Here is a 57,795-nt window from a genome sequence, read left to right as displayed (position 1 = left end):
CTACTACTACTACTACTACTACTACTACTACTACTACTACTACTACTACTGTTACTACTTTTGTCCAGACCTGTAATTTTGTGTCTGTAGGGAACATTAGCATAGAAATTTGCTTCACTGATGCAGTTTGGCACCAGCTGCAACTTGTTGTGTCAATTGTCTGAGGTACTGAGCATTCAGTCCCAGACCCATTCAAGTGTGTGTCAGAGGTACTCAGTTCTTCCTGACAGTGAGGCGAGCCCTCTGTCGACCCTTCTGCCCTGCCTCTTACATCATATATGAATTCATGGTAATAACATATTGTGAGTTCTTAATATTTTGAAATCCTCAAAGATGAAATTTGGCTCTATGTGGTTTTGTTGTGAATGTAAGTTCTATGTTCTTCACAACTTGCTAATTTTCTTCATACAAACACACAATAAACTATAATAAATACAATAAATACAATACAATACAATATAATATAACATATAGATATTTATATGATATATAAATGTACAATACATTTATACTTGCATATTATTTATAAATATATAACAACTATTTATATTTATATATTTTATTTCTACTATACTAGTAATTATTTTTTTCAAAATTTACCTTCCTTGTAATTAAGTGATTTCCCTCTTGGGGATCATATAATCATGCCAGTGTTTAAACCTATTATTTCAAAAAGACAACATGGCATAATAGAAAGATAATTAAACTTAGAAAAAGATGGATCTGATTTGACTTAGAGTTATTAGATCTGATTAGATTACAAATCTGATCTGATGAGAAATTAGATTCAGACAGATCTAGCTTTGCCACTTATTTCCATTGCTGACAAGCTGGTTGAGCTCTGTGAACCTGAATTCTCATTTGCAAAGTGAAGATAATTACATCTGTCCCATGTTTTGCAGGACTGTGTGACCATGAAAAGAAATGTATAAACATTGCTTTACAACAGCTTATAGATTTCTTCAAAATCTTAATTCTTTATTAGCAGAGAGTAAACCTGAGAGTTTCAGAACTTTCATTCCATCCTCGTTAGGATGTTATGATAGAGAATTGCTTAACTTTAGAGATTTGACTAAGTTTTCCTTCCTAAAGTCTTGTTCAATAAAGTCTTTATATAATTTGTTTCAATCTAGCAAGTACCACAAGCAGAGTCCCTTCTGCATTTACATGGCTACTACTCTTTCTTTTTACTAATCCCTTGTGTCTTCTTTGGTGGGGACAGTGACAAGAGGTGGTTTCAGACACGGGGATCACAAAGGAAAGGTGAGGAGTGAGAGATGAGAAGAGACAAAAAAGCCAATTACTGCTGGCCCACAATCTCTCCCGCCAACCCTTGCATTGCTTCATCACAGATGATGAGACACAAAAATAAACCACTCCTTTTTCTTAGAACCCACTCTCTTGGAAACTTACCAGACTTATCAATTTCATATCTTTGATCAAGTATCCAATCTTCCTTCTCAACTGACCACTAATACTTTGAGACTTTGGGAACAGGGATTATGAGGACAGAGGGTGATGTGTGTGTTTAGGTATAAGAGAAAGGTTACTAAGACTCACCAGCCAGTGAACACTGACTTGAAATTGATGCACCTTTAGAAGCATTTTCAGGACAGGAAAGCTGTCATTTTCAAAAGTGAACATAGTCTGTACTAATCTTTTCATTCATAAAAGCACCAGGAACACATTTGTGATTTTATTCTCTCCATGGTATAGAGGAGATGCTACAGCTGATATCCTTGCCCATAACAGCTGTCCAAGTATAAAAGAATTTTTTTTAAGGAATTACAATGCACCACCAGACACTATAGTAAGGGCTGAGAACACAAGTATGAGTAGAAAAAAAATCCCCCATTACAAAGGAGCTTATATCCTAAAAGGGGAAGACAAACTGTAGGCCTGTCTTATTGAGTAAAAAAACAAAAGAAAACAAAACAGGGAAACCATCATTTAAATACTAAATTGCATTCAGCAAAGACATCTACACACACTGAATTAAAAGTTGGGAAACTGAGTCAAGAAACCTAGAATCTATGCCCAGATCTGTCATTTCCTGTGAGACTTTGAGTAAATCAAGGGTCCTAAATTTAGAGTGGTGATGAGTTTATAGATAATCTATAAATCTTTACATCTTATATCTCCTTATAAGTCCAATGTTCTCATTTTACAGGGAGTGGGGAATAGAGGATCAGCAATGCCAGTGATTTGCCTAAAGTCCAAAGGCAGTAAATTGTCACTTAACTACCCTGATTCTCAAGGATCTTTAGCTTCAAAATGAGAACAATAATGTATGTGCTGTCTATATTGTGGTATTGTAACTAAGACCAAATGAAGCAATGTACATGAAATAACTTTTCAATAGTATTGCCACTCTTTCTCTTTGCCTCAGTTTCTTCTATCATCTTCATTTGCAAAGGTTCCATATTTATTTTGGTTATTTTTACCATTGAATAATAATAATGATAACTGATGTTACCTAGTACTTTAAGGTTTGTGAATCATTTTTCATTCATTTTCTCTCTGGAGTTTTATAACACCTTCCTGTGGAAGGCATCTCTGATATTTATCCCCATTTTGCAGATGGGGACACTGAGATTCATAGAGGCAAATTTTGGTAAGAGACTCACCAATGTTCCCCTTGTGAGTTAAATACAGAAGGGAACTTCAAATTCAGATTTCTCCAGACTCCAAACCCAGGAATCTAGCTGTTATATCATGTTTCGTCCTTTATTGCTGTTTTAATACTCATAATCCAGTGATATTTTAAATATCCTTACTTGAGTCAGTCAATCACCAAATATTTAGCACTTGGTAGGTGCCAGTCACTGTGTGCTAAGTGCTGGGCATGCACAGAAAGGCAAAAATAGCACTTGTCATCTGGAAGTTCAGAAACTAATGGGGGAGGCAACATGCAAACAATTCTGTATAAACATGATATACAAAAGGTGAGCTGGAGGTAATCTCAGAGGGAGATGGCCTCTTTCTCTCTGTCTTTCTCTCTCTCTATTCATACATGTGGTTTCTTTGCCACAGGGAGTTCATGATGAAGTATTTCCTTTAAAAAGGAAGACCAATCCATCTTCAAATAATCTTAAAGAGTGAGATTTGATTGGGACAAAAAAGATAAGTGACTTCTGCAGAGTGTACACAGAGGAAGATCTAAATTTAGGACTCTCTTATTCGATGGCTAGCTCTTTGTCCATATCCTTGTCTCCTACCAGTGATGGAAATTGGGACTACACTTCTGGGTCTGTAGATTCTGTCATGTAAGCTTTTGCCTTACTTCTTCAGGGCCCAGACCATTCTCACAACTTCCTAGTCATGTCTACATTGTGACCCCTTGTGAGTAGCTTTGAGACTTAGAAGGATGAGAAGGTTCTCACCAGTTATAATGTGGAGGCGACTGACAGATGAGAAAGATCTACATTAAAACCTAAAGGTTGACAGATTTTTGGTAAGATCCCACCCCTTTTCCCAGTGGTTTTTGTCCAATAGTCAAGTACCTAAATTGTTAATATATCTTTTTCTTAGATCAAATGTGTCCTCTTGATATAATTTAAGCCCATTCTCATTATTCTTTGGTTTTCAGGAAAAATAAAAAAAAAAGTGTGCCTTATTTAAACTAACCATTTCCTAGGAGATAGTTTAGAACCAGACATTGAAGAGAATTACAAAAATACATAAAATAATGCCACTATTCTCACTAGTTTTTGAAAAATATATGTAATAATTTTTCATTTAAAATATGTTATTTTTGTTAACATAAATGGGTATATTAAGTGAATTAAGTATTTTAAATTCCTCTATTTTAATATCTAATATGGCAAATATCAATAGACACAATTGACATAAAGAAAACTTCTTTAGAGTCCTCAATCTTTAACAGTGCAAAAATTCCAGAGATGAAAAAATGTGAGGACTGCTAGTATAGTTTATAAAGTATTGCATAATAAAGACCTGCGTTCAATCTTGCCTTTGACACTTAGTAGGTATCTCAACTGATGTGAGCGATAACCTCTCTGAGCTTCAGACAATTCTTTTAGCTTTACCTGTGAGGTTAAATAATTGTTTTCATCTGCATTACATATACCACCAACAAAGTCACAAAGTCTTGACCAGTTGATCAGGCTCTGCTTCCCCAGTAGGCCATGTAACTGTTTCTTGCAATATTTTCCTTGCTACCAGATTTAATGACATCTGGCAAGGGCATACCTAGAAGAAAAGAGAAGAACCCAAAAGGTTTTATTAAGGACACAGCTCCTAATGACCTTGGATCACTGAGGCATCATCATTATTCACACCCTTCATTGCTTTCTAGTGTCCACACAAGACCTCCCCAGATACACATGCAATAGATATGAATTCACAGACTCTGGGGAAATGATCAAGGAATTACAGTTCTCTGAAGCTCAATTGTTCCATCACAAAGTAGTTTCTGCTGTCTTGGTATTATCCCTTCTTCCAAAGACAAATAATTGCAGAAAGGGCCACCCTAACAAACACCAGGGTGCAAAGTACACCCAAACAAACACCAGCCCAGCTGCCCCAGCTCTCCCTGCTTTTATGTGCAGGCAACCTCAGAATAAAAGATAATAAAGGTCCTCATTAAGGCACTGCAGGGAAGTTATTGCCTTCTGTACTCCATACTATACTCAACTGTCCTAACTTTCTTGTTGTTGTAAGGCCTCAAGGAGAAAATCTGATTAAGAGAAATTGTAGGGAAATAAAATTAAATTCATTATAATTTGTTTCCCACTTACAGGCTGTTCCAAAAGTCTTAGTACAATTTCAAGTTATTAAAGCTCAAAAAGGTTTTTTAAAGTATTTTTCATTCTTTTCTTAGCCTATTAAAGCTAAAATTACACTAAGACTTTTGAGACACCGTCTCTATCTATGTGATTTTTTTTTAAAGAATTTTCATCTCTGAGTTTAGCATCTGGTTCTCCACATTATGAACAGCTTAGTGAAAAAAGAACAGTATGGCAGTCTTCCAAATCCACATTAAGTCTTCCCTTTGTGTTCCTCCAAATAAAAAAAAAATCTCCTCCCAAAATCACACCAGGAGTGGTGAAAGCTTAGAATTATATGTTCATTGTCAAAAAAATTATTTAGGTTACTTTACAATTCATTTTTATTTTATGTTTATTTACTAATTTATTGAGTTTTTAAAAATTGTTCATTTCTGACCATTTCAGTGTCTTAGTTATGGTTCACTCATTTTTTTCTAATTGGAGTTTTAGAATTAGCAGTAATAAAAATAATAAAAATGAATATTTCCACTATTTACCTCAGAGGGTAGATAAGAGAAAAGTACATTGAAAAGCATGAAGGTCTGCATGTATGTGTGCCACTATGCTTTTCCTGTTTATAGTAAATTATAGTAGCAGTTCTTTGACTCAAATTAAGCTCTGTTACAGACAGAGTTAATAAATTGATCACTTAGCCATTTCTTCACTGAAGACTTTGGGGTTCAGTACAGGCACAACATTCATCTGCCCTAGGAATTTATATTTTTGGCCCTTGGTTATTTGACATTTTTAGCAATGGCTTGGAAAAAGGTTCTTATGGCATGCTTAATACATTTGCCTATGACAGCAAAAGTTAGCAGGAATAGTTAACCCAGTGAATGACAGTTGACATTAATAAAATCTTGACAGGATACAACTGGGGTAAATTGAGAAAAATAAAACATCATCTTACAACTGGGCTCAAAAAATCAACTTCATAAGTTCAAGATAGGGAGCTAGAGTTAGACATCAGTTCATCTGACAAAGACTTGTAGGTTGCTGGGACCAGATTCTCAAGGCCGATCAATAGTATGGAGAACCGATAAAGCTAAGGCAGCACTGACAAGCACAGTGCCCAGGGCTAAAGAGGAAACAGACTTGCTGCACTCTGCCCCGGTTTGATCAGAGGAGGTCAACTAAGCTGGCAAAGGGCATTGAGTAACTGCCAGAGCAGTCAGTTAGTTGGTCAGGAAGCATTTAGTAAACACTGCTCTATTCCAGGTGTTACACTAAGTGGTGAGGAAACAAAGAAAGGAACAAACATAGTCTGGTCCTCCTGGAGTTCATGTGCTGAATGATAATATGCTAACAACTATATACATATGGGGATGTATGCTTGATAAATGAAAGGTAACATAGCAAGAAAAGCATCAGCATTTGGAAGGGGGGACAGTGATAGGCTTCTTGCATATACACACACACACACACACACACACACACATATGTATGAAGAAGGAGAGAGAGAGAGAGAGAGAGAGAGAGAGAGAGAGAGAGAGATGAGTGTCATGAAGAGGAGCCAAAGGTCAGGAAATAGACCATTCCAGACATGAGGGTGAAAAGGATTAGTGAAAGGAACTGAGTTGTGTTTAGTCTGTAGAAGTGAAGATATGAGGAGTGGGAAGGGGGCAGAGTGGGGAGTATACCTACCTTTGAACGGCTGCCTGTGGAAGAGGGATTAGGTTTGTTCTACCTAAGCCTGAAGGACAGACCAGGAGCAATGAGCAGAAATTTCAAAGAGATAAAATTTATGCCCAATTTACAGGAAATCTTTTTAATCATAAAGTGGAATCACATTCCTTTAAAGAGGGCCTCCCTTCCCCGGAGATCTTTAAGCAAACCTAGATAACCATTTGGTGGGTATGATGCAGAAAGGGTCACTGTTCAGTTGTGGGTCAGACTAACCGACCTCTGAGATTCTTACTCCAATTCCACATGTGTAAGACCATTTGTAATTGATAGCAGGACAGTTGCTCCTTCTTGGCTGCACTGTTAATCCTTCTTATGGAGAACAACAGTAAGAGCAAGCTAGTCCATGTTCCTTGTGGAATTCTTAATAAGATGGAACCAGATAAGCCATTTGCTCCCCATGTTTTCATGATTTTTAGAGCACACAAAACTGTTCCCACTTGCTCTTTTTCTCAGGCTGTTTTGTATCTCTAGGAACAGAAGATTCAGGGCTGAAATGGACCCTAAACCTCATAAACCCCTTATTACACAGTGGAAGAAATTGAGACCCAAAGAAGGTAAGGACCTTACCCAAAGTCACATAAGTAGCATAAAACAGAGCAGAAATTTGAACCCAGGCTCTCTGACTCCAAATCCAGTTCTCTGGCCATAACACTGCTCTTCTTAATCTGGACCAGAGGATGTTCCTCCTTCATTACTTGTTTCTTAGAAATGGAAAAAAAAAATCAAGTTTAAGGAATGTGATTTTCCAATTTCAGACCAAAATGCAAGTGTCCATCATTGCATTGAAGTCCAATAGGACTTCATTTATTTTTTAAACACAAGTGCTATATAGAATAAACATTTTTTTTGAAATAATGAAGAAGAAGCATCTTACAACTGGTAGAGAGAAAAAAAAAATTTTCTTATACAGTCTCTGGTCTTATTTAAGTAAGGAGTTTCCTCCACTCCTAATAAATGCACTGCCTGTACATTAACTGAAAATATTAAGTGGACATTTGAGCCATGGGGAAAGCAAAATTAGTTGGAAGGATAAGAAGTTGGACACTTGGGATATCACTTCAACATGAATGTTACATTGGGCCCTAGAGGATCAATTAAGGCAGAGTTTGACTGCCCTAATTGCATACAAGCAAGTGCATTTCCCAAAATACATTTGTGCATCTGAGATTGTTCATCAAAAGTGATCAGCAATTTAGTTGGATTTAATAACACAGGTACTGTATCCAGGCATCAATCAAGGAAGAACAGAAGGAAAGTTGTTTGCATTTGATAAAGATTTTGACCTGGTGTCCAAGGATATACAAAGCAGTAGGAGACAAGCGCCTGGCTATGTCCCCAGGTACAGCATAGGGCAGCTAGGTGTACAGTGGGTAGAGTGCTGGGCCTGGAGTCAAAAGACATGAGTTTCAATCCTGCCTCAGATACTCATAGCTATGTGACCCTGTCTCTACAAGCCACATCACTTCTTTCTGCCTCAATTTTCTCATCTATAAAATGGGCATAATAATAGCATTTACCTTTTAAAGTTGTAGTGAGAACAAAATGAGATATGTGTAAAGATCCTTGTAAAACATAAAATCATACATTTGTGTGCATGTACACACACACACACACACACACACACACCTATGGTAGCTATTAGCTATTACAGGTCTTTCAGCCACAGTGACTGAAATGAAAGGTCATCAATAATGTAATCAGCCTGAGTGATTCTTTACTGAAATATCAAATTCAGTGAAGCAAAAGACTGGGTGACTAATTAACACAGGATGGATGATATGGCTGTACAATTAGAAAGAAAGTCCCTGAATGCTAATCAGTAAAACTATTAATGTTGTTACAGCAACAATATAAATGCCTCAAAATCTTCCTGTTCTGCATAAAAAGAGAATTCTAGAATAATATTTATATGGCTTAAGCTGATGTACAACAAACTGCATATTAAATCACTTATTGAGTATTGGTTTAGATGACTTCCAACTTCCCTTCCTGCTCTATGGAAGGAATACTGTCCATGGAGACAAATGATCTGGGTTCAAATTCATGCTCTGTCACTACCTATGGGGCATAGGGCAAATAACTTAACCTCTTTGAGTCTCAGTTTCCTTATCCGTAAAAGAAGGAGTTTGGATTAGATAACGTCTAATGTCCCTTCCAAATCTAAGTCCCATATATTAAAGACTATTGGTACAAGTAATTAAATCATCAATATTCAATGGTTGATCAAAATGACTTCAATCCCATGAATGGAGGCATGTTATATTCTGATCATTTGCTTCCTGTTTACTTATATTCTTCTTTGCAAATAACTCAAACATTCTTCATTGTCAAAAACAAATCACCTTGGACTGAACCAGCCTGTTTTTTTTTTAAATTTAATTTATTTTATTTTTAATTTATGAAAAAACATTTCGGTAATAGTAGAATTAAAAAAAATATTGCTCATGAAACTGCAAATCTATTATGTACAACTTGCTATTTCTTTTAAATATATAGTTATTATCATGTAATTTTTCTCCCCTCCCCCCACCCTAGAGATGACTACCATTAGACACAAATATTTATGTATGAATATGTGTGTATATGGGTGTATGTATAACATATATACACACACACACACATATATATATATATATATATAAAGTAATTCTATATATACTTGTATTTGTCAATTTTTTCTCTGGGTGCAGATAGTGAATTCCTTTATAAGTCCTTTGTAGTTTATTTGGATATTTATAATACTCAAAATGGTTTAGTTGTTCAAAGTTGTTCTTAAAACAATATTACTGTTACTGTATACAACATTCTCTTGGTTCTGCTCATTTTGCTCTTCATTATTTCATGCAGGTCTTTCCATATTTTTCTAAGATCATCAAGCTCACCATTTCTTATAGCACACTAGTATTCCATCACAATTATGTACCACAACTTGTTCAGCCATTCACCATTTGATGGGTACCCTTGCAATTTCCAGTTCTTTACCACCACAAATAGAGCTGCTATAAACATTTTAAAACACATAGGTTCTTTTCATTTTTTCTTAATCATCTTTGGAAACAGACCTAGTAATGGTATTGCTGGGTTAAAGGGTAAAGGCAGTTTAATAACTCTTTGGGCATAATCCAAGATTGCTGTCCAAAATGCTTGGATCATTTGAAAGTGAATTCATGCCTCAATTTTTCCACATTCCCTCCAACATTGCTCACTTTCCCCTTCAATCATGTTAACCAATCTGACAGGTATAAAATGAAATCTCAAGATTGTTTTAATTTGCATTTCTCTAATCAATAATGATTTAGAGGGTTTTTTTTCAGATGACTACAAATTGTTTTGATTTTTTTCATTGGAAAACTGCTTGCTCATATCTTTGACCATTTATTAATTGTCTTATGACTCATTCTCATAGATTTGCCAAAGTTCTTTACATATTTGAGATATGAGACCTTTATCTGAGAAACTATATATAAAAAAATTTTCCCAATTTTCTGCTTTCCTTCTGATCTTGGCTAAATATTTTTTATTTGTACAAAAACTTTGTAATTTAGGGAAATTGAAATTATCCATTTTGTACTTCATTGTGCTCTCTTTATCTTTTTATTCATAAATTACCTATCCATAAGTCTGATAAGTAATATGTTCCACATTCTTCTAATTTTCTTGTAATATCTCTCTTTATATTTAGGTGATACATCCATTTTGATCTTACCTTGGTAAATGGTATAACATATTGGTCTGTGCCCAATTTCTGCCATGCAGCTCTCCAGTTTTCCCAACAATGTTCGTCAAATGATGAATGCTCATCCCAAAAATTTAAGTCTTTACACTTGTCAAATACAAAGTTACTATATTTTTTTTTTGCTGCTGTAAGTTGTATGTCTGCTCTGTTCCATTGATCTACCTTTCTATTTCTTAATACCAGATAGATTTGATAATTACTGTTTTATAATATAGTTCAAGATTCGGCACTTCTTAACCACCTTCCTTTAATTATTTTATTGCTAGTTCTTTTGATAAACTTAACTTTTTATTCCTCCAAATGTATTTTGTTATTATTTTGTTCTAATTCAGTAAAATAAATTTTAGCAACTTAATTGGGATTGCATTGAATATATAAATTATGTAAAACTGTCATTTTTATTATATTGTCATTTATTATTTTGGCCCTGTCTACTCATGAACAATTACTATTCTTTAGTTATTTAAATCTGATTTTATTTGTATAAAAAGGTTTTTTTTTTATAATTTTGTGTATATAGTTCCTGGGTTTGTTTCGGCAGGTGTATTCCCAGGTATTTTATACTGTCTGGAGATATTTTAAATGGACTATCTCTTACTATCTCTTCTTTCAGAGTTTTGTTTGTGATATAATGGAGTGCTGATGATTTATATGGTTTTAATTTATATCCTACTGCTTTGCTAAAATTATTAAACAGCCTGTTTTTAATGGAACTGAAGTGGCATTATATTATATTTACTATATTTGTTCTATAACATGTGACTTTGTCAGCTTCCATATTTTTTTCAAAGAGGATTTCAAGGCCTGACTCTGTCATTTACTAATCAAATGACCTTCAAAAATTCATTCAATAAAGTAATAAATAAACAAAATAAATTTTATTTTATTAATTTTAATAATTTAATTTAATATATTTTATATTTATATCTAAATACATATATAATATATTGTGTATATTATATAATTTAATAAATTAATAAATTTTATTAAATAAATAAATTTCTTTAATGAATTAATAAGATAATTACTTAATAAGATTTGATTTTATTCAGTTTTTCATAATGCAAATAGATATAGTAATATCTTTCCTATGAATCTCACAGGGTTTTTAATGGACATCAAATAAAATAACAGAGGAAAATGGCTATATGAATGTCAGATATTAATTTTGTTATTTCTGATTCTTGTCTACTGAATCTTTGTATAAAACTTTCTCCTAAATAGTATATACTACCATATTCTCTGTTGACTGTGTGATTCTGAGGCTTCTGTACTTTCAAATATACCCCATTCTCTACTACATCATCACTAACTAGTTAGTATCACTCCCTAGTTAAGGCCCTCGTTCTCCCTCATTTGAACTATTGAAATAGCCTTCCAATGAATGTCCTTTGTGTCAGGCCTGTAGTCCAATCCATCCTAAACTCAAATGCCAAAGTTATTTTTTCTTAAAGAGTAGGTCTGATCATATAACCCCTCTACTCAACAAATTCCAGGGGCTCCTTAATACCACCATAGATATGAGAAAGTCATATGACCCAAACCTTTTCCTCAGAGAGGAAAAAAAGGCAAAGCCAAAAACATTTAGGACAATTACCATGTTGGATAGAAATTTAGAGGGTGAAAAAAAAGAAAAGAAAGAATGTTGGTTGAAAAGCGCACTGATGGAGGGGAATGTTTCGATCATTTCCTCATTTTGGAATGTTGTTACTGTTATTACCTTCATTAGTTGGTTCTTGGGGAGGACTGAGAACATTAGAACGTTTACTACTTAGGGCAGGATAATCATTTTGTCTACTACTGAAAAATATTTTAAACTTCAGTGCAACCTATGCATTCTTTCTCAGATAAAGCCCAACTGACTTGTTTACAATCCCATGTTGAACAAGAGTTCCTCTGAATCATATAAGAGGTATAACATGGTCAAATGGCAGTGAAAAATCAAACGCTGGTGACAGAGTTTGTCCTTCAAGGTTTCTCAGAGACACTTCTATTCCAGATTTTCCTATTTAGCTCCTCACTTTTTCTTTATCTTACAGCTGTTCTAGGAAACAAGCTCATTTTCATGTCAATCAGTCTGGACTCAGATCTCAATACACCCACATATATTTTCCTTACCAACTTGGCTATTTTAGTTGTTGACTGTATGCATACTGTTCTACCCAAATTAATGAAGAACCTTGTTGTCCAGAGGAAAGCCATCTCCTTTGATGGTAACATGAGTCAGCTAGTTTTCTTCGCTTGATTTTTGGATACTGAGCTCCTGCTCTTTACACCCATGGAGTAACAGATGTGTGGCCATCTACCATCCTCTACATTATAGTACTATATTTAAGCAGGATGGCTTGCACACTCTTAGTGAGCACTGTGTGGGCCACTGCTACACTCAGTTCATCAGTACACGCTGGTCTGATGGTAGTGTTAGCCTTTTTTGGTCCCAGTAAAATTAAACCCTTCCTGTGTGAAATCCCCTCCTATGTGAAATTCCCTATGTGAAATCCTGTAGCTCCACATACCTGAATGTCATAATAGTCATTGCAGGTATGTATTTTGGTGTGCTCAGTTTTGTGCTGACTATGGTGTCTTATGCCTTCAGCATCTCCAGCATCCTAAAGATCTGTACCATAGAGGAGACAAAGAACGCGTTCTCCACCTATTCCTCCCACCTCAAGATATTCAACGTGCATTACACCACAATCATATACATATAGCTTTTCCTGGGTTCTGGTACCTGAATGGATAATGGTTAAGTGGTGGCTTTCTTGTACACCTCAGTTGGCCCCAACAGAAGCCCTCCTTTCTGCAGTATGAGAAACAATTATTTTTAAAAACAGCCCACAAGAAATGTTTCTATTCATTTGCTAAATAATTAGAATTTAGTCGACATAAATTGCTTGGAATGTTATATCTGTAATACTATTTTGAGATCTGGCTGTAAGAAATAATATAAGTTCTAACATGTCTTTGTTTAGACATATAGAATGTTTTTTTTTTTCCCCTCTTTAATTGTTCAGGATGCTCCATTTGGGCATTTGCATTCACACACATTCAAATCCTAAAATAGTGCATATAAGTAGGGAATGTTGGGGCAACAGACCAAAAAGATGGAAATTACACCTAAGGATATGATGAGATTCCTGTGTCTGGATGGTCGGCTTTCAAGAGTGTCATGAAAGTGCTTCTTGTTTCATATTAGATTTTATGGCCTTATAGTTCCCTTCCAATTGTGAGATGTTATGATTTAATGAGAATGAGAGAGTGAAAAGAAAAAAATAGATATTCTGTCTTCTGCCATCTTCTCTTCTCCACTCTCCCCTACCCCATGATCTCATCTAAACCCATTTCTTCAGTTTTTAATCCTCAGAGATGTTTACCTGAGATGAATAAAAATTCCCAATCTCTGCCCTACACATCAGCTTTCAGCTCCTCTTACCTCCAGTTCATCTCCTTCCCCATTGCCGTTCTCCCCCACCAAGCTGCCAAAGTAATCTTTCTAAGGCATGCATCCCCCTATTTAAAAATTGTCTGTGGCTCCCTATTGCCTCTAGGATTAAATATAAGCTCATACACCTTTCCAATTTGAATCCAGACTACCTTTCCCAATTCATTTCATATCACTTTGCTTCACATACTCCACGATCTAGCCAGAGTCTCCTACTACCTATAAGTCAAATTATCATTTCATCTCAATTCTTTCTGCCTTATTTCCATGCCTGGAATGCATTCCCTCTACATTGCTATTTCTTATGCTCCTTTCTTCCCTAAAGATAGAGGTTATTTTTCTGGGCTCTGAGTTTAAAAAAATAATAACTATTTCAATATAACTTTCTTGATAATCCTATGCCTTTTATTTTATGCATTTAAGAATATTATTCTGAGGAGTCCAAAGGGTGCATCAGATATGCAAAGGAGGAAAAAACCACAATATACAATATACCACAAAAAAAGGTTAAGAATCCATGCTTAATCTCATTTCAGTTAAAACTGTTTGTGGTTTCATATTTCTTTTAGGATAAAACATAAACTGCTCACCCTAGCCTTTACTTCCCTGTATAATTATTCTCCACCCTACCTTTTCCATTTTAGGTTGTTCACCTTCATACATTTTTTACCTTGTGTAGCCCTTTCTTAGAAACTAAAATAGAAGATATCTCTTGTACAACACCAACAGTAGTTGACTGTAGTAAAGATTTCTTATATTTTAATAGAGATAATTTATAAATATATTTCTCATTATTAAAAAGCATCCACCCTTTGTTGAAAGCTAAATATATGTGCACAAGTTTGCCAAGAGTACAAATTCAGAATACAGTAGATGCTTTTCTAGTTGGATTTGAAGGACCATCTGCCATCATGACTTTATACCCATCATCACTTTTTTAAATCACAAAGTATTTTGATGTCAGCCAGCCTTCCTTCCTTTGTCCTAAACAAGAAAGCGTTTTATAATGAGTTGAAATTAAGAGAGAACTACACCTACTAGTAAAGAAGAAAGTTCTATTAATTTTGACGTTTCAGTATCCCTGAAGACCAGGAACTATATCTTTTTAAGAGTGAGGCTGAGATCCCATTTAGGGAATGAGTATGTGCAGGTGGTATCCTGAGTATTCAGAGCTTCAGTGGAGTGTAAGTGCTCCAGCTGCATAACTCCCTGAACTGTCTGCCAGTTTCCACATTAGCTTGATTGGGCATAATTCAAAAATGTATTCTTCACACAAATTCCCTCCCCCCTCACCTCAGCCCCTTAGAATCCTTTGCTTCCCCCAAGGCTCCACTTAAGTGCTATATGAAATCTTTCTCTTCCTTTTCATCCCCAGTAACTAATTTTCTCTCCCAACTTCAAATTATTTTGTATTAATGTTACATGTTTATGTTACATTCTGGCTCCACCCCAGAAGAATAGCATCTCTTAGAGAGTGAGACCGTTTTATCTTGTTTTGTATTTGTAACCACAGAACACATAATAATAGGGTGAACATAGTAACTGCTTAATAATTATTTTAATGGATTGAATTGAATGTGTCCATATACATTGCATATAATTTATATCCATAAGTATTTATTGAGCAATATTGTTGTATTTTATGTTTGACTCTGTCACAAGTTATCTTTTATTACATTTACCTTCTTACTTGCTATTCCTAATGTCCAATTGAATGAAAAATCATCAAGTATTGTGTCGTTTTTTACTGAAAATAAGACAGCATTTATATTATTGGGTTCTATATAATTTAATTTAGCCCATTATTCTAGCCTATCTAATTCTTTTTCGATGTTGACTCTTGTAGCATCTTTGATGTACTTCTCAGCTTCCTGTCATTTGTAAATTTGATATGAATGCTATTGATGTTTTCATATGAGTCACTGGTAAAATAATAGTGATGCTACTACTCCTCCTCCTACTACTACTACTACTCCTACCACTCCTTTTGATAGAATTCCCTTGTAAATCCCTCTGGCCCTGGAGATTTTTTCCTAGGGAGTTCATCAATGGCTTGTTCAATTTCTTTTTCTGAGATGGTGTTATTTAAGTATTTTACTTCCTCCTCTGTTAATCTGGGCAATTTATATTTTTGTGATTATGTATCCATTTCATTAAGATTGTCAAATTTGTTGGCATATAGTTGGGCAAAATAGTTCCTTATTATTGTTTTAATTTTCTCTTACTTGGTATTGGATTCACCCTTTTCATTTTTGATACTGGTAATTTGGTTTTCTTCTTTCTTTTTTAGTTAAATTAATGAAAAGTTTATCTATTTTATTGGGTTTTTTCCCACAAAACCAGCTCTTTGTTTTACTAATTAGTTCAATAGTTTTCTTAATTTCAATTTTCTTAATTTTTCCTTTGGTTTTCAGTATTTCTAATTTGATGTTTAATTAAGGATTTTTCATTTGTTCTTTTTCTAGTTTCTTTTTTACTTGTATGCCCAGTTCATTGATTTCCTCTTTCTATATTTTATTCATGTAATCATTTAGAGATATAAAACTTCCCCTAAGAACTGCTTTTGCTGCACCCCATAAGTTTTGGTATGTTGTCTCATTATTGTCATTCTCTTGAATGAAGTTATTGATTGTTTCTATGAATTGTTGTTTGACATATTTATTTTTTAGGATTAGATTATTTAGTTTCCAATTATTTTTTAGTCTATCTTTTTGTAGCCCTTCATGAGATATAATTTTATTGCATCATGATCTGAAAAAGATACATTTAATATTTCTACTTTTCTGTATTGGATTGTGAGGTTTTTATGCCCTAGTACATGGCCAATTTTTATGTGTATGCCATGTACCTCCAAGAAAAAAAGTATATTCCTTTCTACCCTCATTCAATTTTCTCCAGAGGTCTACCATACTTAACTTTTATAAAATTCTGTTCACCTTCTTAACTTCTTTCTTGTTTATTTTGTGGTTAGAGTTATCTAGTTCAGAGAAGGGGAGGTTGAGGTCCCCCACTAATATGTTTTCATTATGTATTTCTTCCTGTAACTCCCCGAACTTCTCCTCTAAGAATTTGGATGCCCTGCCATTTGGTGCATATATGTTTAGTAATGATATTACTTTGGCATCTATGGTAGCTTTTAGCAGGATGTAGTTTCCTTCCTTATATCTTTTGATAAGATCTATTTTTGCTTTTGCTTTGTCTGAGGTCAGGATTACTACCCATGCTTTTTTTTTTTTTACTTTAGCTGAAGCATAATATATTCTTCTCCAGCCTTTTACCTTTACCCTGTATGTGTCACTTTTTTCAAATGTGTTTCCTGTAAACAACATATTGTAGAATTATGGTTTCTAATCCATTCTAATATCTGCTTCTACTTTATGGGGAGTCATTCCATTCACATTCACAGTTATGATTAATATCTGTGTCTTTTTCTCCATCCTTTCACCCCCCCCGTTTATGCTTTTCTTTCTCCTTTATCCCGCTCACTAGTGTTTTGCTTTTGACCACCACCTCCTTTAGTCCCACCTCCCTTCTACTAGCCATTTCCCTTTTCTTTCACCTTTGCACTTACTCCTTCTTCCCTCCCTTCTATCCCCCCTCCCTTTTCTTTCCTCTTATCCCTCCTACTGCTGATAGGGCAAGTTAGATTTCTATATATAACTGATTATGTTATTCCCTTCTTGAGCCAAATCTGATGAGAGTAAGGTTCAAACAATGCTCATCCCCCTCCCTTCTTTCCCTCTGCTCTAATACATTTTTGTATCTTTTCCTGTAATGTAATTTACCCTTCTCTGCCTCCTCCTTTCTCAGTACATTTTCTTGGATCAGACTAATATACTTACTTGGATCCATTTAACCCACTTGATTAAATTTTTTTTTTTTTTATCATTATGTGCCAGTCACGCCTGTGCACTCTCCTCCTATAAGGAGCAGGCTGCCAAGGTCATACTTACCAGTCTTCGGAGCCCACCCAGTTAAACACAGAGATGAGACGATCAGGAGGTGCAAACACACGAACTTTATTCAGAGGCCATCACAGCAAGGCCAAGCAGGAAAGCAAGAGCAAGAGAGCAGGAGCAAAAAGAGAGAGAGCTCCGATCTGGTTTAAGGAGGGAATTATAACATACACACTCAATTGGGAGTGGAAATATGTCTTACACTACAAGAAACTAGGGGGAGAAGAGGACAAGAGAGCAGGGGAATGATCGATAGGAGGGCAGATTGGGAAAGGGGGTAATCAGAAGCAAAGACTTCTAAAGATGGACAGGGTCAAAAGAAAGAACAGAATAACCCTAGGTGGGATAGGTTTGAGGGAAATAGAGTTAGTTTTTTGCAACATGACTACTATGGAAGTGTTTTGCAAAATTGCATATGTATAACCTATATTGAGTTGCTTGCCTTTTCAATGAGGGTGGGTGGGGAGGGTGGAAGGGAGAAAATTTGGAACCCAAAGTTTTAAAAACATATGTTTAAAAAAATGTTTTCATATACAACCGAGGAATAAGAAATACAGATAACGAAGTACAGAAATCTATCCTGCCCTAAAGCAAAGAAGATGGGAAAAAGGATGAGAAGGGGATGAGAGATAGAAGGGAGGGCAGACTAGGGGAAGGGATATTCAGAATGCATGCCATCTTGGGGTGGGGTGAGGGATGAGATGGGGTAAAAATTTGGAACTTAGAATCTTGTGGAAGTAAATGTTGAAAACTACAACTAAATAAATTTAAAATTAAAAATCAATCAATAAATATGTTTACAGTATGGAGAAAGAAAGAAAAAATTAAAAAAATGAGAAAAAAAAGACTTCCTGTTTATTTCCATCACTCAGTAACTACTTCCACAAAAAAAAAAAGCAAAATGGATAACTTTGATTACATTAAATTGAAAAATTTTTCTCAAGGAAGCCAATTCCAGTAAGATTAGAGGGAAGGTAGAAAATTGGAAAGAATTTGCACAACCAGTCTCTCTGATAAGGGCCTCATGTCTAAAATATATAGATAATTAAGTCGAATGTATAAGGATACAAGTCATTCCCCAATTGATAAATGGTCAAAGGATATGAACAAGCAATTCTCAGAGGAAGAAATTGAAGCCAATTATAGTCATATGAAAAAATGCTCCAAATCACTATTGATTAGAGAAATGCGAATCAAAACAACTCTGAGGAACCACATCACACCTATCAGATTGACCAACACAACAAAACAGGAAAGTGATAAATGTTGCAGAAGATGTGGGAAAACTGGAACACTAATGCATTGTTGGCGGAGTTGTGAAATGATCCAACCATTTTGGAGAGCAATTTGGAACTATGCCCAAAGTGCTTTAAAAATGTGCATACCCTTTGACCCAGCAATAGCACTTCTAGGGCTATATCCCAAAGAGATCATACAAATAGGAAAAGGACCCACATGTACAAAAATATTCATAGCAGCTCTTTTTGTGGTGGCAAAGAATTGGAAACTGAGAGGATGCCCATCAATTGGGGAATGGCTGAGCAAGTTGTGGTATATGAATGTGATGGAACACTATTATGGTATAAGAAATGATGAAAAGGCTGACTTCAGAAAAACCTGGAAATACTTATTTGGTCTGATGCTGAGTGAAGTGAGCAGAAGAAAGAGAACATTGTACAAACAACAGCCACATTGTATGATGACTAATATTCATAAACTTAACCCTTCCCAGCAGTACAAGGATCTAAGACATCTCTAAAAGCTTCGTAATGGAAAATGCTATCCACATCCAAAGAAAGAACTGTGGAAGTTGAATTGCTAATTTTTCTCTTCTGTTGAGTTTTGTTTCCTCTTTCTGGTGGTTCCTCCCATTTTTTCTAATTTTTACTTTCAATATCACTAACATGAAAATATGTTTAATAGAAATGTATGTGTGTAGCCTGTATCAGATTGTGCATCATATTGGGGAGAATAGTAGGGATGAAAAGGGAGAAAAATTTTAAACTCAAAAGCATATGGAAGTGATTGTTAATAAATCAAAATAAATTAATAAAAAATAATATCGTTCTTGAGCACTTACACATTTTTTATGAGTTTGTTTTTTTTATTTATTTTTTATTTGTTATTTTTTTTTTAGTGAGGCAGTTGGAGTTAAGTGTCTTGCCCAGAGGGACACAGCTAGTATCAAGTGATCAAGTGTCTGAGGCAGGATTTGAACTCAGGTCCTCTGACTCCAGGGTTGGTGCTCTATCCACTGTGCCTACTAGCTGCCCCAAGCATTTACAAATTAAAGTTATATTCTGGCAGTTCTAGGCAATAGTTATGTCTCTAATGACGATCCACTTCCATCATAAATCCCTTGAATTTTCAAGAATGGTTTGCGGTTTGCATTTGTAGCATGGAGATATGTAATAGTTTATAAAGGCTCACTTTCAAACTTCTGTTGGCCTACTTATCATGTTTTTTAGGTATCCTATAGAATCTGTTTTTTTATTGTTGTTACTATATTTCTGTGATATTTTGTTTTATTTTCTAAGGGGTAAAGAAGTCGCTATATGTGTTAATTCTGTTAGCATATCTTAGAGGCCTGTCCATTTAAGATTCCAACATTCTATTACTAGACAGTTCATTTTATTAATTCACTAGTGGAAAATAAACCTCAAAACATCAGTCACATCAGTTGCTTAGTGCCAGGTAAACTGAAGAAGAACTTAGCCCTTGTATTTTCTTTTGACTGGAATTATAGTGTCATAGCTTCAACAGAGTGCAAGATAAGTCATAGTTTAATTGTTCCTCTAGGGGCTAGGATGACAGAATTTCCCAGGGCTCTCTGTAACTGACTTTTGGAAAATGACTGGGCATAAGTGTATCCCGGTTCAATCCCCACTTATAGACCAACGAACACACAGACTAATGAGCACTGAAGGTTTTCTACAAAAAGGAAGCTTCCAGTTGTAACTCTCTAGCAGAAAAAGGTAAGTTTGCTAAGAAATGAGAAATAGTGCTTCCTTTGTTATAAGAGCAAAAAACTGACCACAAGAGCCAGGAAGGAAAAAAAAAAAATTCATGTTTAAATTTAAGCACGTTTATATTTTTATGATAGATCTTCATATATCTATGTAAATTATTAAAAGGGGAGTGGGGGATAGAAAGGTAGTGTGTGTGTGTGAGAGAGAATCAGATACATAAAAAAGAGCTGGAGATAGAAAAGGAGGGAAGGAGAGAAAGGAAAGACACAGGCAGAGACAGAATTTTCAGTAAAATACGAAATGATATAATTGTTGATAAGAATGAAAATGTTATTTCTTTTTTCCTTTTGAAATTCCATCTTCAAGTTTGTGATTCAATCAAAGAAACACAGCCAGGAAATTCTTTATTATCAGGCATTTCTTTAACCATAATTTGCTATTACCACCACCACAACCACTGGTACTATTACTACTAGTACTATTACTAGTACAGCTCCTTTTGTCCAGACCAGTAATTTCATTGCTGTAGGGAACATTAGCATGGAAATTTGCTTCATTGATGCAGTTTGGCACCAGCTGCAACTTTTTGTGTTAATTGCCTGGGGCAGTAAGTATTCAGTCCCTGACCCATTCAAGTGTGTGTCAGAGGTATGACTTGAATACAGTTCTTCCTGACAGTGAGGCCAGCCCTCTGTCTACCCTTCTGCCCTTCCTCTTACATCATGTATGAATTCATGGCAATAATATATTGTGAGCTCTAAACATTTTGAAATCTTCAAACATGAAATTTTGTTCTATGTAGTTTTGATGTAAAGTGTAAGTTCTATGTCCTCCTTCACAACTTGGTAATTTTCTTTATCCAAACACATAATAAACTATAATAAATACAATACATACTATACAAGATAATATAATACAATATATACATATTTGTATGATATATAAATAAATAATGCATTTATACTTGCATATTATATATAAATATGTAACAATTTTTTATATTTATATATCTTATTCATACTCTATTAGTAATAATTTTTTTCAAAATTTACCTGGCATGCAGTTAAATGATTTCCCTCTTGGGGAACATATAACCATGCCAGTGTTTAAACCCATTATTTCAAAAAGACAACATGGCATAGTAGTAAGATAATTGAACTTAGAAAAAGATGGATCTGATTTGACTTAGAATTATTAGATCTGATTAGATTACAAATCTGATCAGATTAGAAATTAGAATCAGACAGATCTAGCTTTGCCATTTATTTCCTTTACTGGCAAGCTGGTTGAGCTCTGTGAGCCTGATTTCTCATTTGCAAAATGAAGATAATGACATCTGTCCCATGTGTTGCAGGACTGTGTGACCATGAAAAGTAATGTTGTATAAAACTTTGCTTTATACAGGCTTATAGATTTCTTCATAATCTTAATTTTTTATTAGCAGAGTTAACGTGAGAGTTCCAAAACTTTCCTTCCATCCTTGTTAGGATGTTATGATAGAGAACAACTTAACTTTAGAGAACTGGCTAAGTTTTCTTTCCTAAAATCTTGTTCAATAAAGTCTTTATATAAGAGTCCCTTCTGCATTTATTTGGCTACTACTGTTGCTTTTAGCTGATCCCTTGGGTCTTCTTTGGTGGGGACAGTGGCAAAAGGGGGGTCCATACACGGGGATCACAAAGGAAAGTTGAGGAGTGAGAGATGAGAAGAGACAAAAAGCCAATTACTGCTGACCCACCTTCTCTCCCCCAACCCTTTGAGTTGCTTCATCCCAGATGATGTGACACCAAAATAACCCACTCCTTTTTATTGGAAACCCACTGTCTTGGAAACTCACCAGGCTGGTCAATTGCCTGTCTTTGCTCAAGTATCCAGTCTTCTTCTCAACTGACTACTAACATTTTGAGACTTTGGGGACTGGGAATATCAGGACAGAGGGTGATGTGTGTGTTTAGGTATAAGAGAAAGGGGACTAGGATTCACCAGCCAGTGAACACTCACTTGAAATTCATGTACCTTTAGAATCATTTTCAAGACCAGAAAGCTGTCATTTTAAAAGTGAATATAGTCAGTACTAAACTTTTCATTGATAAAATCATCAGGAACACATTTGTGATTATATTGTCTTCATGGTATAGAGGAGCTGTCACAGCTGATATTCTTGCCCATACTAGCTGGTATAGAAGTTAAGTCAGCAAGCCAAGTTTACAAGAATTTTTTTTAAGGAATTACAATGCACTGCCAGACACTACACTAAGGGCTGAGAATACAAGTACGAGCAGAAAAAAAAATCCCCCATTATCAAGGAGCTTATATCCTAATACTGGAAGACAAACTGTAGGTCAGTCTTATTGAGTAAAACAAAACAAAACAAAACAAAACAGGGAAACCATCATTTAAATACTATATTGCATTCAGCAAAGACATATAGAAAACACTGAATTAAGAGTTGGGAAACTGAGTCAAGAAACCTAGAATCTATGCCTAGCTCTGTCATTTTCTGTGAGAGTCTGAGGAAGTGGAGGGTCCTGATTTTAGAGTGGTGATGGAGTTTGTAGATAACTATACATCCTTATATCTTATATCTTCTTGTAATTCCAATGTTCTCATTTTGCAGGGGGTGAGGAATAGCAATGCAAGTGATTTGCCTAAGATCCAAAGGTAGTAAATTGTCAGTAAACTACCCTGTTTCTCAAGTATCTTTAGCTTCAAAATGAGAACAATAGTGTATGTCCTATTTATATTATTGTATTGTCATGCAGACAAAATGAAGCAATGTACATGAAATGATTTTTCAAGAGTATTATCTCTCTTTCACTTTGTCTCAGTGTCTTCTATCATCTTTATTTGCAAAGGTCCCATATTTATTTTCATTATTCTTACCATTGAATAATAATAATGATAAGTAATGTTACCTAGGACTTTAAGGTTTGTGAATCATTTGTCATTCATTTTCTCACTGGAGTTTGATAACAAAGTGCTGTGGAAGGCATCTGTGATATTTATCCCCAATTTGAAGATGGGAACACTGAGATTCATAGAGGCAAAGTAAGAGACTCACCAATGATCCCCTAGCTAGTTAAATACAGAAGAGAGCTTCAAATTCAGATTTCTCCAGACTCCAAATCCAGGAATCTAGCTGTTATTGCATGCCTCTTCCTTTATTGCTTTTTTTATAGTCATAAGCCAATGGTATTTTAAATATCCTTACATGAGTCAGTCAATCAGCAAATAGTAAGCACTTGATAAGTGCCAGGCACTGTGTGCTAAGTGCTGGGAATACACAGAAAGGCAAAAAGAGTACTTGTCTTCTGGAAGCTCAGACACTAATGGGGGAGGCAACATGCAAACAATTATGTATAAACATGATATACAAAAGGTGACCTGGAGGGTATCTCAGAGGGAGATCACCTCTTTCTCTCTGTGTCTGTCTCTCTCTCTATTCATACATGTGGTTTCTTTGCCTCAGGGAGTTCATGATGAAGTATTTTGTTTATGAGGGAAGATCAATCCATCTTCAAATAATCTTAGATAGTGAGTTTTCATTGGGACAAAAAAAGATAAGGGAGTTCTGCATAGTCTAAACAGAGGAAGGACTAAATTTAGGACTTTCTTATTGGAAGGCCAGCTTTTTCTCTACATCCTCGTCTGCTGCCAATAATGGAAACTGGGACTACACTTCTGGGTCTGTAAATTCTGTTATGTGAGCTTTTGCCTTACTTCTTCAGGGCCCAGACCATTCTCACAATTCCTAGTAATGTCTACATTATGACCCCTTGTGAGTAGCTTTAAGACTTAGAAGGATGAGAAGGTCCTGACCAGTTATAATGTGGAGATGACTGACAGACAAGAAAGATCTCCATTAAAACTTCAAGTCTGACAGATTTTTGGTAAGGTCCCACCCCTTTTCCCAGTGGTTTTTGTCCAATGGTCAATTACCTATATTAGTAATATATTTTTTATTCTTAGATCAAATGTGTCCCCTTGATATAATTTAAGCCCATTCACATTATTCTTTGGTTTTCAGGAAAAATAAAGAAAAATTGTGCCTTCTTTAAACTAACAATATATTAGGAGATAGTTTGTATCATAGCTCTATCTCCATGATGTCAGGACAGGTCATTGAAATGTGAATATTTCATGTATAATGGGTCCATTATGCAATAGCTTCATCTTATACTTTATTAACATCATGTCAGACACTGAGCACATCACCAAGAAAAAACAGGAGAAAAGGAAAACTTATCAACCTGAGCCAAAATGACCTAAGAAAATACTTGGGGGTAAGATTGAATTTGGTAATTTAGATCACATTATATTTTATTATATTTTAAATTATATTTTAAAATCTCCTTTCTGTTACACCAATTGAGTAGAGACAATATAAATTTCTTCCACTCCAAGTGACCATTGTCATGAAGAATAAGAAATGCTTTAAAAGCACCTGTCCAGCTATGGTGAAATGAGAGGAAACTGGAAAACAGGGCTGGTGCCACCTGGGCAGGTATGAGAATGCAAAAACCTGAGTAGAATTTTTTGTTGCATTCTATGTTGAAATTGCATCTTATTTATACATGGCATTGAGAAGAGGAATGGGAATAATATTGATGAAGAAACTGAGTTTTTAAATGACACTGGAGATCGTGATAGCAGTCAGAGATTAAGTGACTTGTTCAAGTCATATGTGTAAGTGTATGATGCTAGATTAGAACTTAGGTATTACTAACTCCAGTTCCAAAATTTTATGCACTGAACCATCTAACTACTTAACAGATCTCTTTGTACGACTCTTGGATTCTGTTACTGACCCAGTTTCCATTATAGATACAGCACTACTTTCCAATTCTTTCCAGTCATGCACCTCCACTCTCTGGACCCTGCATGTCAATTTTGTTTCTGGCCTGTAAATAGTTCAGAGAATTGCCAATCATAGCCATCCTTCAAACCCCAGAATCAGAGAAAGTAATTATAGAATGGAACTTACTTGGTCTCACCATATGTCTAGGGCAGTAAAGGGAACTTTCAACAAAAGAACTGAAGGTACTATAAAATGTCAGATGAAAAGGAGCATGATTTCCCTGAAGGAAGATTGTCTGTGTGTGTGTGTGTGTGTGTGTGTGTGTGTGTGTGTGTTTTGGTGTGTGTGTGTGTGTGATTTAACACTGTAGGGAGAAAGAATTCATTGAGGAGAGATCTCACTAATCAGATCATGTCTCTCTATCTTAGGTCTGTGGTGTAATACAGTTAGATGACTGTCAAAATTGGATTTTGGAGTATCAAAGGATTTTTAATTTACCTCTTTTTAATTTGACTCTTTTTTTTCTTTAGTGAGCAAAACAATCTATTGTTGGTTGGTTTTTGTTTGCATGCACTGACAAAAGAAAACCAGATCACCTGCTCATATGGCATCAAGCAATCATTCATCAGTGGCTGAGTTCACCTTACAAAGTCTCTCTGAAAATCCTCAGGTTCAGATCTTCCTCTTCAGCCTCTTCTTAGGATTTTTCATAGTGGCTTTCACAGGTAACTCCCTCATTGTCATTGTGATCAGTTCAAATCCAGGCCTCCATACTCCCATGTACTTTTTCCTTATAAATTTGGCCTTGATGGATGTTCTCTCTACCTCCACTGTGGTGCCCAAGTTGCTGCTGAACCTAATGACTAAGAACACCATTTCCTATGGTGGCTGCATAACTCAGATCTATTTCCTAACTTGGTGTTTGGCGGCAGAACTCTTGCTTTTCACAGCCATGGCCTATGATCGGTATGTAGCCATCTGCCAGCCCCTCCACTACAGCATTATTATGAGCAAGGCAGCTTGCTGCCTCATGGCATCTGCAGTATGGTGTATCAGTGGGACCAATATAACAATACACATCATATTGACTGTTCGCTTGTCTTTTTGTGGCCCCAATGTTATTGATCATTTCTTTTGTGAGATTCCTCCATTATTGCCTCTCTCTTGCTCCTCAACCTATGTCAACAATATAATGGTAATTATGGCAGACATGTTCTTTGCTGTTTTCAATTTTCTGCTCATACTGGTGTCCTATGGTTTCATCATCTCCAGCATCTTGAAGATCAGGACCAAGGAAGGAAAGAAGAGAGCATTTTCCACCTGTTCCTCCCACCTTATCGTGATCGCAATGTATTATTGCCCCACAATTTATATCTACGTTGTTCCTGGTTTGGGTCAGACTCTGAAGGAAGGCAAAGTAGCCTCACTGTTTTATACCATAGTGACCCCAGCCTTGAACCCTGTGATCTACTCTCTGAGAAACAAGGATGTGAAAATATCAATCAAGAAATTAAGTCCATTCTTAGGAAATAATTGGCTGTTTGGCAAACTGATATAGCTCAGAACAATGGGATTAAGATTATCTCTGAAACAGAAAAGTGTACATAGATCACAGCTTTACTTTTCATTTCTTCTGGTGGGCAATGCTGCAGAACTCAGGATGTGTTCTTATGTGAACCAGCTAACTCCCTCATTAAATTTTTTTGAAGACTTTTAATGAAGGAAAAGTCAGAATGTCTCCAAAGAATAGCACAGAAACAATAAAAGTGCCACACCATGTGTGATCCATGGTTTAAGAAGAATAGGATTTTGTTGCCAAGTTATATTCTAAGAGATAATTTATTTGAAGGTGTGGTTGCCTGTTTTATTTGATGTCAAATAATTATAAGAGACAGACTGGAGTTTTTATTATGAACCTGGTAGACTTCACGTGCAGTAGAAAAGGTCTCAGGTCTCTTACACTACAAGAGGACTTCCTTTGATTTAACTGAGGAGTAAAGAAAAGGCCTGTCCTTGTTTTCTCTCTTCATGCAAAAGAAACGGTTTTAACTAAGGTTGCTTGTATTAGAGAACTTCAGTGACTGTGGCAATGATCAAGGCATAAAGAAGACTAGAAATATGGACAGGTCCTCAACTTGATTCCATCTGCAAATTAATGGAGGGCTAGAACTCAGCTCCTGAGGCCTCAGCAACAGAAATGAATGAACAAACAGAAAAAAAAAAAGTTTTATTATGCCAGAAATGATCAAAATGCTAACCCAGAAAATGAACATATGCCCCTAAAATTGCTTATAATCAGAACCTCAAAGAAAAAAATAACCTATTCCCACACAACAATTAGGATTTTTAAGAAAAACTGCATTTTTTAAAATTATATAAGAAATGAAAACTGTGGAAGGGACATGTATAAGCATTTGTGTGGTGGCTACTATGTGCCGGGCACCATGCTAAGCAATTTTCAAAATATTATCTCATTTGATTCTCTCACCAACCTCAAATATAGGTGCTGTGATGATCCATGTTTTGCCATTGACGAAGCAGATAGAAATAGAGCTAGTAAGTGATTGAGGCCAAATTTCAACTCAAAGTTTTTTGATTCCAAACCTATTGCTCTAGGAGGAGAAAACTGGAAATAAAGCCCCGTCATTTAACAGAAGTATAAAACCCTCCGTTAGTCAAAAAACATTAAAATCATACTGGACCAAATTAATGCTTCTAAAAGTCATACGAATTCTTAAAATAAAGTCAAAAGAATGAAACAAAAGAAACTGTAAGATATTTGATATAAAAAATAACTGATGTGGGAAATAGATCAGTGTGAGATAACTGAAGACTTATTATGTAACGATCCCCAAGAAGTAGTTGATGGGTCACAAAACTACCCAGGATTTATATTTTTTCACAAAGAAAACTAAGTGGAGATCAGCCCTCAACTGTGAGTGGTGGTAGAGATATTTTTTTCGCTAATAATGACAATGTGAGTTTTGGAATTCTCAAAAATGTGGGCCTTATTTTGTAAATCTGCCTTATGTTTCTTGAGTCAAGTTATAACAGGATGATTTGAACTTCACAACCACAAAGAAAAAAGGAAGTTGGATTTCATTTTTCAAGAAATCGTTAATGAAAATATCTAGACATTTAAGAATAAGTGGGAAAACTGAAAATAGAAAAAATATACTTATGACCTCCTAATAGAAATTCCAAAATAAAAACTACTTGACGTGTCGTTGGTAGTACTCAGAGCTTCAAGAAAAAGGAAAAATATATATATATATATATGCAGTCAGAAAGAAAGAATTAAAATATAGAAGATACACAGTCAAGATTGAACAAGATTTGCCAGCTATCACTTCAAAGGGAGCACATGGAGTGTAATATTCTATGTGGCAAAATACAAAGGTCCATAACCAAGAATATCTTACTGGTGAAAACTGAGTATTATATCCTATGAATAAAAATGGATTTTGAATGAAATAGATTTTCAAATATTCTTGATAAAAACTGTATTGAAAAAAGAGCTTTGAAGTAAATATATAGAACTATTTATATCCTAATGGAGATAGAAGAGAATGTCAAAAATTTCTTTTGGAACCTTATTATCACAGGGATCACAGAGGAAGTCAACTCAAACAAAGACTGATTAACAGTTTTGTTTTGAAGATATAAGAAAAGAGACAGTTGGAGAATATATATTAAGGAGAGATGGGAGAAAAATAGGAGCTTTGTGAAGACATAATCAGCTTTTATAAGTAGGCTCATATCCAAAGGTGAATAAAGTGGGGAAAGTGAATGTCACTTGAATTGGACTTCAATCTAAACTGATCAAAAGAGGGCAGAACGCACACAGAGTTTGGTGTATAAATATATTCAACTGAACAGGGAAAAAATAAGACAAAGGAAGAGGGAGAGGGAAAATATAAGTGGGAAGGTGTATTCAGGATGCTTTTGGTGTTTTTCAATATAACACACCTTAGACCTGGAGAAGGGATATTAAGGAAAAGGTTAAAAGTAGGTTAAAGAACAATAACTTTAAATAAACACAAACAAAAGAGTATAGAGAAGAAAAACTACAATAGAATAAAATAGAAGGGAGTAAACAATTAATTATCATAGCTGTTAGTGTTCTTGGGATGAACTCATCTATAGGAAATTAGAAGAATATCAAACTACCAAAAATTATTTTATAGAGGTAGAAAAAATAATAACAAGATTCATTTATGAGAACAAAAGGTCCAGAATATCATGGGAGCTAATGAAAAGAAATGTAGGGACAGGTGGCCTAGACATTCCAAAAATATCCATAGTAGCTCTTTTTGTGGTGGAAAAGAATTGGAAATTGAGGGATGCCCATCAATTGGGAAATGGCTGAACAAGTCGTGGTTTATGAATGTAATGAAATACTATTGTGCTATAAGAAATGATGAGCAGACAGACTTCAGATAAACCTGGAAAGACTTGTATGGACTAATGCTGAGTGAATCGAGCACAATCAGGAGAACATTGTACACAGTAACAGCCACGTTGTGCCATGACTAACTGTGATAGACTCACCTCTTTTCAGCAATGCAAGGCTCTAAGACTTCTCCAAAGGTCTCATGATGGAAAATGCTATCCACATCCAGAGAAAAGACTATGGAGTCTGAATGCAGATTTAAGTATACTGTTTTCTTTCTTTTGTTTTGTTTTCTTTTTCTGGTGCTTCCTCCTGTTGGCTCTAATTCCTCTTTCCAACATCACTAATGTGAAAATATGTTTAATAGGACTGTACATGTATAGCCTACATCAGATTGCATGTTGTCTTGGAGACGGAGGTGGGGGACGGAAGTGGAGAAAAATTTAAAACTCAAATAATTATGGAAGTGATTGTTGATAAAGTAAAATAAATTAATACAAAAACATCCCTTTATTCCTGGTATAAATCCCACTTACTCTTTTAGCTCATATTTTATTTAGGAATTTTGCATCCATATTCATTAAGGATATTGGTCTATAATTTTCTTTTTCTGTTGTTATGCTTCCTTGTTTAGATATCAGTATCATATTTGTTTCATAAAAGGAATTTGGTAGGATCCCTTCTTTACACATTATTCCAAATAATTTATTTAATATTGGAATTAGTTGATCTTTAAATATTTGATAGTATTCACTTGTAAATCCATCTGGTCCTGGTCTTTTTACTTATGAAGCACATTTATCAATTTTCAATTACTTTTTTTCTAAAATAGGTCTCTTTAAATATATTATTTCCTCTTATGCTAATCTAGGCAATTTATATTTTTGTAAATATTATTCTATTTCATTTAAATTTTTTAATTTATTGGCATATAACTTAGCAAAATGACTCCTCATAATTCTTTCAATTTCATCTTTGTTATTAGTATATTCACCCTTTTCATTTTTGATACTAGGTATTTGGTTTTCTTCTCTCTTTAAATATATCTATATCTATAGTTTTCCTTTTTCTTGAAAACACCAAACAAAACTTACCCAGTAAACTACAATACCAAAGTTGAAAAAGTTGAATCATTAATGAAATAGAAGACTGACACACATTCCTAATGAAAGGAACAGCTATGAAAAAACTTTGAAGTTGAAATACAGTAGTTTAAAATCATAAAATGATGAACTTATGGGACAAAAGAAGGATAAACTACTTAAATTCAAATATGGGGGAATAATACATGTATTTCTTCTATGCTCATAGAGGGAGTCTGTTATGTGTTGATGATCTTAGAAAAATGGAAAGAGAAGCAGAAAGTGATAGCTAGGAGAGGGGGCAGAGGGCAAGACAGGTTAAAAAAGTATCTTACATAATTAGAGTGCACAAGTACCCATCTATTCAAACAAGAAGGATGGGAGTGAAGAACAGGTGATGCTTTAACCTGACTCTCATCTGAACTGGTCACAGGAGGAAAGACACACACACACACACACACACACACACACACACACACATGCAATTGAGCTTCACACAGTTACATGATTGTTTTCTACTTCTTCACATAGTCTACTTCATCTGAAGTGCTTCTTTTTCCAGTAATGGAAAAGCTTGATTGCTGAAAATACTCTGTATTGTCCTGGAGTGTGCTACATCTGTGCCTTTACTTATTCAATAAATAATATTCTTTAATGCAACTTTCCTGTTGTGAACTGATTTCTTCTGTGATGTCCCTCCCCCCCCATCTCTTATAGTCCTTATGTACTTCCACTGATATAAATGGTGCTAAGACTCTTTTGTCAGATGCCTTCTATGTGATGGAACATATTCTACTTACTTTGGCATCCTCTGTGTTCATTATGTATAGTAAAATTAAAATCCAGACAGCACTGGGGAAATAGAGAGCATTCTACACTTTCCCCCTCATTATGTTGTCCATTTTTACTGATACATTTTAATTATATTATTACATATATAAGGCTTAGGTTGCTACGTGGCACAGTGGATAGAACAGTGGACTTGGAATCAGAAACACTCATCTTTGTGGGTTCAAATCTGGCCTCACTTACTAGCTGTGTGACCCTCCCTTTTCTTCTCCTTTTCCCTCCTACTGCCTATGGGGCAAGTTAGATTTCTATACATAACTCATTATGTTATTCCCTTCTTGAGCTAAATCTAATGAAAGTAAGGTTCAAATCATGCTCATTTCCCTCCCTTTTTTGCCTCTACTGTAATGGGTTTTTGTGTCTTTTTTAGTAATGTAATTTACCCTTTTCTGTCTCCTGTTTTCCTTTTCACTCTGTACATTTTCTTAGAGCAGATTAATCCACTTACTTGGATCCATTTAACCCACTTGATTGGATGTTTTTATTATTACATCAGAGTCAATTTATACAGACCCCTTTTATGTACATCCCTTTAACATAGTGTAATATCGATACAGTTCTCAAGAGTTACAAGTCATCTTTCCTTGTAGGGTTGTAAACAGTTTGCCCTTATTAATAACATGTTGTTTCTTTCTGTCCCGTTTACCTTTTTATGTCTCTCTTGAATCTTGTATTTGAAGATCAAATTTTCTGTTGAGCTCTGGTGTTTTTATCAGGAAGGTTTGGAAGTCCTCTATTTCATCGAATATCTATCTCCTCCCCTGAAATATCATACTCATTTTCACTGGGTAGTTGATCTTTGGTTGTCATTCAAGCTCCTTTGCCTTATGGAATATCATATTCCACGCCCAAGGTCTTTTAATTTAGAAGCTGCAAGGTCCTGTGTAATCCCCACTGTGGTTCCATGATATTAAAATTGTTTCTTTCTTGCTGCTTGCAGTATTTTCTCTTTGACCTGGTAATTTTGGAATTTTGCTACTATATTCCATGGCATTGTCAATTTGGGACCTCTTTCAGGAGGTGATCGATGAATTCTTTCTATGGCTATTTTGCCCTCTGGTTCTGGGAATTCAGGGCAGTTTTCCTTTATGATTTCCTGAAAGAAGCTGCCCAGGCGCTTTTATTTTATTGTGGTTTTCAGGTAAACCAATAATTTTTAAATTTTCTCTCCTGGATTGATTTTCCAGGTCAGTTGTTTTACCAATGAGGTATTTTACATTTTCATCTCTTTTTTCATTCTTTTGTTTTTGTTTGTCATTAGCTTTGATTTACCCAATTCTAATTATTAACAAATTGTTTTCTTCAATTAAATTTTGTACCTCCTTCCCCATTTAGCCAGTTGTAATTTTTAGGGACTTGTTTTCTTCAGTGTCCGTTTTTTCCCGTTGGCCAATTGTACCTTTTAAGAACTTGTTTTCTACAGTTAACTTTTATCCTTCATTTTCCAAGCTATTTACTCTCTGTTGCACACCTCTCCTGTAAATTTTTTCATCTACTTCTCTCATTTGACTTTAAAATTTGTCTTGGGCTCTTCTGAGAAGTCTTTTTGGTCTTCAGACCACTTCATCTTCCCTTTTGAGGCTCCATTGACAATGTTATCCTCTTCAAAATTTCTGCCTTGATCTTCACTCTTCCCATAGTAAGAATCTATTGCACCTGTCTTTTTGCTCATAGTGTTTGCTTATTTCCTGGCTTTTAAAGAGATTGAGTTCAACTGCTGGGGAGCAGAGGACAATGACCCATGCTTCTTGTGTTGGGAGCATAGGGCCTGGTCCCTGGCTTTGTGTGCTGGGGCCTCCAATACTTGCAGTTGGAGGCTGTAGGGTTCTGGTAGCTTGCCTGGTGTTGGGCTGAGTCCCTGACCCATTCAAGTATGTCTCAGAGGTATGACTTGAATACAGCTCTTCCTGACAGTGAGGCTAGCCCTCTTTCTACCCTTCTGCCCTGCCTCTCACAGCATTTATGAATTCATGGCAATAGTATATTGTGAGCTCTTAATATTCTGAAATCATTAAAGACAAAATTTTGTTCTATGTGGTTTTAGTGTAAAGTGTAAGTTCTTTGACTTCCTTTACAAGTTGGTAATTTCTTTATGCAAATACATAAGGAACTACAATAAATAAAATAAACACAATAAATATTATACAATAAAATATATGAACATTTATATGGTATATAAATGTATAATATACTTATACTTGAATATTATATGTAAATATATAACAACTTTATATATTTATATATTTTATTTATGCTTTATTGGTAATAATTTTCTCAAAATGTACCTAGATTAGGTTAGATAACTGCCTCGCAGTTAAGTGATTTCCCTCTTGGGTAAAATATAATCATGCCAGTGTTCTTACCTGTTTTGTTTTTTTTTTTCCAAAAAGACAGCATGGCATAGTAGAAAGATAATTGAACTTAGAAAAAGAAGGATGTGATTAGACACACAGTTGATTAGATCTGATTAGATTACAAATCTGATCCAATTAGAAATGAGAATCACGTCTAGCTTTGCCACTTATTTCCATTGGTGACAAGCTGCTTGAGCTCTGTGAGCCTGATTTTTCATTTGCAAAGTGTAGAAAACTATATCTGTCCCATGTTTTGCAGGACTGTGTGAGGATGAACAGAAATGTTGTATAAAACTTTACTTTATAGAAGTTTACATATTTCTTCAAAATCTTAATTCTTTTATTAGCAGACAGTTAACCTGAGAGTTCCAGAACTTTCTGCTGTATTTTTGTTAGGATGTTATGATACAGAACTGGTTAACTTTAGAGAACTGATTAACTTTTCCTTCCTAAAGTTCTGTTCAATAAAGTCTTTATATAATTTGTTTCAATCTATCAACTACCACAAGCAAAGAGTGGGCCCTTATTCATTTATATGGCTGCAATTCTTGCTTTCAGCTGATCCTTTGGGCCTTCTTTGGTGAGAACAGAGGCAAGAGGTGGTTCGAGACATGGTGATCACAAAGGAAAGGTGAGGAGTGAGAGATGAGAAGAGACAAAAAAACCAGTTACTGCTGGCCCACCTTCTCTCCCCCCACCCTTTGCACTGCTTCATCCCAGATGATGTGACACCAAAATAACCCACTCCTTTTTCTTGGAACCCCACTGTCTTGGAAACTCACCAGGCTTGTCAATTTCATATCTTTGTTAAGTATCCAAGAAGTATTCCTTCTCCACTGAGCACTAACACTTTGAGACTTTGGGGACTGGGATTATGAGGACAGAGGGTGATGTGTGTGTTAAGGTATAAGAGAAAGGCGACTAGGACTCACCAGCCAGTGAACACTGACTTGAAATTGATGAACCTTTAGAAGCATTTTCAGGACAGGAAAGCTGATGTTTTCAAAAGTGATTATTGTATGCACTAACCTTTGCATTTATAAAAATATTATGAACATATTTTTATTGCATTGTCTTGATGGTATAGGGTAGCTGTTATAGCTGATGTGTTTGCCCATAACAGCTGATATAGAAGTCAAGTCAGCAAGCTGAATTTACAAGGATTTCTTAAGTAATTACAATGCACCAGAGAATATAAGTACAAGTAGAAAAAAAACCCCACTATCAAGGAGCTTATATACTAATGGGGGAAGACAAACTCTTGGTCTGTCTGATTGAGTAAAAACAAAACAAAACAGGGAAAGTATCATCTTAATAATAAATAACATACAGCGAAGACACCTACAACACACTGAATCAAAAGTCAGGAAACTGAGTCAAGAAACCTAGACTCTGCCCAGTTCTGTCTTTTGCTATGAACATCTCAGTAAGTTAAGGGTCCTAAATTTAGAGTGGTGATGAAGTTTATAGATTATTTATGAGGCTTTATATCTTATATCTTCCTATAAGTCCAATGTTCTCATTTTACAAGGGGTGGGGAATAGAGGATAAGCAATGCAAGCGATTTGCCTAAGGTGAAAAGGCAATAAATTGTCAGTTAACTACCCTGTTTCTCAAGTATCTTAAGCTTCAAAATGAGAACAATAATATATGTACTATTTTTATTTTAGTATTGTCATTCAGACCAAATGAAACAATGTCATGAAATAGTTTTTCAATAGTATTATATCTCTTTCTTTCTCTTTGCCTTTATTTCTTCTATCATCTTCATTTGCTAAAGTCTCGTATTTATTTTCATTAGTCCTATGATTGAGTAATAGTAATGATAACTGATGTTATATAGTATGTTAAGTTTTGTGAATCATTTTTCATACATTTTCTCATTGGAGTTTTATAACACCCTCCAGTGGAAAGCATCTATGATATTTATCCCTATTTTGCAGACGGGAACACTGAGATTCATAAAGGCAAAGTAAGAGGCTCACCAATGTTCCCCTAGCTAGTTAAATACAGAAGTGAGCTTGAAATTCAGATTTCTCCAGACTCCAAACCCAGGAATCTAGCTATTATTTCATGCTTCTTCCTTTATTGCTGGTTTAATGCTCATAAGTCAATGATGTTTTAAATATCCTTACATGAGTCAGTCAAACATCAAATACTTAGCACTTGATATGTGCCAGGCACTGTGTTCTAAGTGCTGGGACTGCACAGAAAGGCAAAAAGAGTACTTGCCTTCTGGAAGCTCAGATACTAATGGGAGAGGCAACATGCAAACAATTATATATAAACATGATATACAGAGGGTAAGCTGTAAGTAATCTCAGAGGTAGATGGCCTCTTTCTCTCTGTGTCTGTCTCTGTCTGTCTCTGTCTATCTCTATCTCTCTTTGTCTCTATTCATACATGTTGTTTCTTTAGCATAGGGAGTTCATGATGAAGCATTTAATTTACTAAGGAAGATGAATCCTTCTTCAAATAATCCTAGACAGCGAGATTGCTTCAGATAAAAAAGATAAGTGACATGCAGGGTCTATACAGACTAAGGACTAAATTTAGGACTCTCTTATTGTAAGTCCAGCTCTTTGTCCACATCCTTGTCTCCTACCAATGACGGAAATTGAGACTATACTTCTGGGTCTCTAGATTCTGTTATATGAGCTTTTGCCTTACTTCTTCAGGGCCCAGACCATTCTCACAACTTCCCAGTCATGTCTACATTATGACCCCTCCTGAATACTTTACTGTTCTGTTTCACCACCATCCCTATGTGTGTTTTCTCCATTATAAGCTCCTTGAGAAAAGGGACTGTTTTGTTTGTATTTGTGTTCCTCAAAGATTCACATAATTTATGGCACATAGTAGGTTCTTAATAAATGTTCTGTCTATTATCTGTCTGTCTATATACAAACTATTATTATTGCTAATTATTCCAAATTTCTGTCTTTTTATCACAAGCACCTAGCCCAGGTCCTGCTACATGAGAGGTACTTAAGATATTCCATTTGATTGATCAGGTGACAATATCCTGAATTCCTCAGCACCATGCTCAAAATCACTCTTTTCCATTCATCCCAGCCTAGAATTTTTATTCATGGATTTAGAACTCTAAGTCCATCAGAGGTTACCTATTCTCACTTACTCCCTTGTTCTACAGATGACAAATTCATCTGTCCATCTCTCTCTCTTTGTAGGAGGGAGGTCTGAATCTTGGGACATATTCCTCTGACAGAAACAATAGAGTTGAATTTCAAAGAATATTTTAGATACTAATTTCCAACCTTGAAATCTCATGAGAAGCAATAACTGCATTTCTGTTCTTAATGATTGTGAGTCCTTTCAATTTCCTTTAGATCAGGAATTGCTTTCAATAAGGTCTTCTTTCAGATTTTGAAAATGCTCATTCCAGACTGGCATTTGGTGGAGTACTGGAAAGAAATAAAGCATTGGAATAGTAGTCTGAAGCATTGGGTTTTAATCTCTACTCAACCTAACCTTCTGTGTGACCGTGGACACGATGCTTTCCTTTTGACATCCCCTTTGTTAAATTAAAGTGGTAAATTAATGAGCTCAAGTTTCTTCTAGCTCTGACATTCTTTAGTTCTGTGAATATTTCTTCTTTTGGCATTGAGAGGCTGTGTAAAAAACAAAAGCCTGAGCTTAAAGCTAAGAAGACCTGAATTTAAGTCCTATCTTTGACACATACAGGGACTATGATTCAGAGCAAATCAATATTCCAGGCAACTCTGAAAGACTATAAGTGGAAGAGAAGGCAGCAGACTGTGTTAGTAGAGGAAGTTTTTTTTTTTTTTTTTTTTTTTTTACCCATCAGTTTCCTATATTAATAAAAAAAAATCCCTTAAAAATCAGCACTTTTGCCACAGATGATGATTCAGGGCCAGTAGTATGTTTGGAATTATGACTTTACAATAGATTTCTGCACTACTGTGCCCTTTAATATATCTTTGTTCCATATGAAAACTGAGCTCATGAAGGAAGTGGCTACACAGCATTATGGACAAATGATCAGTACATTTTTAGTAACAATTTCAGAAAACATAATGATGAATGGCAAAAGTGTCTCTTAATTTTGGGTCATAATCATAAAACTGGTAGTTTCAATCCTTCAAGACGTCAATCTTCTTTCAATGTTGGAAAGGGAGGGTTTCCTAGACTTAGAAAGATGAGAAGTTCTAAGCAGTTATTACATGGAGTTGACTAATGGACCACAAAGATCTCCATTAAATTCTAGGTAAAGAATAACAGATTTTTGGTAAGATTCCATCCCTTCTCCCAGTGGTTTTTGTCCAACAGTCAATTGCCTATATTGTTAATATATTTTTCTTAGATTAAATGTGGCCTCTCGATATAATTTAAGCCCATTCCCACTACTCTTTGGATTTCAGGAAAAATAAAAAAAATTGTGTTTTCTTTAAAATAACCATTTGCTAGATGATAGTTTGTATAGAAGCTCTATCTACATGATGTCAGCACAGGTCATTAAAACATGAACATTTCATGTCTAATGGGGTCCGTTACGCACTATTTTCATCTTATGCTTAATTAATGTAATGTCTGACACTGAGCACATCACCAAGACAAAATGGGAAAAAAAGAAAACTAATCAAACTGAGTCAAAATGACATAAGAAAATCCTTGGGGGTAAAATTGAATTTGGTAAATTAAATCACATTTGCAATTACTTCAGAGTGAATGTTGATAAATTATAATTTAAAGATTCCTTTCTGTTATTTAGAGACAATGTAAATTTCTGTCAGTCCAAGGGACCATTGTCATGAAGAATGACAAATGTTTTAAAAGCACCTGGCCAGCTGTAGTGAATTGAGAAGAAACTGAAAAAAAGGACTGGTCCCACCTGGGTAGGAATGATAATAGGAATACTTCAGTAGAATTCTATGATGAAATTACATTTTATCTAAATATTGAAATGAGAAGAAGAAAGGGAACAATATTGATGAAGAGTGTTTAAATGACACTGGAAATCATGATAGCAGTCAGAGATTAATTGATTTGCCCATGTCATATGTGTAAGTGTATCATGCTAAATTTGAACTTAACTATTACTAACTCTAGGTCCAAAACTTCATGCATTGTACCACCTAACTACTTAACAAATCTCTTTGTTTGATTGTCCTGGATTCTATTTCTGATCCTGGTTCTGAACCAGTTTCCATTACAGATACAGCACTACTTTCCACCATTTTCCAGTCATATACCTCCACTATCTATATCCTGTGTGTCATTTTTGTTTGTGGCCTGTAAATAGTTCAGAGAATTCCCAATCATGGCCATCCCTCACACTCCAGACTCAGATAAATGAATTACAGATTTGAAACTTACTTGGTCTCAACTCATGACTGGGACAGTAAGGGGAACTTTCAACAAAAGAGCTGAAGGTACTATAAAATGTCAGATGAAAAAGAGCATGATTTCCCTGAAGGAAGATTTTATGTGTGTGTATGTATGTGTGTGTGTGTGTGTGTGTGTGTGTGTGTGTGATATTTAACTCTGCAGGGAGAATGAATTCATTGAGAAGAGATCTCACTAACCAAATCATATCTCTCTATTTTGGGTCTGTGGTATAATAGAATTAGACGACTTTCTCAAAATTTGATTTTGGAATATCAAAGTCTTTTGAATTTGCCTCTTTTTAATTTGGATCTTTGTTTTTTGGTTTTTTTTTTCTTTAGTGAGCAAAACAATCTATTGTTTGCTGGATTTTGTGGGCATACACTGACAAAAGAAAACCAGATCACCTACTCATATGGCATCAAGCAATCATTCATCAGTGACTGAGTTCACCTTACAAAGTTTCTCTGAAAATCTTCAGGTTCAGATCTTCATCTTCAGCCTCTAATTAGGACTTTTCATAGTGGCTTTCACAGTTAACTCCCTCATTGTCATTGTGATCAGTCTACATTCAGGCCTCCAAACTCCCATGTACTTTTTCGTTATAAATTTGCCCGTCTTGGATGTTTCCTTTGCCTCCATTGTGGTGTCCAAATTGCTGCAGAAGCTAATGACCAAGAACACTATTTCCTATGGTGGCTGCATAGCTCAGATCTATTTCCTAACTTGGTGTTTGGGGGTACAGCCCTTGCTTTCACAGCCATAGCCTATGATCTGTATGCAGCCATCTGCCAGTCCCTCCACCACAACACTATTATGAGCAAGGCAGTTTGCTACCTCATAACATCTTCAGTGTGGGCTATCAGTGGGACCACTGTAACAATAAACATTATCATGACTGTTCCCTTGTCTTTCTGTGGCACTAATGTCATTGATCATTTCTTTTGTGAGATTCCTCCATTATTGCCTCTCTCCTGCTCCTCAACCTATATCAACATTGAAATGGTAATTATGGCATGCATGTTCTTTGCTATTTTCAATTTTCTGCTCATTCTGGTGTCCTACGGTTTCATCATCTCCAGCATCTTGAAGATCCAGACTAAGGAAGGGAAGAAGAGAGCATTTTCCACTTGTTCCTACCACTTTATTGTGGTCATCATGTATTATTAACCATAATTTATATCTACATTCTTCCTGGTTTGGGTCAGTCTCTGAAGAAAAGCAAAGAATCTTCAATGTTTTATGCCACAGTGACCCCAGCCTTGAACTCTCTGATCTACTACCTGAGAAACAGGGATGTGAAAATAGCCCTCAAGAAATTATTTCCAACTCTTAGGAAATAATGGGACATTTGGCAAACTGCTACAGCTCAAAACAATGGGATTAAAAGTATCTCTGAAGCTGAAAAGTGTACATAGATCACAGCTTTACACATCATTTCTTCTGGTAGGCAATGCTTCTGAACTCAGGATGTGTTCTTAGGTGAACCACCTAACTCCCTTGGTACATTGTTTCTTGAAGACATTTAATGAAGGAAAAGTCAGAATATGTCCAAAGAATATCACAAAAACATTCGAAGTGCCATACCATGTCAGATCCTTGGTTTAAACAGAATAGAATTTTCTTGCCAAGACATATTCTAAGAGATAATTTATTTGAAGGTGTGGTTGCCTGTTCTCTCTAATGTCAAACATTATATGACTCATATTGGTCTTTTTATTATGAACCTGATAGACTTCAGGTGCAGTGGAAAAGGTCTCAATTAGATCTCAACACCACAAGAGGACTTACTTTGATTTAACTGAGGAGAAAAGAAAAGGCCTCTCCTTACTTTCTCTCTTCATGCAAAAGAAAGGGTTTCAACTAAGGCTGATTGTATTAGAGAACTGTGGTGACTGTGGCAATGGAAAAGCCATAAGGAAAGACTAGCAGTATGGACAGCTCTCCAATTTGATTCCATCTGCAGAGTAAGGGAGATCTAGAACTCAACTCCTGAGGCCTTAGGAATGATTAAACAGGAAAAAAGAAGACTTTTCTTAGGCTGAGAATGATCAAAGCACCAACCCAGAAGATGAAAATAACTGAAAAAAGTACTTATAATCAGAACCTCAAAGAAAAAGAATTCCCACACAACAATTTGGATTTTTAAAAAAATGCATTTTTAAAATTATATAAGAAATGAAAACTATGTAAAGAAAAGGAATAAGCATTTATGTGGTGGTTACTATATACCAGGCACCTTGTGAAGTCTTTTGTTCCAAATATTATCTCATTTTATATTCTCCACAACCTGAAATACAGTGCTATGGTTATCCATGTGTTGTCTTGAGGAAACAGAGAAAAATAGAGCTAGTAAGTGTTTGAGGCCAAATGTCAACTAAAGGGTTTCTGATTCCAAACCTAGTCCTCTAGGATGAGAAAATTGGAAATAAAGCCCCAGAGTTTAACAGAAGAGTTATAAAACCCTCCTATAGTGAAAAAACACTAAAAATCATAATAGACAAAATAAATGATTCTAAAAGTCAACAAGAATTCTTAAAATGAAGTCAAAAGAATGGAATCTAAGAAACTGTAAGATAAAAACAAAATAACTGACCTAGAAAATGGATTAAGGTGAGATAACTGAAGACTTATTACATAACAATCCGCAAGAAGTAGTTGATGAGTCACAAATCCCCTTGGGATTTATAGTTTTTCACAAAGAAAACTAAGTGGAGATCAGCCCTCATTTATGGGTGGGGGTAGAGATATTTTTTTCACTCACAGTGACAATGTGAATTTTGGGATTCCCAAAAATGTGGCCCTTATTTTATGAATCTGCATCATGTTTCTTGAGCCAAGCTACAAAGGATGACTTGAATTTCATAAACACAAAGAAAAAAGGAACTTGGATATCATTTTTCAAGAAATCATTAAAGAAAATATCCAGACATATAAGAATAAGAGGGGAAACTGAAAATAGAAAGAAAACATTGATGACCTCCTAAAACAAATTCCAAAATAAAAACTACTTGATGTGTTATTGGCAGTACTCAGAGCTTTAGAAAAAAATATAAGCAATCAGAAGGAAAGAATTAAAATATAGAAGAAGCACAGTCAAGATTGAACAAGACTTGACAACTATCATCAAAGAAAGGGAGAACATGGAGTGAAATATTCTATGAGGAAAAATACAAAGGTCCATAACCAGGAATATCTCACCTGGTAAAAACTGAATATTATATCCTATGAATTAAAATGGACTTTGAATGAAATAGATTTTCAAATATTCTTGATAAAAAATGACTTGAAAAAAGATCTTTGAAATAAACACATAGAACAATGTATATTCTAATGGAGATAGAAGAGAATGTTAAAAGATTTCATTTGGAACCCTCTTATCACAGGGATCATTGAGGAAGTCAACTGAAACAAAGACTGATAAATAATTTTATTTTGAATATGTAAGAAAAGAGGCAGTTGGAGAATATACATTAAGGGGAGATGGGAGAAAAATGGCAGCTTTGTGAAGACATAAACAGCTTTTATAAGTAGGCATATATCCAAATACAGATAAAGTGAAGAAATTGAATGTCCCTTGAATTTGGCTTTAATCTAAACTGGTCAAACAAGGGCAGAACACACACAGAGTTTGGTATATAAATATATTCAACTGAACAGGGAAAAAATAAGGAAAAGGAATAGGGAAAGGGGAAATATAAGTGGGAAGGTATATTCAGGAAGCTATTTGTGTATTTAAATATAACAAATCTTATGCTTGGAGAGGGGATATAAGGAAAAGGTTAAAAGAGGGGAAAAGAACAATAACTTTAAATAAACAAGAAGAAAAGAATACAGAGAAGGAAAACTACAATAGAATAAAATGGAAGGGAGTAAACAATTAATTATCATAGCTGTTATTGTTCTTGGGATGAACTCATCTATAAGAAATTAATAGAATTTCAAACTACCAAAAATTGGTTTGTAGAGCCAGAAAAAATAATAACAAGATTCATTTGGAATAACAAAAGGTCCAGATTATCCAGGGAACCAATGAAAACAAATGCAGAAAAAGATGACCCACCCATTCCAAAAATATTCATAGTAGTTCTTTTTGTGGTAGTAAAGAATTGGAAATTGAGGGAATGCCCATCAATTGGGGAATGGCTGAACAAGTATTGGTATATGAATATAATTGAATACTATTTTGTTATAAGAAATGATGAGCAGGCAGACTTCAGAAAAACCTGAAAAGACTTGTATGGACTGATGCTGAGTGAAGTGAGCAGAACCAGGAGAACTATGTACACAGAAACAGCCATATTGCATGATGACTAATTTGATAGACTTAGGCCTTCTCAGCAATGCAAGGATCTAAGACCTCTCCAAAGGTCTCATGATGCAAAATATTATCCACATACAAAGAAAGAACTATGGATTTTCAGTGTAGAATGAAGCGTACTATTTGCTATTTTTTTTCTTCTTTTGTGTTTTGTTTCCTCTTTCTGCTGGTTCCACCTATTGGTTCTAACTTTTTCTTGCAACATCACTAATGGGAAAATATCTTTAATAGGAATATATATGTATAGCCTACATCAGATTGCATGCTGTCTTGGGGAGGAAAGGGGGAGAAGATGGGGAGAAAAATTTAAAACTCAAATGTTTATTGAAGTGATTGTTGATAAAGTAAAATAAATTAATAAAAAAATCCCTTTATTCCATGTATACATACTACTTAATCTTTTAGTTAGTATTTTATTTAGGACTTTTACATCCTTATTCATTATGGATATTGGTGTATAATTTTCTTTTTCTGTTTTTGTGCTTCATTGTTTAGGTATCAATATCATATTTGTTTCATAAAAGGGATGTGGTAGGATAACTTCTTTACCAAATATTCAAAATAAGTTATTTAATATTGGAATTAGTAAATCTTTAAGTGTTTGATAGTATTCACTTGTAAATACATCTGCTCCTAGTCTTTATTCCTTATGAAGCTCATTTATAGATTTTTCAATTTCTGTTTTCTAAAATGGGTCTGTTTAGATATTTTATTTCCTCTTCTGCTAATCTAGGCCACTTTTATTTTTCTAAATATTCTTCCATTTCACTTAAGTTGTTACATTTATTGGCATATAGCTAGGCAAAATTAGTCCTTATAATTTCTTCAATTTCATCTTTCTTATTAGTATATTCTCAGTTTTCATTTTTGATACTAGTTATTTAGTTTTCTTCTCTTTTTAAAATATATCTATATCTCGACACAGTTTTCCTTTTTTTTTGAAAACACAAAAGTTACCCAGTAAAGTAGAATACCAAAGTTAAAGAAGTTGAATCTTTAAAGAAATAGATGACTGACATGCAATCCTAATGAAAAGAACAGTTATGGAAAAACTTTGAAGTTCAAAAACAGGAGTTAAAAAATCATTAAAAGATAAACATAAGAGAGAAAAGAAGGATAAATTACTTAAGTTCAAATATGGGGGAATACACGTATTTCTTCTTTACCTTATCATCATCAGTGCTCATAAAAGGAGTCTAGACTAAAAGCCTCAGAGTGATTCTGTTATGTGTCGATGATCTTAAAAGAATGGAAAGAGAAGAGAAAATTAAGACCTAGGAGAGGCTGTGGAGGGCAAGAAAGGTAAAAGAAAAGGATCTTGCATAATCAGGGTGCACAAGTACCCATCTATTCAAACAAGAAGTATGGGAAGGAAGGAAGAACAGCTGATGCTTTAACCTGACTCTCATCTGAACTGGTCACAGTAGAAAGACACACACACATACACACACACACACACACACTTAATTGAGCTTCACACAGTCAAGTGTACATGACCCTTTTCTACTTCTTCACATAGTCTACATCTACTATTTCTTTTCCCAGTCATGGAAAAGCATGATTGCCATTAATGTTTTGTATTCTCTTGGTTTCTGGAGTGTGCTACATCTGTGCCTTTATTCATTCATTAAACACTATTAACCTGAGAGTTCTAGAACTTTCATTCCATCCTTATTAGGATGTTATGATAGAGATTTGGTTAACTTTTGAGAACTGGTTAAGTTTTCCTTGTTAAAAACTTTCAATTTTCAATTCCAATTCAATAAAGTTTTTATATAATTTATTTAAATCTAGCAGCTACCACAAGTAGAGTCCCTTCTGCATGTATATGGATACTACTCTTGCTTTTCCCTGATCCCTTGAGTCTTCTTTTTTGGGGACAGTTACAAGAGGTGGTTTCACACATGGAGATCACAAAGGAAGCATGAGCAGTGAGAGATGAGAAGTGACAAAAAAGCTAATTACTGCTGGTTCACCTTCTCTCCCCTCACCCTTTCCATTGCTTCATCACAGATGATGTGACACCAAAATTCCCCACACTTTTTTCTCGGAAACCCACTAACTTGGAAACTCACCAGGCTGGTCAATTTCACATGTTTGTTCAAGTATGTAATCTCCCTTCTCAACTGACCACTAATACTTTGAAACTTTGGGAACAGGGATTATGAGGACAGAGGGTGATGTGTGTGTTAAGGTATAAGAGAAAGGGGACTAGAACTCACCAGCCAGTGAACACTGACTTGAAATTGATGTACCTTTAGAAGTATTTTCAGTGGCCAACATGACAAAACAGGAAAATGATAAATGTTGGAGAAGATGTGGGAAAATTGGAACAATAATGAATTGTTGGTGGAGTTGTGAAGTGATCCAACCATTTTGGAGAGCATTTTGGAACTATGCCCAAAGAGCTACAAAAATGTGCATACCCTTTGACCCAGTAATAGCACTTCTAGGGCTATATCCCAAACAGATAACACAAATGGGAAAAGGACTTACATGTAGAAAAATATTCATAGCAGCTCTTTTTGTGGTGGCAAAGAATTGGAAATTGAGAGGATGCCCATCAATTGGGGAATGGCTGAGCAAGTTGTGATATATGAATATGATGGAATACTGTTGTGCTATAAGAAATGATAAACAGGCTGACTTCAGAAAAAACTGGAAAGACTTGTAGGGTGTGATGCTGAGTGAAGTGAGCAGAACCAAGAGAACATTGAACACAATAACAGCCATGTTGTGTGATGACTAATATTGATAAACTTAACCCTTCCTGGAAATACAAGGATCTAAGACATCTCCAGAGGCCTTGTGATGGAAAATGCAATCCACACCTGAAGAAAGAACTAGGGAAGCCAAATTGTTATTTTTTTCTCTTCTGCTGAGTTTTGTTTCCTCTTTCTGACGGTTCATCCTATTGGTTTTAATTTCTATTTACATCATCACTAATGTGAAAATAAGTTTAATATGAATGTAAATGTATAGCCTATATGAGATTGTGCGCCATCTTGGGGAGTGTGGTGGGGAGGAAGGGGGAGAAAAATTTTAAACTCAAAAATATATGGAAGTGATTATTGATAAAGCAAAACAAATTAATAAAAAAAGAAGTATTTTCAGGACAGGAAAGCTGTCATTTTCTGTTTTTTTTTGTTTAGTTTTTTTTTTATTCTTTTTTTTAAATTTTTAGTTTTCAACATTTACTTCCATAAGATTTTGAGTTCCAAATTTTCACATCTTCTCGCCCCTCTCCCCACCCCAAGATGGAATGTATTCTGAATACCCCTTCCCCTAGTCTGCTTTCCCTGCTATCTCTCTCCCGCTTCCCCTTCTGTTTTGCTGTAGGGCAGAATAGATTTCTTTACCCCATTTCCTGTATTTCTTATTTTCCAGTTGCATGTGAAAACATTTTTTTAAACATGGGTTTTGAAAACGTTGGGTCCCAGTTTTTCTCCCCTCCTCCCTCCCCACCCACCCTCATTGAAAAGGCAAACAACTCAATATAGGCTATACATGTGCAGTTATGCAAAACCCTTCCATAGTAGACATGCTGTGAAAAACTAACTCTATTTCCTTAAATCCTATCTCATCCACCCATTTATTCTATTCTTTCTTTTGACCCTGTGCCTCCTCAGAAGTATTTGCTTCTGATTACTCCCTTTCCCAATCTGCCCTCCTCTCTATCATCCTGCTACTCTCTTGTCCCCTTTCCCTCCTATTTTCCTGTAGGGTAAGACAGATTTCCATGCCCAATTGAGTGTGTATGTTATTCCCTCCTTAAGTCAAATCCTATGAGAATAAGATTCACTCATTCCCTCTCACCTTCTGCCATTTCCCCTCCACTGTAAGAGCTTTTTTTTTCTGTTTTTTTTTTTGTGAGACGATTTATACCATTCTACCTTTCCCTTTCTCCTTCTCCTAGTATAATCCTCTCTCACCCCTTAATTTTATTCTCCAGATATAACCCCTTCATCTTCAACTCACCCTGTGCCCTCTATCAGTCTATCTGTCCATCTATCTATCTATCTACCTATCTACCTATCTATACATATAATTTTTTTTCCCTCTAACTACCCTAATACTGACAAAGGTCTCAAGAGTTACAAATGTCATCTTTCCATGCAGGAATGTAAACAGTTCAGCCTTAATAAGTCTCTTATGATTTCTCTTTCCTGTTTACCTCTTCATGTTCCACTTGAGTCTTGTACTGGAAAGTCAATTTTTCTATTCAGCTCTGGTCTTTTCATCAAGAATGCTTGAAAGTCCTCTGTTTCACTGTATGATCATTTTTTCCTCTCAAGAATTATACTCAGTTTTGCTGGGTAAGCGATTCTTGGTTGTAATCCTATCTCCTTTGTCCTCTGGGATATTATATTCCATGCCCTGCAGTCCCCTAATGTAGAAGCTGCTAAATCTTGGGTTATCTTGATTGTGTTTCCACAATTCTTGAATTGTTTCTTTCTGACTGCTTGTAATATTTTCTCCTTGACCTGGGATCTCTGGAATTTGGCTACAATATTCGTAGGAGTTTTCCTTTGGGGATCTCTTTCAGGAGGAGATTGGTGGATTCTTTCAATTTCTATTTTACCCTCTGGTTCTAAAATATCAGGGCAGTTTTCATTGATCATTTCTTGAAAGATGATGTCTAGGCTCTTTTTTAGATCATTGCTTTTAGATAGTCCAATAATTCTTAAATTCTCTCTCCTGTATCTATTTTCCAGGTCAGTTGTTTTTCCAGTGAGATATTTCACACTGTTTTCTAATTTTTCATTCTTTTGGATTTGTTTTACAGTGTCTTGATTTCTCATAAAGTCACTAGCTTCCAATTGCTCTAATTTTTTAATGAAGTACTTTCTTCGGTAATCTTTTGGACTTCCTTTTCCACTTGTCCAATTTGCTCTTTAGGGTATTCTTGTCTTCATTGGCTTTTTTGACCTCTTTTGCCATTTCGGTTAGGCTATTTTTTAAGGTGTTATTTTTTTCAGTATTTTTTGGGGTCTCCTTCAACAAGGTGTTGACTGGTTTTTCATGATTTTCTTGCATCACTAATATGTTAGCCCCTTTACCAAGATAAGATCAAAATGCACACATGCCCTAGATATAAAGAGAGATATTACAAGAAAATTTGAGGAACATGGAATATAGTATCAAATAAACTTATGGATAAGCAAATGATTTATGAACAAAGAAGAGATAGCAAGTGAAGTATAAAATAGACAATTCTGGTTACTTTAATTTTTGTTTGCAAATAGCATTTTTTTCAATTACATGTAAAAACAGTTTTCAACATTCATTTTATAAGATTTTGAGATCCATACTTTTTTCCTTCCCTTTCTCCCCTTTCCCCTTCCCAAGATGGCAAGCAACCTGATGTAGGTTAAACATGTGCAATCATGTAAAACATAATTCCACAGTAACCATTTTGTGAAAGAGAAAACAGAACAAAAGGAAAAATATGAAAAAAGTAATAATAATATTCTTCAAGCTGCATTCAGATACCGTAAGTTATTTCTCTGGATGTGGAAAGCATTTTTGATCATAAGTATTTTGGAATTGTCTTGGATCATCATATAGCTGAGAAGAGCTGAGTGTATCAATGTTGGTCTTCACACAATATTGTTGTTACTGTGTACAAGAAGAGTTGAGTGTATCAATGTTGGTCTTCACATAATATTGTTGTTACTGTGTACTACTGTACTGTGTACAGTACTGGTGTACTGTGTACAAGGTTCTCTTGGTTCTGCTCACTTCACTCAGCATAAGTTCATGTAAGTTTTTCCAGGTTTTTTTTTTCTGAAATCCACCTGTTCATCATTTCTTATAACACAATAGTATTCCATTACATTCATATACCATAACTTGTTCAGCCATTCTCTAATTGATGGGCTTCCCCTCAATTTCCAATTCTTTGCCACCAAAAAAAAAGAGCATCTACAAATATTTTCGTACGTGTAGGTCCATTTCTCTTTTTATCATCTCTTTGAGATACAGACCTAGCAGTGGTATTTCTGGATCAAAGGGTATGCACAGTTTGATTGCCTTTTGTGCATAGTTCAAAATTAGTCTCCAGAATACTTGGATCATTTCACAATTCCACCAACAATGCATTAGTATCACAATGTTACCAAATCTTCTCCAACATTTATCATTTTCCTTTTCTGTCATATTAGCAATCTGATATGTGCAAGGTAGTACCTCAGAGTTGTTTTAATTTGCATTTCTGTTTCATACAACAATAGATAACTTTTATTTCTTCATCTGAAAACTGCCTATTCATATATTTTGACAATTTATCAATTGGGAAATGACTTGAAAATTGAAAATTGTTTGTTAAAATAAATTAAAATTTAAAGTTGTTTCCCAGCTTCCTGGTTTCCTTCTAATGATGGTTGCATTCATTTTGTTTATGCAAACCTTTTTTAATTTAATATAATCATAATTATCCATTTTTTATTTTTATTGTTCTCTATCTCTTGTCTGGTCATAAGTTCTTCCTTTCTGCATAGATCTGACAGGTAAATTATTCTTTCTTCTTCTAATTTGCTTATGGTATCATCTTTCATGGCTAAATCATGTACCCATTTTGACCTTATCTTGGTATTCCGTGTGAGAAGTTGTTCTATACCTACTTTCTGCCATGCTATTTTCCACTTTTCCTAGCAGTTCTTATCAAATAATGAGTTCTCATCCCAGAAGCTGGAGTCTTTGGATTCCTCAAACAGTAGAGTACTATAGTTATTTATTACTATGCTTTGTATACCTCATCTATTTCATTGATCTACTTCTCTACTTCTCAGCCAGTACTAAATTGTTTTGATGATTGACACTTCATATAATATAATTTTAGATCTGGTACAGCTAGGCCACCTTCCTTTTCATATGTTTCATTAATTCCCTTGATATTCTGGACCTGTTATTCTTCCAGATGAATTTTGTTATTATTTTTTAGTTCTATAAACTAATTTTTAGTAGTTTGATTAATATGGCACTAAGTAAATTAATTTAGATAGAATTACCATTTCTATTATATTAGCTCAGCATACCCATGAGCAATTGATATTTTTCCAATTGTTTAGATCTCACTTTGTGTGAAAGTGTTTTGTAATTGTGTTCATATAGTTCCTGGGTTTGTCTTAACAGGTGGACTCCCAAATATTTTATATGGTCTAAAGTAACTTTAAATGGAATTTCTCTTTCTATCTCTTGCTGCTGGGCTTTGTTGGTAATCAACAGAAATTCTTGTAATTTATGTGGATGCATTTTATATGCTGCAAATTTGCTGAAGTAATTAATTATTTCAAGTAGTTGTTTAGTTGATTCTCTTTAATTCTCTTAAGTATACCATATCATCTACGAAAAGTGATAGTTTTATTTCCTTGTTGCTTGTTCTAATTCCTTTAATTTCTTTTTTTTTGTCTTATGGCTGAAGATAACATTTGTAGTGTAATACTGAATAATAATGGTAGTAATGGGCATCTTTGTTTCACTCCTCATCTTATTTGGAATGCTTCCAGCTTACCTCCATTACATATAATACTTGCTGCTGGTTTTAGATAAATACTGCTTATCATGTTAAGGAAAGGTCCATTCATTCCTATGGTCTCTAGTGTTTTTAATAGGAATTGGTGCTGTACTTTGTCAAAAACTTTTTCTACATCTATTGAGATAAGCATATGATTTCTGTTTGTTTTGTTATTGATATGGTCAATAATGCTGATAGTTTTCCTAGTATTGATACAGCTCTACATCACTGGTATAAATCTTACCTGGTCATAGTGTATTTTGATTACATTAAATTAAAAAGGGTTTATACAAATAAAACAAATGTAGTCAAGATCAAAAGGAAAGAAGAAAGTTGGGGGGAAATTTTTATACAGAGATTCTCAGATAAAGGTCTCAAATCTCAAAAATATAAAGAACTTTGTCAAATCTATAAGAATATGAATCATTTCCCAATTGATAAATGGTCAAAGGATATGAACAGGCAGTTTTTCAATGAAGAAATCAAAACGATTTATAAACATCTAAAATGCTCTAAATCATTATTTATTAGAGAAATGCAAATTAAAGCAACATTGAGATATCATTTTATATGTATCAAATTGGGTAAAATGATTGAAGGGCAAGTTGCAAATGTTGGAGAGGATGTGGAAAAATTGGGGCACTAATTCATTGTTGGTAGAACTGTGAACTGATCCAACCATTTTGGAGAGCAGTGTGGAATTAAGCTCAAAGAGTTATTAAACTGCCTATACCCTTTGACTCAGCAATACCACTACTAGGTCTACTTCCAAAGATGATTAGGGAAAAAAAGAACATTCCAAAATTTTTTTCACAGCTCTCTTTACAGTGGCAAAGAACTAGAAACTGATGGGATGCCTGTCAATTTGGGAATGGCCGAATAAATTGTGGTATGTTATTGTGATGGAATACTACTGTGCTAGAAGAAATGATGAACTCATTGACTGCAGAAAAACATGGATGGACTTTCAGTAATTAATGAAAAGCAAAATGAGTAGAACCAAGAAGGTGCTGTATACAGTAACAGCAATATTATTTTAAGAACAACTTTGAATGAATAAATAATTTTGAGTGTTTTAAATACCCAATTTAATTACAAAGTACATATGAAGGAAGACACCATCTGTATTCAGAGAAACAACTGATTAATAGAAGTATGTAAAGAATAGTTTTATATACATACACATACACAAACACACACAAGTACATGCATTCATAGATATTTGTGTCTAATGGTAGCCATCTCTAGGGAGGGCAGGATGAAAAAAAGGACACAAAAGAAAGTTACAGGATAACTTTATTATGCTGCATAGCAAGTGGTACATAATAGATCTGAAGTTTCATATGCAACCAACTTTTTCTTTCAATTCTATTATGTTATGAAAATGCTTGTTTTAAGTTCAAAATAAAATAAATAAAATTTAAAAAATTAAAATAAAAAAATTGTGGTAAAGATGGGTATTATTTTAGATCTCACAACTCTTTATCTAATGTTGTTGAACCCTTTCCACGGATCTACCTATGCTACATGGTTCAAATTCATGGTCTTCTGATCCGTTGTGGTAGACTAGAAAATACAGTTGAGTAAGGAAGGAGTAATAGTGACTTTAGTCTGAGCTCTTCAATCTAGAAACTTTATGACTTCAAGAAAATTGTTTCCTGTATCTTGATCTTGGTTCATTTTCCTTTAAAATGAAATGGCTACACTAAATGAAACTAAACTCAATTTTATCTTCTTTTCAAACATATACTAGAACTACTCTCATTTGGACTCCTTCAAGTAAGAATGAGGGAGGAATATTTCCCATAATTTTCCTTTAGATTACAGATTGGGTCTGGACTTGTTATTTTATTGTATATATAACTTCCAGATGAGGAAATTCCCTTTATCAATATAGGTCAGCACCTTCATTTCAACATAAAGAGGTTCCATCTTAGGACATGAAAAGGTGAATTGACTTATCCAAGGACATGCAGACAATGTGTCTCAGGCAAGATTTGACCCCAGGTCTTCCAGGCTTTGAGGTGTACACTCTATTGTTTTTTGCTTTTATTCTTATTTTTTCAGTAACAAAAGACACAACAGACTTTAATTTTGTGCATTTCTAAGAAGTACATTTTGCCCATTTTGCAAAATGCGGAGTTATGGGACAGGTATTGAGCGAGGAGTTCTGGGATATTAACAGGATTTTACTGAGCCAGTCTCTAACATGAGAATGATGAAACAGCAGGCCACAGACAAAGTGCCAGTAATCAGGTAGCCATTTCATGAGTTTCATTATGAGGAACAGATTTGCAAATTGGGAATTCTCCTGATCAGAATTCCATCTTGCTGAAGTCAAGACAGAGATTTTGGGCATAAATCAGAAGTGGGAAGGGAGAGGGAAAGGTGGATCACAAACAATCATTTCCCAGGCTTGAACTGTATCCCATGACAAATCCACCAGTGGAAGACAATATAATTCTGGAGTTCAGTCTTTGGGGATAGTGATTTGGTGGGTCATGGACCAGAGTTCTATGATGGGAACAGGTTCTGCAATCTTTGATTTGCTTCACTTAAGGTAAATAGGCACCAGGATGCCAGTGATTATGAGCGTTATCAAAGGTTTAATTGACCATTTCAACTGCATTGTGAACTTCTGACTCACAAAAGGGCAATTCTGAAAAATCTAATCTATTAGTATATTCATTACACATATCGCATCAATTATTATAAAAAAGATGATTCCCTTCCCAGGGGCAAGAGGAAGAAAAAATGAAATTGAAAGAATCATCTAAAATATATAAGTTGCCTCTTTGAAAGGAAGATAGTGGTGAGGTTTTAGTGCCCTGGTTACCTAGTGAGAAATAGTGCCTCTTTGCCCCTTAGTACAGAAGAGTTGTTCTCCAAGCCTAGAGAATCCCAGCACTCCTGACCAATTCAAGCTCTCCTCATTCCTATTCACTCAAAGACATGCTTACCAATGCTGCCCGCCCCCAACACCATGTTCAGTTGGCCAGGTTGTCTTAAACATCCCCAAAACATGGATTTTTAGCTCGAGGGATCATCATTTTAACAATGAATCATTACTAAGTAAAGGCCAATTCTCAAAGTTCTTACTTCCTTCTGGCTCCCTGGAGCCCATGTCAGGATCTGGAGTGGGATCCCTGAAAGATCAGTAAAGTGATCAGATACTCTGAAGCTAACTTGTATTGGGAGACCATGAGATGGATATGAGGGGCGCAGGTGCACAAAGGGTGGGGTGTATTTGGCTTGTGTGACGCTTTCTGGGACAGCAGTCTATGAGACTTAACTACCACCCAACTTGGAATGGATTTCATGAGGTAGCTTCTCTATCCTCCTGCCTGAAAATGGGGGAGTAAAAAACAGAAATATATTCAGTGCATTTGCTCTGTCTCAACTCCCCACAGCATGCATCTCAGAGTCCTTTAAAGATAGGCAGCAGGATAACAGGAAACTGACTGGCAGCAGCATCATCCCAACTGGCCATATCCTATCATACCATGATCAAAATCAGCAGGGCTTCTTCCTCCTTCCTTTTTATTAATGACATCATACAGAAATTATTCAAATGCAATGGAGAGAGGGAAACTGTTGGTCAGTCAATAAACCTTTATTAAGTACCCATTATGTGTCAGACACTGTGCTAAGTGCTGGGGATACAAAGAAAGGTAAAAGAGTCTGCTCTCAAGGAGCTACAATAGAAGGAGGGAGACAATAAGCAAAGAAGTGTGCACAAACTATAGACAGCATGGATGGGAAACAATCAACATAGGAAAATTACTGGAATTAAGGGGAATCTGGAAAAGCTTCCTATAGAGGGTACTACTTCCTTGTGGCCTCTCTTTGTCTATGGGGAATATGCCTTTCCTTTCTGCTGGATTATTTTTCCCTTCCCTTCAAAAGGCTGTCTTATAACAATGTTTACTTACATGGAGCTAGCCATGCACCAAAACCAAAAGTCTCTTTTAAATGAGTAGTCTAATCATCTATTTTCTGAATTCAAGTTTGTATTTTATAATTACTCCTGTTAAATGTCACAGTGTTAAGTTTATAATGATCTGATCTGTTACCCTTCTCAAGAATATCAGCATTTTAGGGCAATGAGGTGAGGCGGTGGATAGAGCACTGGCCCTGGAGTCAGGAGGGCCTGAGTTCAAATCTGACCTCAGACACTTGACACTTACTATCTGTGTGACCCTGGAGAAGTCACTTAACCCCATTGCCTAGCCAAAAAAAAAAAATAGATAAAGAATATTAGCATTTTAAGAAGGAAGGAAAGGACGAAGGAAGGAAGGAGGCATGGAGGGAGTAAATAAGCATGTTAAGTTCCTACTATGTGTCAGGCACTGTGCTAAGCATTTAATAAATATTATTTAATTTGATTTTCACAACAACCCTAGGAGGTAAGTTCTATTATTATCCCTATTTTATCATTAAGGAAGCTGAGGCAAATAGAAGTTAAGTGACCTCCCCAGGGAAGAATCTTTTATGCTATATACCACCTTGAAAATTTTCCATGCACTTTCTTGTACTTCATGAAGACAGGGTGGCTTAGGGGAAAGATCTCTCTGGACACAGGAACAGAACACTTGTGTTCCATTATTGACACTTATTACTACCTTCATGTCTTGGACAAGTTATTTAATCATTTAGAACCTCTAACTTTTCATATGAAAAATAGAAAAACTAATATGTATTTCATAGCATTGTGGAAAAGACAAAATAAAATGTTTGTAAAAGCCAATTTTGAATATTCAATCCTAAAAGAAATGAGAAATTATTTTTCATTCAATGTCTACTACTTTGTGAAAAAGTCAGGGCAAACCTCGAATGAGGAAACTGAGATCCAGAAAAAGTAAATGATTTGTACAAGAGCATACAGCTAGTTTTTTTTTTTAAGTCCACATGGCAGGTAATTCATGGAATGACTTTCTTCCTGAAAAAACAAACAAACAAACAAGAATGCAAAATTCTGTACAGGGAGAGACCTTCACAGAAAGTTAGAGGAGGGTAAAAAGGCAATCCAATTACACCAATATCTGAAAATGGTGTTTTCTACTATACTTTGACCCCTCTAACAGAATTTAACAAATAATTGTAAAGACTTTTACAAATGAAGTGTTCAAGTGCACCTCTGAACTGTATATTATTCTTAGGAAAGACTTAAAAATTTTATTTACCTATTATAAGAGTTAATAGAGAAGAAAGTACCAAGGGAAGCCCTAGAAAAATTATGTCTCCAAACATCAGGAGGTGGGAGAAAAGTTCACATTCTATAAGCATCCAGAAGAACGACAATACTTTTGAAAGTTGAGAAGTGTGTCTTGGATTAGAAGACTTTGTAACATCAGTAATGCTCAATCCTTAATACAAAGCCAGGATTATTGGAAGACCATTTGAAAGTCTTCTCATTCACAGCTTCAGCATCTGGAGGGCTCAACATCTCTGGAAGAAAGAAAACACGTTCTTGAGTCCCACTTTGACTTCTTTGTTCCTCAGTGTGTAAATGAGAGTTTTGAGGGTAGAAGGCACTGAAGTGTATATCACAGACACAACCTTATCCTTATCCAATGAGAAGCTGGAAGATGGCCGTATATAGGTGTAAATTACAGTGCTGTAATACATGCTGACCACAATGAGGTGGGAGGAGCAGGTAGAGAAGGCTCTCTTTTTGCCCTCAGTGGTGCGGATTTTTAGGATGCTGGAGGTACTGAAGGCACAGGAGAGCATCGTGATCATGAAATTCCCCACTGCTAGGAATACATTTGCTGTGAAAGCCATGGTTTCATTCAGGTAGGTAGGTCTGCAGGAGAGCTTCAGTAAAGCAAGGAATCTCACAGAAAAAGTGGTTGACTACATTGGAGTGGCAGAAAGACAATTGAACCATAAGGCTGGTATTAATGCTGGTGGTGAGAATCCTGATTGACCAAACACCAGCAGCTAACAGCATACAGACCCTCTTGCTCATCATGGTGCTATAGTGGAGAGGATGGCAGATGGCCACATAACGATCATAAGCCATGGCTGTGAAAAGCAGCAGCTCAGCTCCTAAGGACCAAGTGAAAAAATACAGTTGGGGCATGCAGCCTTCGCAGAATATGGTCTTTCTACCAGCCAAGTTTTCAAGCACCTTTGGTAGAATTGTGGATGTGCACATGATATCAACCACAGCTAAGTTGACTAGAAAGAAATACATAGGTGGGTGCAATGTGGGATTAAAACTGATTGTAACAAAGACGAGGATGTTCCCTGTGAGGGCCACTGTGTAGAGGGAGAGGAAAAATAAAAAGAACAAGGGCTGAAGGTGATGAGCTTCTGAGAGTCCTTTCACAAAGAACTCAGTGACCATTGTCTGGTTCATTCATGCCATTGGGTGGGAGACTATGGGTGGTTTGGACTATGTCCTAGAGATTCCACTTACTTCTCAGCTTAATTATAGCGTAGTAAAAGAAGAAAAACAGTGGATTGAATATTAGTAGTGAATTATGCTTTACAAGTTTGGCATCAATGAGAACAAAATTTGACCTTGGTAT

The 57,795-nt window shown here is 35.3% G+C and overlaps 1 protein-coding gene and 1 pseudogene across 1 annotated transcript; one reads left to right on the top strand and one right to left on the bottom strand.

Moving 5' to 3' along the window:
* The first annotated feature begins 25,981 nt into the window (after positions 1-25,981).
* LOC114042141 lies at positions 25,982-26,910 on the top strand (annotated as a pseudogene).
* Positions 26,911-56,698: 29,788 nt separating this feature from the next.
* Positions 56,699-57,632, bottom strand: LOC114042140 (olfactory receptor 13G1-like). The gene is given in 2 exon segments (XM_027860815.1): positions 56,699-57,088; positions 57,090-57,632. Coding segments are annotated over 2 exon segments (924 nt in total). The 5' UTR covers positions 57,624-57,632.
* Positions 57,633-57,795: the final 163 nt, after the last annotated feature.

This window comes from Vombatus ursinus, unplaced genomic scaffold (genome assembly GCF_900497805.2).
Source record: "Vombatus ursinus unplaced genomic scaffold, bare-nosed wombat genome assembly UNPS02014264.1, whole genome shotgun sequence".
In the NCBI taxonomy this organism is placed as follows: Eukaryota; Metazoa; Chordata; class Mammalia; order Diprotodontia; family Vombatidae; genus Vombatus; species Vombatus ursinus.
This window is presented reverse-complemented; position numbering and strand designations above follow the sequence as displayed.